The sequence below is a fragment of the Phaenicophaeus curvirostris genome, chromosome 5, assembly GCF_032191515.1.
Source record: "Phaenicophaeus curvirostris isolate KB17595 chromosome 5, BPBGC_Pcur_1.0, whole genome shotgun sequence".
NCBI classification, from domain to species: Eukaryota; Metazoa; Chordata; class Aves; order Cuculiformes; family Cuculidae; genus Phaenicophaeus; species Phaenicophaeus curvirostris.
The window spans coordinates 58,708,121-58,778,907 of NC_091396.1; the positions used below are offsets into that span (position 1 = coordinate 58,708,121).

Here is a 70,787-nt window from a genome sequence, read left to right on the forward strand (position 1 = left end):
TTTTCATTTTCATTTTGGCTAGGACTTTTGCTCTGGACTGGAGTCAGTGGACATGTTAGGTAGTCATTTCTATCCTGCTACTCTACACAAATAAACTTTTACTTTTCAAATAGAAAACAGATCACACGCACGTACAATTTGGAATGATACAGGTGTTTCCATACATCGGATAGCCAAATACACTTTCATTAACTAGCAAATCTAGCATTAAAGCATTAAATAACAACATTAAGCACCCTTCTGAATGCTTTGAGCTAAACCACAACAGCTAAGCCCTGTAGGCATCTCTTCTCCCAAGTTACAAGTGACAGGACAGGAGGAAATGGCCTTAAGTTGTCCCAGGGGAGGTTTAGACTGGATATTAGGAAAAAAATCTTTAAGTAAAGTGCAGTGAAGCACTGGAACAGACTGCCTATGGAAGTGGGGAGTCACCATCCCTGGAGATGTTCAAAAAGGTATAGATGTGGGACTTCAGGACGCAGTGGTGGTGGGCTGATAGCTGTACTGGATGATCTTAAGAGTTCTTTTCCAACGATCCTGTGATTCAAAGAGTTCTATGGGGCCCATTACTGCTTCTGAAGGGCTGGGGAGAACACACAAAAGCTTTGTAAGAATAGACGACTTTGCGAACCATCCCTTCTTTAACATGGGGGAGGAGAGGCTGCCACAGATCCTGACAAAACGAGAAAAGGCACTAGAGGAACTGGTCATTTTTAAGCATCACCTCTTCAAAGTGGTGTCCTGACAGTCATGGGAACTCACCAAACTAATCATGACCATGACGAGCTCTGGAGGGATGGATTCCGGGCCAGCATGTACACTGCCCCTGCAAGAAAAACAATGATGATAGAGTACACTGGCAGAAGTCTTCACAGGGAGCTGTTTACATCATAGAATCACATAATAGTTTGGGTTGGAAGGAACTTAAAGATCATCCAGTTCCAAACCCCTCCCATGGGCAGGGACATCCTACTGGACCAGGCTGCTCAAGGCCCCATCCAGACTGGCCTTGAACACCTCCAGGGATGGGGCAGCCACAGCTTCTCTGGGCAACCTGTGCCAGTGCCTCACCACTCTCGTGGTGAAGAAATTCTTCTTATGTCTAGTCTAAATCTGCCCCTTTCCAGTTTATACCCATTCCCCCTAGACCTATCACTACAAGCCTTTGCAAACAGTCCCTCCCCAGCTTTCTTGTAGCCCCTTCAGGTACTGGAAGGTCACTATAAGATCTCCTCAGAGCCTCCTCTCAGCCTGTGTTCACGTGGGAGGTGCTCCAGCCCTCTGAGCATCTTTGTAGCCTCCTCTGGACCCGTTCCAACAGCTCCAGACCCTTATTTGAGGATTCCGGACCTGGACACAGGACGCCAGGTGAGGTCTGTGTGGCTTGAGCTAAACTGACAACTACCCAGTTCCGCCCCCCTCCTGCCGCGATTGAGAGACGGGACAATACTTGATACAAGCAAAAAGTGTCAATTTTATTGTGTTCTTCAGACATATTTATACTAGCTACAAGAAGCGTGTCTCAAACCAATTGGTCCCCACACCAAACTAGGCAATCACAGATTGGTTAATACAAAAAAGCTTTTTTCAAACATGTACTTCCTTCAGTAACAACAATAGTTCCTCTTATCAAGGTAACTGTCTCACAACCACAGACACCTGTGCTCATCCTCACGTAGCCAGTACTCTTTTGTTCCTTCTAAACAAAAGCCTTATCTTGCTCTTCCCAAGGCCTGCGGCAACAAGTTCCAGCACGTCCAGCACATCCTCCTTTATCAACTGGTCCCTGCTGGGGGTCTTCCTGAAGCTAGCCAAATCCTGTCCTACATCTCCCCCTTCCTGTTGCACAACAAGAATCTCCTTTATAGAACGCGCCATTAGTCCTTGCAGGCATTGTAATAGGCATGGCAAAAAGAGTAGTAAAAGAATAAAGACCACCAAAACATACACGATCATTTTTACAACATTCTTTTGACCAACAGTTCTCATACCCATCTTGTTATCCACCCATTCTTTAGAGAATCGATCACCGAGGGATATCCTTTAACTACCACCCATAAGATTAAGAGCATCCATAATGTTAAGTTCTCCTCATTCTTGTCGACTGCTTTCGTGGCTGGGGCTCAACAGTTGTCACGCAGCAATGCGGGCTTGATCCACCTCGCAGGTGCCCAAAGTGGTCCTGTATCTGTTAAAACACAAGCTTAACCTCGTCTCCATGTTAGTAGCTTATACAGACCTGTCCATTGCCCTTAATAACTGTTTTTCAATAGCACTTTCACATTGTCTTATATTTGCTCTAATTTTGATGACATGGTTTGTACATGCTTCAACTTCGGCACAATTTGATCATCTCCTGCTAATCGCAAAAAATTTATTACATATTGCACCTTTATCAATCTGTTTTACAGTGTTTCTCCTGATTCCCCCCTTTTCTGTTTTGCTAACAATGTTTTTACTACTTGATGAGTACGTTCAATAATGACATGACTTGGTAAATGGATATCAATACTTCCTGGATAATCTATTAGATCTATTTGTAAATTCAAAATATTTGCCATGCACTAATTAGTATATTCTTTTGTCATTGGGATATAAATAATTGTCGAGTCTTGGCCTAATAATTGAACACTTCTTTTCTTCTCTCGGTGATTATCGTTGTAATCATTTCAAATCTAGTGACTATGGTTTTTGGGGGTTAGTGTGGCAAAATATCCACTCAATAATTCGTAATGAAGCTTTTGAATTTTCCTCTATCATTGCCTCAATTATCCCTAAAAGGTTGTCTGCACTAGGACCCAGTAGTTGCTGATGAGGGACATTGGAATGCAGAGTATTCTCACAACATTCCCCTAGAGAGATAACACCTTTAACTCCTCTGGACTTCTTAAAGGCTGAAAGAAAAAAAACTTAGAAAGGAAGGAGAAGCGGGGGGCACTCACACACATATAGCTGCATGTTTTGCTAGGTATTTTAAAACTTTTTCTTCTGAAGCCTTTCATTCCAAAGATCCCCAGGTAAATCTACCTGTTTGCCGGCTTAGTGGACCTTTGAGATTGAAAGGCCCCAGAGATATATTTTCAAGGTTAATCAAAGCCAATTTCTAAGTCTTACAAACGTTTGAAGTACTTCAAACATACACGCATATGCACACGACCACTCATTTCTCAGCTAGCTGAATACATTCATACAACATTGGTTATCACTATTGGATCCACAATTTTTCCACGCTACGGATATTTAATCTACACACGGTACCGGGAACATACAACACTTAAAATATGTAGATGCATTATCTAATAAGGCTTATATCGATTGTCTAACAAATATTTCACTTATATAAGACTTTCGTGGTTTCTGCATTGATAGAATCACGGACTGCTCAGTTGAACCACAGCCTCTGTCTCTTCATGGAGTACAATTGCTGAAAAACAAATCAGATGAGTGATTCTAGTGCCCTTTGATATAAAGTCAGAAGGCATAGGCATCCAGACTATTACTTGCATCGCTCTCGTAAAGTTGGCATCAGTCAATTCTGGTAAAACAAGCAATCTTTGTAACAGGTGAAAATTCAGTTAACAGTGCACTAAGTCCATCTTTACATTCTTTAAGGCTAATTGTTTAAGCAACACTTATCTAGCGGTGATATTGTCTGCCTGCTTATTTAAGGCCTCTTGTAGTTTGTCTAGAAAAATCATGTAATAAACGCCATTTTCCAGATTTCTTTTTTATCACCAATACAGGTACGTTCCAAGGACTATTAAATGGGACTGTATGCCCGTGATCTATTTGCTCCTTCACTAAGTTTTGAAATGTACCCAATTTTTCACTCGTTCATAATTCTAATATCTATTCCCATTGCATTTAACACATCTCTTCCCCCACAAGATTAGTGGAACGTGCACAACTAAGGGTTACACTACACTTCAACATAAGAGGCTGAGTTTGTAGACTAAGCCAAATGTATTTCAGGGATTCTTATGGACTCAAATCCTTGTGAGCCACGCTTTACAGAATCAGCTTGGAATACACCTGCTTTGAACAAAATTAAATACACTATCCGGCTATCTGTTGGTATTAATACTAGTGGAAATGGTGTTCATAACACTAGTGGAGATAGCATCCATATCCTTGCTTAAATTATTCCAGCACAGCCTACATCAATAACCCCAGGTAAAACAAAGATTCCCAATCGAATTATTGACAATCATTCAAATTACAAGTTAGTAAAGCCACCCTCCAATGGTCCTTTTACATTCCGTGGTATTGTGTGAAGTGCAGACGATTGCAGCACTGCTGCGATGGTGGCGATCACATCTATCTCGGTGCTGCCTCTGGTTCTTGCTCTGAGGTGAGAGCTGCTGTTCGCTGCAGAGGCGTCTGTGTTGGTACGTGCCTCTGAACCATGCTTTGCTTCTGGTTTTCTGACAATACTGTCCCATTCTTATCCCATTTTGATTTACACCAACTGGTAGAATGTTTGCCCTTTCCACACCAAGGGCAGATTTTAGGCCCTCTCTCCTGGCGTTGCGTGTGGCAGTGTCTTTTAAAATGCTCTGCTTGATAGGTAAATGATCCTAGCTGTTGTTGTAGGTAATTGAGCCATTTCTTATCGTATCTCTTAACAGTCCCTTCTGCAATGCTGAAACTGCTCGGGTTTTTGCGGCAGCAGCAGGCGCCCCCCCGCCCCAGGGCAGAGGCCCCCCCGCGGCGAGCCGCTCCGCGGGAGCTGGAGGGCTGGGGAAGTGGCCCTCAGCCGGGCGGCTTGATTCTCTTTTTACAGTTTTTTGGAGTCTCCTTTATTACCTCGTCACTAATTTGTTCGCCGTGCCATGCACGTATCAAAGCTTGCAATATTTCAATTTCTCCCCGCTGCTGTGCCTCCCTCCTGAGTTGCACCCGTTGGCCTGAGGGACAGTGGGGGTTGTGGATCGGGCTCCTTGTCGTTGTCTATCGGACCCGGGTCAAAGGGGTAGTCGGCCCTCCCGTCGAGGGGTGCAGAGGCAAGCGCAGCCAGTTTAGGGGGGTGAGGGGTTAGTACAATTGTTGACGATCCTGCACTCGGCTTGAAATTATCGCTCTGCTTTTTTGAGCCGACATGCACCTTTGACGCTTCAAAAACTTTCTGCCAGGGAGCCTCCAGCTTTTTCGCTCCTTTTTTTTTTCTCTATCGTAGCATCCCACAGTTTCACCCCCACTTCATCCCAAAGTTCCCGCGTAAAGATAGGGGACGCAGTTATGGTGGGTATTTTCGCCTGTACCCATTTAAGTATTACTTTAAGATCATGCCCAGAGATATTTTTCCCATGCTTTCGAAGAAGGGCTTTCATAAGTTCATATACGTCTCTTTCAGGGGAAGAAGCCTGGTTCCCCATTTTCCCGTTTCCCACAGCTCACCTCTATGCTCCAGAGGGATTATTTACCGGCCGGTTCCTGCTTCCTTTCAGCAGCTCATTCAACGTTCTGTGGAACTCATGGCATGCCACCAGATAGGTGGTTCTCTGACCCTTGGCAATCACGTCGGTATCACGTCGGGGTCACCAATTTGCCGCGATTGAGAGACGGGACAATACTTGATACAAGCAAAAAGTGTCAATTTTATTGTGTTCTTCAGACATATTTATACTAGCTACAAGAAGCGTGTCTCAAACCAATTGGTCCCCACACCAAACTAGGCAATCACAGATTGGTTAATACAAAAAAGCTTTTTTCAAACATGTACTTCCTTCAGTAACAACAATAGTTCCTCTTATCAAGGTAACTGTCTCACAACCACAGACACCTGTGCTCATCCTCACGTAGCCAGTACTCTTTTGTTCCTTCTAAACAAAAGCCTTATCTTGCTCTTCCCAAGGCCTGCGGCAACAAGTTCCAGCACGTCCAGCACATCCTCCTTTATCAACTGGTCCCTGCTGGGGGTCTTCCTGAAGCTAGCCAAATCCTGTCCTACACCCTCCCACGGTACCGGGCTGCTCAAAGCCCCATACAACCTGTACGTTTATACACGCGCCTAATGGGTTCAGCTAATCACAGCACAGATTAGAATTACCAGTAATTAACATCGCAGAGGCCTACCGGGACCAGAGACCCACCCCCCGCCATCCCCGTCCCGGGGGGGCGCGGAGTGGCGCATCCCGGCGGCCCCGCCGCCCCCGGCCCGGGGCACGCGGAGGGACACGTGTCCGCCCTCCTGCTGCTACCGCCGCGCCGCTGCCGCCGCGGCCAATGGGCGACCGGCTCCCCCCTCCCGGCAGACCAATCACAAGCCGTCGTCCGGCAGCGCAGCCAATAGCAACGCGTACCTCTGGGAGTGGGCGGGGCTTGTCGCCGCTCTCCCCGCGCGGTGATTGGCTGTTGTGTCCTCGGGGGCGGGGCCGAGGCGCGCGCTGTTCCGGGGCGGGTAGGCACAAGGGTCCGGAAGGGGCGGGGCTCTAAGCCGGGAGTGACAGGCTATTGGCCGGCAGGCTCGGCGCCGGGCTTCGATTGGCCGAGCGGCCCGGGTAGGCGGGGCCTGTCGCCTCGCGGCCCCTCCCTCATTGGCCGCGCCGCGCGCGCCCGTCCCTAGCCTGAGGGCGGCGGCGCCGCGGGGGGAAGATGTCGGGTGGCGAGGCCCGCGACGCCAAGAAGCTGGTGCGCTCGCCCAGTGGGCTGCGAATGGTGCCCGAGCACCGCTCCGCTCGCAGCCCCTTCGGCTTGGACGAGCCGCCCTGGGTGCCCGATAAAGAGGTAGCGGGGGCGGCCCGGGGGGGAGCCCGGGGGGGCGGCTGAGGGCCGCGGGGCCTTGATCTCCTTGGGTGGCGTTGGGTGTTGGGCCTCAGGAGGGTCAGCAAGGCCAAGTACGATGTCCTGCGCCTGGGTGGGGGCAGTGCTCGGTTTCAGTGCGGGGTGGGGAATGATGTGACTGAAAGTGGCCCTGCGGAGATGGACTTGAGGTGCTGCTTGACGGGAGTGTGGGCAGGAGCCGGCAGCGTGCGCTCAGAGCCCAGAGGGTGCCCCGGGCTGCATCCAAAGGAGTGTGGCCAGCAGGGCGAGGGAGGGGGTTCTGCCCTTCTGTTCCTCTCTTGTGAGACCTCACCTGGAGTACTGTGGCCGGTTCTGGAATCCTCAACATAGAAGGGTCTGGAGTTCCTGGAACAACTCCAGAGGAGGGCTACAAATACGATCCGAGGACCGGAGCACCTTTCATGTGAGGACAGGCTGAGAAAGTTGGGGTTGTTCAGCCAGGAGAAGAGAAGTTTACAGGGAGACCTTAAAGCAGCTTCCAGTGGGGCTGTAGGAAAGTGGGGAGGGACCTTTTATAAGGGCATAGAGTGATAGGATGAGGTAGAATGGGTTTAAACTGGGGCGGGGGGGAGAAGGGGTGGATTTAGATTAGGCATTAGGAAGAATTTCTTAACACTGGGGGCAGTGAGACACTGGCACAGGTTGCCCCGGGAAGCTGTGGCTGTCCTATCCCTGTAGGTGTTCAAGGGCAGGTTGTATGGGGCCTTGAGCAGCCTAGTCTGGTGGGAGGTGTCCCTTCCAATGGTAGGGGGGGTTGGAACTGGATAGGCTTTGAAGTCTATTCCAACCCAGTCTGTTCTATGATTCTATTAATGGACTGGCAGGTCATGGGAGGGGTTTTTGCCCCTCTACTCTGCTCTGGTAACACTTCACCAGGGGTCCTGCGTCCAGTTCTGGAGCCCTGATCACAGGAAGGACATGGAGCTGTTGGAGCAAGTCCAAAGGAAGCCACCACAATAATCAAGGTGCTGAAGCCTCTCTCCCATGAAGAAAGGCTGAGGGAGTCGGCATTGTTCAGTTTGGAGAAGTCTCCCAGGAGACCTTATTGCAGTCTTTCAGTACTTAAAAGGGGCTTATAAGAAAGATAGGGCTGAAGTTTTAGCAAGGCCTGTAGTAATAGGACAAGGGTCATGGCTTTAAACTGAGAGAAGGTTAGGCTAGGTATTAGGAAGGCATTTTTTATGCTGAGGGTGGGAACAGGTTGCCCAGAGAGGTGCTGGATGCCCCATCCCCGGAAACATTCAAGGTCAGGTTGGGTGGTAATGTGAACAGCCTGATATAATTGAAGATGTCCTATTGCATGAAGATGAAGGGGGGTTCTGTTGGACTGGATGACCTTCGTGGTCCTTTCCAACACAAACCGTTCTATGATTCTGTGAAAAGGATGGGACTTGTTCTTCAGGGATCTGCAGCCCTGACACTGAAATTAGCAAGGGCCTTAATGAGTTAAAAGCAAAGCAAGCTCTGCAGCCTTAGTGTTTAGTGAAGCCATGCCTTTAAATGCTTATACAAGTAATTCTGAAGACTGTTTTGACTTAAAAAAGCGATCCACAGCATTAAGTCAGTGAGGCTGAGTTAGAACAGCCCCTCTGACTCCCACTGTGAATGTTCTTAGCGTTAAATCAGCCTCAAATAAGTTTCAGACAAGTTTGCTTGTAAATGCTTTCCAAGTAAACTGTATGATCGTGATGTTACATTAAATTTCATGCAATATGCATTATGTAGCAGTCCTAACAGCTTAGATGCTAATACAACTTTTAGAACCAGTTATTTGTTTATTTATTGCCAGCATTCTGCAGTGTGGATACATGCCAGTGCATTTAAATGTGGCTGGAATTATGATTTATTTTTGATGAGCCAATGCAAATTTAAGCAGGGAGTCATTAAACGAAGCCATTCTTTGCCAGAGACTGACACGGTTGGTCTGTTTTGTATGGGAACGCTATGTCCTCCTTGGTTAGGAACGAGGAAGGAAATTTTGCTGCTGCTTGGTATCTCTGGAGGCAAAAAGTTCTGTGTAAAAGTGATGATGCTGGAGGCTTGCTCTGCTAGCACAGCTTCTGCTGCTCAAGCAACTGAGACTGACTAAGTGCCCTGAGGTGTATGGCTAGTAAGACAGTGTCGGGTTTTGTCCAAAATAACAGCCCTCTTTTGGAAAGTGACTTTTTCTATTTACTCTAACAAGCAGTGTGTTAAAGTATCAGGTGGGAGTTTTCTCAAATTTATTCTCTTCCATACTTAGAGCATAAAAAACCTCCTGCTGTCATCAGTAGCAGCTGGGTGTCTGTCTTATGTGAAGTGTAGGTAAGAAAATTTTTGGTGACCAGAGCAGTGTCATCCGAACGAGTTTGTTCTCAGCTTCTGGGACTGCCACCCTGCTGGAACCATACCTGGCCCTGAGTGTGTTGTAGATGGGTGTGTATTTATCAGGGAGTGTGTAGCAAAGTCTGAGCAGTTACTGTGTAAGCAGTTTCCTTGTGTGTTGAGTGGAGTCTGCTTTTGCTGTGTGGGTGACTTGCTGTGCCCTGTGTGCACTGACCTGTGCCACCTGGAAACTAATGCCTGGCATCATCAGCATCATTGGATATAATTAGTATAACAGTTGAATTGAAATTTGCTTTATCCCTGACCTTCTGAAATATAGTTTTATGTTTCAGTAGTCTTTCGTTATAGCAGCCTAGCTTCATTTCATAAAAGTAAGGTGCTTTTAACTCAATCTAATGTGTCATACCACTTTAATTCAACTACAGGTTGTTTGAAGATTATGGTAGGATTCATTTAAATTAGTTAGATATATTTAAGAATTAAGCCTGTATATTTTAGGTATATCAGTCTGTGTGTTCGTAGTTTGAATACTGTGTTGCAGTTGTGCTGCCCTGCTCCTTCTCCTCAAAATTCAGCTTTTTGCCTGTAGGCTCTTGGTCAGAAGGCTGAGAGTGTTGCTGTGTGACCGAAGGTTACCTTTACATCAGACTCATGACCTTTGCTTTTGAGAGGAAGTGAACTCAAGGCAAACCTTTTAAATGCATTTGTTAATTGGTATTCTTAATCTTGCATTATTGTTATTTTGTAAAAAGTTATTTTACTAGATCTCTTAACATTTGAAGTTCTGACCTCCCTTTGGCTAACGATCACCAAATGTGTTACAAACTTTTTCTTTAAGTAAAACAGGTACACAGTACACAGGGAAGCTTATAAAACCCATGCTTTTATTACTAAAATTAAATTTTAAAGGGATAATACTATCTAGTTAGTGATTTTCAGCAAGAACACTTGTTCTTGTTACCATGTCAGATGTAAGTGAAAAAATGTGTTTGTCCAAGACTAGTATTGGCAAATGTTGTTCTGGCTTTTCAAATGCGCTGGCTTCTGCTGTGCAGCCAGTAACACACACAAATTCAGTAGTTTTGTTTTCCTTAGGCAGGAAGAGACTACTGGCTTATTTTTTAAAAGTAAAGTCACCTAAAAGTGTTGGCAGTTAGTAATGTTGTGAAATTTCTATAACTGAAATGTACTTCAATTTTATGTCACAAGATTGTACAGTTTTAAGATATCAGTTATTTTCAGGAGTTTGAAGTCTATGACCAAAAGAGGACTACAGAAAACTTTCCTTTTGTTAATCTTATTCTCAATATAAGTAATGGATTGAAGTGGAGAATAATACAAAAATTTGTGCTGAGCATCATTAAACTTCAGATAAAGCTTAATGTTGGTCACTGCTTGTGCCTTCTCTAATCAGGAATTTCTTTGTTGGTCACCAGCAGAGCTCAACTGATGAGATTCCTACTGAGGGAATCTTAGACTGGAAAAGGAGTAAAACTTGTATGCTGTCATGCAGAGGTGGCCGAGCGTCATGGCATCCAGTGGTGTCCCAGATCTTCGTGTGGCTGGGGAATACTGCGTGCCTTGGTACCGTGGTGGGCGAGAGATGCTCGCAGATGTGGTGAAAGTGATTCCCTAGGGCTTCTGGATCGCTGGCAGTGGGAACTGAGCTTCGTGTCACTGGCTTTTCTGTTGGCTCGGGCTGAGTCAGCATGAGTTATGCAATGGAGCTGCGCTCAGGTTGCTGGCAAACTCCTCTAGCTCAGGCAGTGAATTGGCTCTGTTCAGTTATAATATTGGAGAGCATCGTAAACCATATCTGCTGTGTTTGTGTTGGGTTGTCTTCTACTCTGGCATCAGCTGTTTTAGTTGGGTGTGTTGCAAGGTGTGATTTGATGAGCTTGTGAACTTTCAGCTTTGCAAGGGTTTACCATGTTAACAAGCTTAACCGGGTGCTACCTTGCTTCACTTCTTGAATGGCTTTGTTGGTGTCTACGCAAATAAAGCGTGTGAAGTGTAACCATAGTCAACCAACAGTATTCTCACCTCTGGCTGCATCCACTGTGTTACACAAATTTCTTACCAGACTCCAGCAAGTGCCTGAGAAGTTCCACTCCATTTGAAATGAACTAGCTGTCTGTATTTTCTAATTTAATAACAAGAGCCAACTGCTGTACATCCTTCGTTTTCTTCTTCCTATATCAAGTAATCCAGTATTAGTATTTATGGTATGTTGATTATATGCAAGATGAATATACTAATGACGTGCATTTTAATTTAATTCCTTATTTCATATCTTCTTGTTTCTGCTTTCCAAAAAAAATCAGGTTTGCAGTAGTTTTAAAACATCTGTGTCTTGAAGACTCGAAGAGTAACTCCAACATCACGCTTTCTTCTTTGTAAATGTGACTAAAAAAACCCTTAAAGTTATAAGGCTTCATTCAATACTCATGTACTCTCTAATTACATCATCGTATGGATGGATAGGAAGAATTCAAGATATTCTTCAATAGAGAGCTGTTCCTAGGCAGAGGAAAAATTGGTGCTGTGCAAATGGGCTCGTTTGGTTTTGGCTGCCTTGAAAGGGTGGTGTATTGGGCCAGCACGTGTTAGAGTGTTTTTGTAGGAAAATCTTCCTAGTGCCTTCTGCCATATGCCATTTCACTTGTGGATTGTTCACTCTGTTTCAGGCAGTGTTATCAAGATAGCTCTGTAATTCAGAAATGTTTTTCTGTGGAGCTTCTATTAAGTAAGAGGATGGATGATTTGGTTTCTCACTGAAAAGCAACTTGTATGTTTAGTGTAACACTGTGTATGGAATCTTTTTAGGACAGTATTTAGAAGAGTGCTCCCCTCCCTGCCCCCCAGTTTGTGCTTAACTTCTGACAAAAAAAACCCCACAGAACAAAACAAACCTGTTTTCGTTAACAAGATGAGCTGGACTCCAGGTAAATTCAAAGTGTACTAAAATTCTTCCCAGGTCTGGCTCCCAGACAAGCTATGAAGCTACAAATGTAAAAAATTAATATAGTAAATCAAGATCAATGTCAAGTAAAATGCGGTATTGGCTGTGGAGTACTACTTGTTACAGAGACAAACCCTCAGGATTGCTGAGGGTGTTTTATGCTGAAGTTTATTCATCAGTGGGTGTTTGAATGAGCTGTTCTACAGCTGTGGTGAAGAGAAGTGGTTCGGTGCCTTAGTTCCGTGGGCTCTTTGAAACAAAACAGGAACACTTGTAGTTCTCATTTGTGCAGTATTTAGAAACAGCTTATTGTGACATGAATTGCAAGGAACAATGTTCTGTTACAAAGAGTTCAGTTACTCTAATTTCTTAAACTTCTGTTTAAACATCGGAACGTTTCATATAAACTGCTGTAAATTATTAACAATCTTGTACTTCACAAGAAAATGAAAAGTTTTAGAGAATTTTTAATGTAGCTGCTGCAATATTTTCTTGGCTGTAGCTGTTGTAGTAGTGACAGTGATTGGGTATCTACTGAAGCCAAAGTCCCCGATATAAACTACGTAAGATCTTGTAACCTGAAGGAATTTATAAACTATAACAGGTTAATTATTGGAATATGTTAATTATTGGAATATGTTAATTATTGAAATATGTTAATTATTGAAATATGTTAATTAAGGAAAATGGTGGTTACTGTGTGTTTAGCAAATAACATCTACTCAGCTTAGGGCATAATTTTTAAGGTGACATTCTGCTGAAGTGTGAAATCGTCTAGTTTTAATGGTTGATTTCTGAAGTTGTAAAGCTTCCTGTATGATCTAACCATGTTCTCCTGATTCAGATGCCAGGCATAATTTTGCATTAGTCTTTGCAAATAAATCTTGCAATAATTGCTTTATAAGCCTTAGAGAGTGGGGTTTTTTTATATGGTGGATAGAAATATTTAAAACATTTGTGCAAATCCAGGGATCTAACAGCTGAATATCAGCTCTCTGGTAGATGACTTTCTGTATAGAAAAATGTAATTGTCTAATGACCACTGGTAGTTTAGAAAATCAAAACTGCCACCCTTTAAATTTTTGAGAGAGAGAGAGAGAGAAACTTCTTCAATTTGTTCTGGGCTTTTCTTTTGGGAGGAGTGTGGGTGTAGGCTTGTTTTAGGAAAGAGATATTTCAGGAAGTGACATTTTGTAACTGGAATAAAAATGAAGTCTTAGTGGCTTGGAAGCAAGCCAAGTGTCTCCTAGCGTGTTTCAAAAATGTGTCAGTATTGAGACTATTAAAATTTCTAAACACTTTTAGAGAGTCAACAGAGCATTGCAGTATAGTACAGTGAGGAGGTCAGCTTACAGTTGACAGTAGAATATGTCTGGATAGTGAAACATAATTAAATGTAAGTACTTCTGAAATATAGTTTTTACAGCTGGCAAGAAGTAGTATTCCTTCGGGTGAATGCATTTGGCAGCTTTTTTTTGTCTTACAAATGGAGATGATGTTATTTTGCTGCATCAGCATTAAATGAAATTAAAACCATTCATGAGAAGATAAAGATAACAATGTGCTGGGGGTGTTTCTTTGCAGGGCATAATATAAAACTCAGTCTCTATATATGGGAGCAGGATTAAAGGTTTAGACATCTTGTAGATTAATCTTATCTTGTACTGTTTTCTAGTGCCCAAGATGTATGCAGTGTGACACAAAATTTGACTTCATAACTAGAAAGGTAAGAGAAATCAGTGAAAGCATTAACTTGCAAAATACTTGCATGGTCTTCTCTGATCTCAAATGTAGAGGATTTCAATGGAATAGCATGCAGAGTCTGATGTAACTTAATTTTTCCTTTCAGTTCTGCTTTTTCTGAGTAGAGGTCCTTTTTGATTTAATTCCATTTCTTTGAAATTCTTGTTCCTCGTTGTGTAATGTCTAGTTGGGTTTTTTCCAAATTATTGGGTACCCATGGAATATACATTTAAAGGGAGAGTTAGAGGAACTTATGCTGGAGTGGGCTGTACTGACGCAGAAATCGAATCAAATAATTCAGTTGTACAAAGGGAAAACACTAAGAGTTAAGTTATCCTGAGTACATGAAAGCAAGCAGGTCACTGTGGAATGTGTGCTGGTGTACGGGATGCTGCTGTCAAAAAACATTCTGCTGATACGGGGGTTTCTGCACGGAGAAGGAAAACAGCCTCCCAAAAAAAGCTGAGCATGATTTATCGCAGGGAATACTGTTGCTTTTCATGACTACATGGATGCTCTTAGCACGTGCTTGTGAAAGTGCATAAAGCTGTGAAAGTGTCACTTATAGTGCTTTGACATTGTCAGTTGTTTGGAGGGAGAGGGAGGAATAAGTTGTGAACCAGATGCAGTAATATGTTATACCAGATGGGTGTAATTTTTCAGGAGGCCTGAAGAGCATTAGGGTTACTGATTCTAGTACTCCTAAATCGTGGAGTATACTTTCTCCTAGTTCTTGTTTTACCTTTAGTTGGATGGGTTAAGAGCATGGTGGATGGGTGGTTGAAGTGGTTTTGTTGAGAAGCACCAGTTCACTAGGCTGCTGTGTTTTACTTGTGTTGCCTTTGAGAAGTACATGGAGGTAGCCTTGGGAAATAAATACTCTGGAGAATGTTGTGTAGCATTTGGAAGGAAAGCCTAATGCTGACCAAAACTGTACTGTATCAGTTCCTTGTATCAAACTGCTCAAACTTGCTTTGAGCAACGCATCAGTTCCTGCTTGCCTGGGAATACTCGTTCCGGCAGGAGAATTTGCGTCAGGAAGACCAGCTGGGGCTGTCACACCCCAGTAGGGATCTGGAGCAGAGGCCATTTGTTGCAGATCTGTAGCTGTGAAACACGTTGCAGTACTAGATTCGATTTTGCAGCTGCATTGGATTTGTACTGTGCTGCCTGATGTTTGTGATGTTTGCTTCAGGTTCTAAGTTTCCTTGGGAAAAACTTGGAAATAAGTTTTAAGGGACAAGAATAGGATCTCCAGTTCAAGTTTCCCAAGATCTTTTCTTGGAATTGAGAAGGGATCTAGAAAGCAATCTTCTCTTGCATTTTTGATGGTAAGGTGAAGGATTTACTGGACATGAGAAGCACTTTTAGTGTCTTGTCTGGTCCACTTCAGAAGTGTGTTTACAGAGTGCCAACAAAGGCCGATAGTGCTATTGTTCGTACTCTCAGTCCTTTGTGTTCAACCTCCAGAGAACTGCTGCCACTCTAGCAGTTGAAATCCCTTTACTTGTCCTTCAATTTATGTTTTTCACACTTGAGGAACTGTTCCATTTCTTGGGAACGATGATATTTAATGTAGAATCTTCATAAAATTATTCCCTGATAGTTTCCTGTGCCAATAAACAGTGTGTTCTCTCCTGTGCAGCATCACTGCCGACGATGTGGAAAGTGCTTCTGTGACAAGTGCTGCAGTAAAAAAGTGCCTCTGCCTCGCATGTGCTTTGTGGACCCTGTGCGCCAGTGTGCTGAATGTGCGCTCATCTCTCAGAAAGAAACAGAGTTTTATGACAAACAGCTTAAGGTGCTCATGAATGGTAAGAACTGAACGTGCTGATTTGATCTCATTTATATTTATTGAAACGTGTTGAACAAATGTGATAAACAGCAAGAGTAATGCCTCTTGCCAAATGTGCTACAGTTTTGTCTCCTTTAAATGCGTTTTTGTTGTCATGCTTTTTATGCCAGCTAATAATTCGGTGTTATCTGGTTATTTTGAGAGGTTTACATTTTTTAGTCAGTATTTAAAGAGTGATTTTAATTAAATTCCTTTTAAGAAGGAATTTTTAGCCCCTATAAGGGTTAATGCTGAAGATTGGACCAGATGATCCTTGAGGGCCCTTCCAACCTGGTATTTTGTGATTCTGGGAACACGTGTGTGTAGTTGGCATTCTTAAAATAGTGCATCTTTTAGCGATATTCCTGTTATATTAAATAAGGTTGAAAAACATTTAACAGCAGAGGATGTATTAATATTGTCTAACAAGACACAGTGCTTGTTTCCAGCTCCATCTGTGAGCTTTGCTCTTATTTGTGGCCTGCCCCTGTAGTTGATGGCAGATCATCGCAAGTGGTCAATTTTGCATAGCATTAAAACTACATGCAATAGTTTGTGTTCCAGTTACATTAAGAGAGCTGAGTCTTGAGTTTTTAAAATACTCTGTGATTGTTCGGTGCCTTTTGATGGGCCCTCAGCTCTCAGCATGATGCCAGTGTGCATAATTAGTAAGCTAAACTGCATGTCTGATGAACGTGGATGTTTCTACAGAGATTCCAGGTTCAGAAAGGAGTATCCTTATCCTTGTAATACACAAATCTGTCTTCACTCTGCTTTTCAGATGAGGGTGTGGAGTTGTTGCTAAGTAATATATTTTAAACTGAATATCTTTTCTTTAAAGCTTGTCCTGCTTGTGTTTCTGTTTTGCAATGAAAGGCTGAAGTTGTTCCTGACTTGCTGCAGGGCCACAGATCTTGGCCAGAGAGGTGGTGTTCTCTGCAGATCTGCACTGTTGCCTCTGCCTCGCCTTGGCAGCAGCCGGGGTGTCCATGGGACTGTGTCAGATGGTGAAACAGAGCAAGGGGAAGATCACTGAGGCTCAGAGCATAGAGACGGATTGCAGATCATTTGGCAGGGCTGTGTGTTGTTTTTTTCATTTCCCAGACCAACAGCATTCAGATTAGGTAACATGGGAACATAAGGCATGGAGGAAGTACAGTGGTTAGGCTTGTCTGCTTTATTTTAAGTTATGAATCACCTCACTAATGTAGCTAAGATGAGGTTCCTGATGCCAGAGGAGCTGTTCTGAGCAGGAGGAAATGTAACATGAAGGCTAAAGTTCATTGCCCATAATGAACTGAGCCTCCAGTAATGAACAGGAGGGGTCTCTGCTATTTATGAAGAGTAGAGCCAAAAGTCGCATCCTGCTGTGAGATTCTTTTGATGGATTTTTTTTGAATACTGAAACAATAGTGTATATTATGGTGACAAGATAGAGTCTTTAATTGCTGATTGTTGCCATCTCCAAATCTACTCATTTTTAAGAGATTAATCTTCGATATCACTTGTATTTCTGCAACATGTGGGAAAAATTACATGGCAATTGTGAAAGATCCCGTGATTCAGGACATGATAATTAAATACCAGCTTTTTATACTTGAGTGTTCTCCTGACGTTAATAATTTTAATGTTTCAGTTAATCTCTTAATTCACCCAGTTCAGTGTATTGGGTGCAGAAAGTAAAAAATAGTTATTTTTGTTGATACTTTTGAATGTTCCTTCCTAAACTCTGCATTAAAATACTAAAACATTTCTTTCCAGGTGCTACGTTCTTTGTAACTCTGGGAACATCTGATAAATCTGAGCTCATGGTTTGTCGACTTTCTAACAATCAAAGGTGAGAAAGATTGACAGAAATTGCACTTGTAAACTATGTTATTGTTGCTCTTACAGATGTGTTACTAGATGACCTATATGAAATATGAGAGTAACTTGCTGTGAGGACATTGGAGAGAATAATTGGACTGAAAGGATAGAGACAACTTTATTTGAGTAATTTTATTTGAATTAACTAGCAGTGGATCAGGGACCTTGAAACAAAACTCCGCTCACTGATAATGTGTCTCAGTGCCACTGCAATTAGAGGGGTTTTGCCAGCTCATAGGAGGCTTATTGGAAAGAGGGCAGGGAAAAATCTGTAACCACTGAAAAAAAGCTCATTTCAGAATGATTCTAACACTGCTCGAAGTCGTTCAGTGTTACAGCCAAAGCTGTACTTCGGTCATCCCTATAATTTGGTTGGCTAGAACACATTTTAGACTGTGTTCTCCTCCTCTTCTAGAACTTTGGGAGGACGCTTTTAGTATTTTGAAAGGATCTCCTGGCAAACTGAACTACAGGTTTTGTGGGCTTTTTTTACCTTCAATTAAAAGTAATTTTTCCTGCTTGATTTCTCCCCACCCCAAAGAACATAAACAGCCAGTCACTGAGAGATTATTTACATTCTTCCTTTGTTTTGGACCTGATATTGTAGAAGAAAAAACCTTTTTTTTTTTGCTTTTGTGTAGGTACCTGGTTTTGGATGGAGACAGCCACTATGAAATTGAAATAATACAGATTTCAACTGTTCAGATACTTACAGAAGGATTTACTCCTGGAGGTAAATTTTTCATTGAATACAAATTAACTATTAAGAAGAAAATGTGAGATTATAATTACTGTTCAAGCCTAGGCAGTGCGTTTATAGGTTATTTAGGTGTAACTATGTCAGTTACCACTGTTCTCAGAGCAGGGGGTGTGAAACCCTGACTATGGGGCTACTGGGATTTTGGGGAAAATCTAAGATTAGAGACATTGCCTTCCAGCTGTAATGTGGGATTGCTTCTTGATAAACCTGAATAAAGGTGGTCACCATCTTTTCTGGTCCTTTCTCTTGGCTAAATATAAACATCAATTGATTCAAGAGCTCATAGGAGGGAACTGTTAGTCTTTAGTAACTTCTGTTTCAGAATCTAGCTGGGATTTCTCTTCTAATGTGGGAGAAGTAAACAATTTAGAGGAGATTGAGATAGTAACTGTGGGGATGAAAATAAATAATTTAAACTGCACTTTTTTAATTTAATTCAAGATGAAGAGGTGGCCAAATGAAACTGGTAGCATCTAAATTGGAGGGCAGGTCCTAACTGCCTCATCTCTTACCAGATTTTAGAGTATTTCAGGATGAACTTGAATATGATTTCACTGAAATGAGAACAAACAAGGTCAGGAACTTTAATAATTGTTCTTTAGCAACACTTCTGTCACTGCTGGAATTTTCTAATCAGACAGCCTGTCTGCACCATATTCAGTCAGTACAGCATGTTAATGTTAAACTTCCCTTGGTATTCAAATCAGCCAGACGTGTTGCTGGGTTACTTAATGCTCCTGTAATTCCTTGTTCACTACTTTTCTGACTGCTTTATCTTTTTGCCTGCCTGCCTTCATGATGGTAGAAAAAGATACTCACACTTACACCAGCCTTCTGGAGAGCCAGCATATTACTGAAGGTATTGCCAGTACCTTTGAGCATGACTCACCTGAGCATGTTGCCATCACCCCCTCCAACAATCCTCCTTCCTCTGCAGCGCTTGATCTATAGCTGCTCAACTTAAGACAAGTGATGTTCAAATCTGACATGCATCTGTTCCTTCCCATCTGCCTGTTTATTAAGATTGAGAATGACTGTTTTGTAACATTTTGGAGAACTAAAACTTCTTGAGGCCTTTTTTAGACCACATGTGCTATTGTCCATGCTAGAAGAGAGGATAAGAAATGATATATACAATGTTAGAAATGATATACACAGGATTAGAAGTCGCCTCCTTCAGCATATGTGAGCTGAATTGTGTATACTGGGAATGAGCAATACACTACATACTGTCCAGTATGGTTTTTTTTCACTGAATGAATTAATGGCTTGCTTTTACACTTCTTTAAAATAAACACGATGTCTTGTGTAAGGTGTGTTTTGCCTGAGTCAGTAGTGTCCTGTAATGCCAGACATGGGCAGTGTGAGTAAAAAAAAAAAAATCAGTCAAGGCTGTAGGTGTTGGATTTCTACTGGTTTGTTTCTAAGCAGGGCCTTGATCTGTCAGTCTGACCAGGTGGGTGCAGGGGAGCAAGTGATGAAGCAGCTGGATTTCAGTTTATCCTAGAAGAGGTGGTAATAGCTATTATAACATAGCTATGTTTATGCACGTCAGTTTTGGGCTTTTGATCAGGTTGTTGCTTAGACAGACATTGTCTGCCTATGGCTTCTCAAATAGTAATTACAGGCTCCAGGAGACCTCTCACACAGTTTGCAAAATGTGTCTGTATGTGGCGGAGCTGTTTCTGGGGCTCAGTTTATTCTCTGCAACTGCAGGAAATAAGCAGTGCCAGTGAGGGGTATGGGAAGCTTGATGTGCTGTTGTAAGCAAAGCTTTTATTTAATTTCTGTAGTTTTGCTTTGGTTTATCTTAACCTCTGTGCAGCTGGAGTGAAAAATACAACTGTCTCGCTGTTGCACTGTTGTCTGAGCAATGTCCCTTGTAGCGGATTTCCCTCAGGAAGTAAATGACGTTGCCAGCCATCATCTAGTTTGGCGCAAACATCTTTCTCGCCCTCCACCCTTTGCCAGATTTGGAAGGGCTTTTGACTGCTGTGCCAGTCTTTGGATCAAGCAAGGATCGCTCTTTGATAACAGTCTGACTGGACAGTAGTAATTCACTTTAGAAACTGCGTGCGACAGTATGAAACTGGCATCTGCTGAAGAGAGGAACAGCAATATTAAACCAGGAGGATTTTCTCAGTGCCTGTACCTGGTGGCTTAAAGAAATCCCACCTCAGTGATTGCCAGAGAATCAAACAGTATTGAGCCTGCACGTTCCCTTGCCTGTCATTAGTACCTGTGGTCACTGTCACAATGGCACAGTTATTAGTGCTTTGAATTAAGCAATGAGCTCGCGTTCTTTAAACATGCTTGTTGGTGAGAAGTTTTGATGATAAAACCTGTTGCTGTCAAAGATGTAATTTCATTTTTCAGGAGGCAATACTCGTGCCATAGGGATGGTTCTGCAGTACAAGGTACCAGGATCAGAGGAGCTCACGCAGATGAAATTCACAGCTGGTGAAGACTTCAGCTGTAACAAGAAGCTGTCAGCAAGCTGGCTGGCAGCCATGCATAAGGTAAGCAAAGGAGGCAGAACTTAAGGAAGTTACTTCAGGATTTTAGGGCCTTATTGCTGAGAAAACAGAAGCTATGGATGGTTGTTGCGAATGTGACTTCAGCTTTATGCTCAGATACCTGAAGAAAAGCACTGCAAAGTGTTTCCCAAGATCTTGTGCTGTTAGGTGAAAAGTAGTAGGCACTGGACTTTTAGATTCCTTAGTTTTTTTTCACTCATTGCTGTTACTTTTTTGTTGCTGAAGAATGTGCCTTAGGAAATACTGTTCCAAACCTAAACTTGGCTAGGGTTTTTTACTACTTTATGAAGTTTGAAAGTTGCTGGTTTTTCATGACAGGAACAGAGATGTGGGCAGGACCCTGTGGAAGACGCTTCCATCTTATATTGCTGGGCACTTTATGGCTGATGAAAATGAGGTTTCTTAGTTCATAATTCAAAGTTATGGGAGACAAAAAACCCAAACCAGCCTCACTGAGTTCTGGGACTTTGTTCTCCTGATTGATAATCAGAACTGTAATTCATAAGCTGCCTGCAAACGTGAGCATGTGGCTGCTTGCTGCTTTATCACCATTGTTAAGCTCCCCAGCCACTCGTAACCCCAACATTTAACTTGAGCAGCACACTGCACACAAACTTCGTTTGCTGCCCAAGTACAGTTCAGCAGTCTTACACCTGTTCTGAGGCATCCCGCACAAGCAACACGACTCCTACAAATGTGATGAGAATCAGTATTTTACAGATAAGCGTTAACAAACTCTTCCCCGATTTATCTCCTTTGATTAGAAGTTTTTAATTAAATTTTAAGCTGCTGATCAGCAGCGCAGTGAGACTCTCCGAGGTTCTGGCTAACAGTGCATGAAAGGACTTGTTGCTAGAGAATGCGCAGGAGTTTGGCTGGTACTGCAGCTTGAGTCAAGTGGGACACCTTGCCAAACTGTGCAAGAGGAAAGTGGGAGAGGTAGGAGGAATATAGAAAAGAGTATTGTTTACTGAATATACTTTGAGAAATCTTTGAAATCCTACTTGTAACTGTTTCAGAGGCAGCTTTGAGAAATAGTCATTTCTGGCCAAGAAGAAAAAAATGAGTGAAAAAATATTAAGCAACCTCCAGCTGAATTTAAAGTAACCTTGAATAGTTTCAAAAAGTGCTACTGAGTACTACCTGGCCCTAAGGAAAATAGTAGAGGAAGAACTTTAAGCCTGAGGTTTAAAGGAAACCTTTGGAGAGGTAGGAAGGAGATGAGGTGGCTGCAAGTAAAACTTCCATTAACACAAAAACATTTTGCCCTCACATTAGGCCACAAAACTTCTTTATGAGTCCCGGGACCAGTAGGAAGAGCGAACTGTTGGCCACTTGAGGGAAGACACCAGCCTCCATGGATCTGCCTCTCCCTTTCTGCTAATTTGACAGCTTAACAGTCGCTATTCCTGACTCTCATTCCAGTGTGGTTCATTATGTAAGAACTGGCAAATGCCATGTGAGTATTTTTTTGAACCGTGAGTATTCACTATAGTGTGCAATATGTATACAATTAATGCTTTAAACAGCCTCACCTTTTAAGACTTTGTATATTTTGTTAAGCCTTTACTGGCACTTAATATGAAAGTGACCTGCACTACAGCTAATGTACAGCACAACTTTTATAGTAACGATTATATATACTGTTTGCTACAAAAGGCAAACAAATGTCTGTCTCTTCTGCAGAGAATAGCTTTTGGGTATAGATCTCAGGTTTTTCCCTCTATCCAAATGTTTAAAATCAATGTATGATAAAATCTGCCTTAGATACAATTTTATAGAAGTCACCTTTTTTTAAAAAAAAAACCATTTCATTTTAAACATCTAAATATTTCATCCAATACCACCAAACTGGACTTAAGATTTTGAAACTTTCCTCTGTAATAAATAAGCTTCCAGAGTAATTTTTAGTTTTGTATTTTCTTTTTGGTAACTAGCTTTTGTTAATCTAACTGTAATGCTATCTGAAATTGTATACAATTTAATGTACAAATATGAATAAATTAATTCACTTATTTAAAAAAATGAGGTGATACTTGATTTCACAGCCTGTAACTTCTTTTAATGATGGATGCTGTGGCGTCTACTCTCTGAACTCCAAACCTTTTGACTTTCTATAAACAGCACTCCAGTTTTAGTTCTAAGTGTTGATAATTGATTCAACTGTTGGGATGAATCCTCTGGCTAACACGTCCCGAGCCCAGTGTCCTCCTGCCCTCTGTCTCTGCGTGCTGGTAAGAACTGAGTGAGCAAGCTCACAGGGCTCTGTTGTTGGCTCGTGTGTGAAGGACCCTTGGGAGCTTTTCTAGTCAAGTATTAATTTGTTGCAGTTGGGATATGGCAGAGCCACTGTAGGGAGGTTCCAGAAGCGGTTGGCAAGTCCTTTTCTGTGCCCCTGGTTAACAATGAGGAAACTCAAGTTAACAGAACCCAGCAGGCTGGTGTTGTTTTCCTGTTGTACACTGACCAAAGGCGTGTGCTGTGGCTGCCTCTAGGAAAGTACCAGAGAACACAGCCGTGCCTTAGCAGTACTTTATTGTGCACATTTACATGTTCTCTGAATTAGTGTATCATAGGCTCTTGAAATCATCACATTCATGTAGCAAATTCTTCAACAATAATGCCCTTTCACTTTTCACCACAATATATACAGTTAATGCTAACCTCTGGTAAAAGCAAGTTACAGCACTGCAGAAATGGATATATAAATTATACACAGAACTTGTACATGAAGAATTAATCAAATTGCATAATGTTAATGGGAGAAAATTACAAGGAATATGGCTAAAACTTATAATGGGAAATTCAAAATATACTTTTAGTATATAAAATCACGTACAATTAAAATTCCAGTGAAGTACCTTTTTTCTTTTCTTTTTTTTTGCTTTGAACTACAATGTAGTGGCATAGGTTATTGCATAACTTGCCTTGGCAGCGGATGTGGGCTGCCAAGAACCACAGAAACTGTCCTCAAATAAGCTATTGCCTTTCTTAAATCCTTCTCTAAACCTTGTTGCTTTCTTCTCCTTGACTGAGCTCCTACACATTCCTCTTTCTACCTCTATCCAGTTCTTTGTATTTCCTTCTAGACTGACTCAGGCGGATTTCAAAGTCACGCAGTACAACCCTCACCGGACTCTGACCATTTTCAACTATTGCACTTCCATCCATGCAGACATACAAATCCCTTAAGCTGCTGCAAGTTCAGTACTGAACTGTTCTGTCCCTGCTGGACAAGCTCAGGTGGTTCAGTAGGGGAACCTTTACATCAGTAGAGGTAACACTGGTGCTGTAGGCTGAATAAGAAGAAAATAAAACACCCAGTGAATTTGTGTAGGGTTCAAGAAGTATACAAATACTGTTGTTCTGTTAGTTCTCTAGCTCAATTCTAAATGGAAATAATACTAGATGCTAGGCTATGCAAAGCTTTTGTTGGGGTTGTCCAGACTAGGATTTAAGCGTACAGTGTGTTACCACTTAAAATCCAAGCCTTCATAAAGCTTTGGTGACAAGTTAATGATGCAAGTAATAGGTGAAGATCTTGGGTGCTAGAACACAAAGACTTGATCAGTAATGAGAACTCAACATTGACCAATATTGAACAAAATAATATCCAAAATCCTGACATGGGACAGTTACTGTGGAGCTGGAGCAAACTGGACAGCATATCTGCACTCCACAAATGACACCTCTGAACATTGAACACAAGAAAGCTCCTACCACAGAACCTTAACTTAAAACACTGCTGCAGATGAGAGCTGGCACAACACTAGGTAGTGGAGGTATCGCTCTCCTCATCAGTGGTGGGTCACATAAAAACGATCCTCATTTACAAACTGCATATCTTGAAAATCTTGGTTGCTGTCCATTTAACAAGAGAAAGCACCATTAAAACTAAATATCATAGTTTTATTTCTCTGTGAAATGATCAAAAATGATGGCTCCAGTGTATGTTTTAAGTTTCCAGTTACCAGCACGGTATTGCACTGTTGTACAACTGAATTCAAGCCAGGGTTCGCTGTCTGGGTTTTATTCGGGGGTGGAGCTGTAAAATCAGAATAAATATATTAGGCTTTGCATGGCTGAATCCAAGTTCAGTATAAATCAACTCAGTTACAACCAAGGGGTACTTATTAGCGAGAACTGAGTCATTAAGCATTCTGGGTTTGAGATGTTTGTAAGCCATTGCATGTTCTTAGGTAGCTTCTTAAAAATGAAACCAGGAGCAGCAGGAGACCAAGGGCTGACATGTTCCTACCAACAGCAGCAAAACTGCTGCTCTCACAGGGACTTTGTTCTTTCAAGTCGTTCTTTCAAGATCCCAGACTAGACCAAAGGATGCTTTATGTAAGTATGAGAATCCCACACCGAGCCCTGTAGAGTGCTCATTTCCTTCTCTGCAGGGTATTCTTTAAGGATTTTGTCTTACTGAGTAGCCTTACGTTCCTGCTCTCTCATGACAGCAGTGTTCCATTAGACTGAGAGCAGCACAAACAATTTACCTACGGTTGTCACGCTCAAAGCTCTTCCCTGTTTTAGGTTTGTCCATATTGATATTTTGTTCATCTGATGCCAGGTATTGAAAAACCTTCCTAAAGAACTTCCTGGGCCAGAGCTTTGAGCAGCCTGACAGAGCCACTGCACTTTACGTGGGGCTCTCTATTTTAGCCAAAGGAAAAAAAATCCTATGACAAATTTAAGCATTAATGTATTTAACTGGGCAAATAAAAACCAGCACTAAGCTCCTAACCACAGCCTCTCATTTTTGTTTAAAATGATGGAGAGGCCAGAGAGAATAAGGATAATCTGCTTTGCAACACATCGTAGTGTAGCTGCATGGTGCACCCAGGGATTCTGACCAAAGATCAATCTACAGAAGGAAGTAAAAAATAGAAGGGAGAAGGTAAATTAGTAAGAACTTACCCCAAGAAGATTTTTAGGCACGTAGCCTTCTTTGTCATTGAGGCGGGCCCACCACCATCTGTTTCATTGTCATCCTTGCGTCTTAGGATCGTAATGGCATCGTGCTCGTGGAATGACAACTCATCACTATTCTGGGCTTCATAATCCCACAAAGCATACACCACGCCTTTGTTCGTCACTCCCAGCTTCTCTTGCACTCCTGTTAACAACCAATCGGAGAGCACCCTAGATGGTGAAATAGCCTGGTTTTCCCTCCAAGATTTTCAGTATGGACACGGTGACCCAAATATTAGTCTCTTAGTAATAAATTTTCATTAACAATTTTCAGTGCTTCCATGATTAAATGCTTTCAGAAATCTGTATAATAAATGAAGATCTTACAGAATATTTGAAACCAATTTAGAGCATGAGTTTTTTTCTCCTTTATTACATGTGCAATAGAAACTTTACAATCTTATTTTGTATAACAAGTGATAGGACAAGAGGAAATGGATGAATTTACATCTTCTATGTAAATTCAAAATTTGTCTGCTCCATCAAGGTATTTTTCTTGCAAAATATATCTTAGTAACTAAACACATTCCGTAAGTTAATTATTCTTAAAGTACTCGTGTTTCTTCATGTGATCTGCTACAAATCTGTGCATCTGGAAGTTGGGAGTAAATCTGTCAAGATACTTAACAACTCGTTGCTACTGCCAAAACCTCCCATGGAAGCTTTTCCTTGAAATGGAGCCAAATCAAACTTTCAAAATCTGTAACATTAGAAGGAGCCTGTGAAGTAACTGAGAATAGAAGGACTGAGAGCACAGAATAAAGAAAAGGCTGTTTTGGTTTTAGCATTTTGAAAGAACAGGTGATGGGCAGCATTGTCAAGTCTGGGGCCTAAGCAGATTGTGCCAATCAGAGACAGCAAGGAATTGATTTTTGAAAAGCTGAAGGAGTTTGTAAAGCCATGTCACATCTTACCATACAAGAACTGGGAGCACTGAATATAACCTTCCATCTCTTCACGCTTTTCTGCAGCAGTTTCTATATCACTTATAGTTGAAGTAAAAATAGCTGTCCCAGATTCAACCAGCAGTTTACTGAGATTGCAAGAAGCAGCACAATTGCAAGGGTGTCCTGAAATAAAGCAAATATGCACGCAAGAAAAAATGAACTTCCATGAATCCTAACTATGTCGTCTTCCCAACACAGAGTTTAGCCTGTCTATTTTTAAAGGAAACAGTTTACGATTACAGTATATACATGCGTTGTCCAAAGCCAGTAAAGCAGCTGGAGTGGATTCCAGTATTTACCTGCCCTCAATAAAGTCAAACAATATGAAATAAATGTTAGCACAAATGTCCGTTTTCATAGCTTACAAAGCTGCTGGGTGTAGAAGGTTATTGTATCCCTTCCAAACACTGCTGAAGTGCTACATCTGCCTGCAAGGCTCCATTCCAGAACCCCCAACTCTGTGGTGAGTTATATGAAGATTAAACTAACAGATTAGGTTTTGTCGCATGTTATTTACAGTTCAATTTTTTCAGCATCTGGACAAGAAATGCAACTGCACCACTAAGGTTTACTTAGTGTATGATTTAAGTGTTCTTGCCCACAAGCTAAGCACAGTGTAACCTTGCATTTGCACTCGTCGCCATCTAGCAATGAGAAAGTGCTCATTGCAGGGGGGTAAAAGGAGAGGAAATGGTTCCCAAAACAGGGCTTGACTAAATTTGGAATGTGCATCAAAATGGTGTTTCTTCCCGATGCCAAGTGAAAAATCTCAACATGTATCACCCATCACTGTCTGCTGCGTTTACATTTACGCCAAAATCAAGCAGAAACTTCACAATGTGGTGATGACCAGCACACACTGCGTTATGCAAAGGTGTAATTCCTTCATCATTTGGTTTACTGGGATCATCAACCTGTTGAAAACATAAAATAGTTGAGCTCTTTTTTTTTTTCCTAAACATTTGAAGTAGTTGCCATTGTTTAGAAGCTCACCTCATATATCATGCGTTGTACAAGATCAAACTCTCCCTCTAAAGAAGCATCTAGGAGGAGGGCCAGTGGATTGAACTTCACTGTCAGACCGTGGTCTGTTCTTTCTGAATTAGGTTTCTTCAAGTTGGTACGTTTTGTCTGAGTAGAGATGAAGGTTGGAAGGCATAATTTCAGGTTGTGTAAGTAGTACAGATGATTCCATTACTTTTAAACTAGCTTAAGACTCCTGTCCTCCTTAAATAGTAATTAGAACTATGCAAACATTACCATTATAAAGTCTCTAAATAAAAAGCTTGATATCTTACTACATCCTACTCAGTTAAAAAGTGAAAAAGCATGTCAATATAATTTAGAAGCTCCTAATTAACAGGTCGTAAGCACAAGGAGCGAAGTTCTAAAGTCAGTGGTTTTTGAGCACTGCTACCTCAGTTGTATACAAGCTGAATGTGTTTCTGGTGGATTGCCCGAGACGCTGTCAAATATTTTGCTTAGATTGGAAAGCAAGGCACAACCAAGCCTGAGCATCAGTCTCTGCTCAGAGGAACTTCTGCCTTGAATTATCAAAAGTTTTTGCTGTAGATCAGCACTGAAGAGCTTTGCTGTAGGAAATGAAGCTATTTTATGTGACATTCTAGCTGGCATTATCAGAAGCAGCATTCTTAAGATCTGAAACACATTTACATGAGATTCAAGAATATGCTGAATCACTCACATGTGTCTTTGTCACTTTCCAGAAAAAAAAGCACTTTTAGAGAGTGCTTTTGGTCTCTAGCACTGTAAGATCCATTTTCATTTATACTTCTATTTTGTGTGGCTATTTCAGTTTGCAAAAGAAACCTTTCACAGTATGAGTACCATTTGTTGCCAGCATATTCCATTCTCCAAGAAGTATCCTGGCCCACCTGTGCTCGTGAAAGTGCACAAGGTCCCTTTGTGAACCAAAAAATGGAGGTATGCTTTGAAACAAATGCTGAAGTGTGTTCATATTTCTGCAGAAGACTATTGAAACAATGGCTGATGACACTGCTGAAGCTTTTGTGAGGAGTTTCACAAGCTGTGGGTGAGAGCCAGAGGCACGATGGACAGCAGGTTGTGACCGAAATAGCATGTAGTTGAGTCGTTTCCTAAAGTCATTAGAAGAAACTTCACTCTGGTGCTAGAGCTTTTTCAGTTCTTTTTCTGATCTCTCCTTTTGAACCTGTTGCGTGTTTCTTGGGGGGTGGGGGGTTCCCTCTCGTGCACCTTTGAGCTTTCAAACCAATGCAAATGCTTCCTGAGCAGGTTCATCTTGCCAGTTTCTTTTGATTGAGGACAAGGCTGAGAATCTGGGGGACAAAGGAGAATGACAGGCCCTGATTGAGACCATGAAGACAATGCAACCAGACTAGCCTGCTGCGTCCCAACAGACTGTTACCACAAAGTCAGGCTTGCCAGTGGCCCAGGCCACATCACTTTCATCCCATTAACTGCTTCTCATTCCAAGAGGCTCCAGGTTTTCCCTTGTCTCTGGCATTTTCCTCAGAGTTGCTTGCCCTTCTGCAGACTCTTCCTGGAGACGACTGTCCTGGATTGAATTTTCTCTGTTTTGTATTCTGTAGAACACCTGAGCCACTGACCTCTCTGGTCACAGCGGCACAACTGAGAACTGTTCTTGACCAGTCTGGTTTCTGACTCTCGGAGGATACCTGGCACAGATAGACAGATGCTGCAGGATCTCCGTTCCAATTGTGTTCAGGCACAACTAAACACCTACTGTGCAGCCCCCGGGGCCCAGCAGTGTCCCGGCCACCAGCTGTCTCCTGCCCAAGAGCATGCTGCAGGTTGTCACCTTTCCGTCAGCCCTTTGGCCGTACTGCTACAGAGACATGATTCCTCTCAAGAAGGGAATTAGTACAGTCTGGGGCTGGTAGGGGTGAGATACGTAGGTACTGCCCTGAGGTCCCAGTCCTCCAAATATGTTGAATTGCCTCATTTGCACTTGAGAAACAAAACACAAGCACCCCTCAAGAAACCAAACCCAACAGTTAGTAATAAATGTTTGCAGTTTCTGAGATTCATGCCCATGAGAAGCTGCTGATGGCCTCTTCCCTCCAACTGCTGTTCCTTGCTTGGCTCAGGGGTCTCCCAAGGCAGGGGAGAAATTCACCTGTGTCCTCCCTGCCAGGTGGGTAGGAGGGTGAATCAACACTGGAGACCACTTGGGGAAAAAGGGTGGACCAGCAGCAGCAGAGGTCCTAATTAGCAGAGGTGCTAATTCCAGCCTCCCTCCATGACAGGGGAGTAGGATTTTGCTGTAATGACAACCTTTGACTTCGCAATATGTATTGGGTCAGGTTATTCATCCTGTCATTACCCACAGCTTCTCTTTAGCAGCTTCTCTTTAGCAGGAGAACAAAGTAAACACTTGGGACTGGAGGATAGGGGCTGGAGGGGAGGAGGTTGGCTCAGTTCCTAATAAATAATGTCCGCCGGGCAACAAGGCTGCTGAGCGGTATATATATGGAGAACAAGTCTTAAGAAGAGCAACTGAGGGGACTGGGCAAAGCTTCTGCAGCCAGAGGCTGTACCCGTTGCTTCATTCACAGATTACTGTGGAGTTTGTCCCCTCTCTCTCTCTGAATTGGTGCATTCATTTAGTCTCCATAGTTTCCTGAGGCTGTGAGCACCTCTAGGAATGCTTGCTGAGGGCTCCAGAACTGGAGACAGTACTCCAGGTGAGGTTTCACCAGAGCGGAGGGGCAGAGTCACCTCTCTTGATCTGCAGGCTCCGTTGCTTTTGCTGCAGCCCAGGATACGGTTGGCTTTCTGGCCTGGGAGTGTACTCTGCCAGCTTACGTCGAGCTTCTCATCCATCATCACCCCCAAGTCCTTCTCTTCAGGGCCCCTCCCAACTCATTCTCTGCCCAGCTAATACTTGTGCCTGGGGTTGCCCTGACCCGGGTTCAGGACCTTGCACTTGGCGTTGTTGAACTTCATGAGGTTTGCACAGGCCCTCCTCTCACACCTCTCCAGGTCCCTCATAGAGGAAGGGAACCACATCACATCTTTAAGTGCCTGGGAGGCGAGGAGGAAAGTTCTGCTGCCTGGGATGGACAGCGTGGGAAAGTCTCTGTGGTCTCTGCTCTTCTCAGTCTCTTTGGTGTATTGAGTGTATCTCTTCATGCACCTCAATCCAGCACAGCAACACTTCATAATGAGAGCTGCTTTCCGGTTAGAAACCTGGCCATGAGTGGCCTGTAGCTGGAGCCAGAGACTCGCCTATTCCACTGTGCTGCTGAAGAAGCAGAACAAGTGAATGGCTAAAGGCATTCTTGCCCTCTCCAAAACACTGTCTGGAGCTGGGCCCTGGTCTTGTTAAAGCAACGTGACCTGGGGAAGAGAGAGTAGCAGCTGTTTCCAAACTTTTGGCTGCCCCAGATCACACGCACTCTGGAATGGGGGTTGCCCATAGCATGGTAGCTGAGTTTTTCATCCTCTCTAGCAGCTTTTTTTTTTTTTTCCTCCTGTGCTGGTGATGCAAAATGCAGGAAAACAAGAAGAGCCATCAATCAGGGTACTAGTGAGGTCACTGCAAAGATCAGGGATAAATCCATTAATCCATTGCAGAGGACAGGGTAGAGTGGAACATAACTCTGCTGAGCATGGAGTGCTTTAACAGGCCACAGCAAGAGTGGCATGAAAGATGCGACCAGCCCAGCAGAAGGAAGGAGTGAAGCATACACATGCGCTGCCAAGGTCTTTTGGTCACCGCTGAGTCAGTCCCACTGCAGGTGCAATTGGCAGATCCCACGGACAAATTCGAACCGGACCGTGATCTCTGGACTTTGGCAGGTTGGCAAAGCTGAAGCCTGGCCTGAGTGCAGGTGCTGTGGCTCAAATTCCTCCCTGTGCAAGCACGACTCAGCAATACCCATCACGGTGCTATACTGGGCACTGGCATCTCCACAGGGTTAAGTTCTGGCCAAAGCATTCCCCCACTCCAGATAACATGCGTTCATATTTCTGCAGAAGACTATTGAAACAATGGCTGGTGACAGTGCCGAAGCTTTCCCGAGGAGTTTCACAACCTGTGGGTGAGAGCCAGAGGCACGATGGAGAGCAGGTTGTGACCGAAATAGCATGTAGTTGAGTCGTTTCCTAAAGTCATTAGAAGAAACTTCACTCTGGTGCTAGAGCTTTTTCAGTTCTTTTTCCATGTGTCTTCCTCAATCTGGAACCTGCCCTCACCCTCGGGGCAGGAGAATAGGCTTTAGTGGGGTCAGAGACAGTGGGAAAGCCTCATGCCAGGGGGCAGTGGGCCGGTTACTTCTGTCGGGGCTAAACCTTCCTCCAGAAAAGGTTGTGATCCCTGTAGCCCCTATTCACAAGCTTTGACTGCCCCAAGAGGAGTTACAATCTGCAAGAGATGGGGGCAAGCTGAAGACAGAGCACAGAAAGCACAGATCTAAAAAGTAGGCGAGCAAGTGAGTGGGTAAAGTCACTAACCCATGCAAACTACAGCTGTTGATGACAAGCTGATTAAAAGGACATGTCCTCAAAATAGTGGTAGAGAAAGGTGGAAAAGTTGTTATTTCCAAACAACATTCTTCCTGGAATCACGCGTGTTTCATGTAACAATTAATGGAAACTGCTGTCCAAGCGTTATGACCCTGTATTGTTTTAATACAGTTGATTATACAATAGCGGATTATACAATACTTGATTTGCTCAAGGCCTTTTTGATTTCCACCCTGCCATCCTGCTGAAACCCTTCAGATTGTTGGCAGGATGAACGTGGAGCACGAGACGTCTATAACCCTCTGATAGGATGAGAGGAAATTGTCTCAGGTTGTGCCAGGGGCAGATTCGATGTGATAGTAAGAAAAAAAAAAGGTTCACTGAAAGAGTGTTGAAGCATTGGAAAAGGCTGCGCAGGGCAGTGGCGGAGTCTCCATCCCTGGAGGTGTTCCCAAAATGTGCAGACATAGCACTTAGGAACATGTTTTAGTACAGACAGTGGTGTTGGGCTGATAATTGGACATGATGACATTAGAGGTCTTTTCCAAACTTAGGAACTTTGTGTTTCTAAGATTCTGTGCTGAATGAGCATGTACATGGAGAAGACGGTGCTCAATCCACAGTGGGAGTTGCCCACAGGGAAATCTGCACCCACACCCGCTCACATCACTCCTGGGAAAAGCGTCTTTCTAGAAACGTACTGTCACAGCGGCACAGCAGAAACAGAGATCCTGCCATGGACAGGCCCCTTCCCACCACCAGTATATCCGCCACCAGCCTCCCACTGGTGTCACGGACGCACCAAGGCATGCCCGTGTCCACAAGCACAGAGGTCAACGCCAAGGGTGCCAATGCCAACTCATGGCATGGGGTGTCGAGGAGCAAAGCATCCAAGAGTCATGGCACCCATGAGTTGTAAGGGCCTGGGAGGCTCTGATCTGCTCCGTAAAGGGAGCCGCTGGGAGCCCTCTCTTGCAGGGGAGTTTCTACTTTGTAGGTGCAAAGGCATCGCTGCCTCCCAGCTGCCTCGTCCCCTCTCCTACCTTCCCCAAAGGTCCCTCTCCCCTGACATCAGCTCCCTCCAGCCCAGCCCCACTGAACCCCTCTTCTCCGTGGCTCCCAGAGAGGAACAATCTGGATAGATAACCTCATTCCTTGCATGTGCTTTAATTCAGAGTGAGAAGCTGCCTCCTGTCCCCAGCAGCACCCAAGCCTTTCAAGGAAAAGGAGGGGAGTCGGAGGAAGCACTGGATTGTGGCAGGCCTGAAAACAGGCCAGAAGTGATTGCAAAGACATTCCTGGCCCAGGTCCCTGAGACTAGAGAGGTGACAGAGAAAACGAAAAAGGCTATGATGTCAGTCCTGCAGATGTCCAAAATGCAGGCGATTGATCTGGAGCTTGCTCATTGCCCGGTAAGATGGAGCGGTCAGTTTACTGCTGCCATCCAAACAAGACGCCCTTTCCTGAGGTGCGTGTGTCTGTGGAAAAACTTTGCTTACTGCTTCTGCTCTCCCTGCTGGCATCGGCTTCATTGCACTGGGCAAACACCAGGCAACCACTTGGCTTCAGCCTCAGGTGAAGCTTTCCAAGGGCTTAGTTAAAATACTTATTTGGAGATTTGGGTTCTTTATTCATCCAGAGGAGTTAGGTAAATTCTTGAGTATTTTCAAAGCTCTGCTTTCCTTTGGATTATTTCTGTTTAGAGAAGGAAGTATTAGAGAGCATCCAGCAGAGGGCCACGAAGAAGACAATAAAGAAGGAATCTATTGGAGAAAATCTAGAGGGTTTACGGCAATTGGATCAGTTTTAAGTGCTCAAAGGCAGAGATGAAGATGTTGCGAGGGGTACAGGAAAAGGATAGAAAGAGTTTTTTTGTTTTACTTTGTTCTTTAAAATGTCTTTAAAAATGCCACGCTGCTTGTCTGTGAGAGTATCACAGCAGAGAGGCCTTTAACTGGTAACTGTGCCTTTGTTAGGTAAACTCTTTTTATTTTCAAAGCTTTGAATTACTTTCAATTAATTTAGTGTTTAAAGAAGGAAGTATTAGAGAGCATCCAGCAGAGGGCCACGAAAATGATGAGGGGACTGGAGCATCTCTCTTAGGAGGAAAGGCTGAGAGACCTGGTTCTGCCTCACGAGAGGAGATCATATCAACGCTTATAAATATCGAAAGGGTGGGTGTCAAGAGGATGGGGCCAGACTCTGTTCAGTGGTGCCCAGTGACAGGGCAAAGGCAGAAGGCACAAACTGGAACATGGCAAGTTCCATCTAAAGATGAGGAAAATCTTCTCTACTGTCAGGGTAATGGAGCACTGGAAAAAGCTGCCCAGGGAGCTTGTGGAATCTCCTCTGGAGACAGGGCAAGCATGAGCATTGACTTCAGAATGTAGTCAGGAGATGGGTGTTGTACTTCTAAGAATGAGTAATTGATTGCCGCCCTTCTAGGTGGTGGTATCGGAGATTGAACAAGAGATCCATTCTGCAGAGGAGCATTGTGGAGATGATATAGACTTTGAAGAAGAGGCTGAGCTCAGATCGTTCAGGCTGAATGAAGTGACATGCCGTTTGGAGGATGTTCAGCTGAAGCTGCAAGAAAGGGACAATGCAGAAGAAGTAAAGAAATCTCATTCTTTTTTTACTCTACTTAATGTGCTTACACATTACTCACACAAACTTTGGTTAGTATTTGGTGTCTGTCCCTTACTCAGCCAAAGGTAAAGCGATCCTTGTGGGAAGATTGCCAAAGTAATGAACAGCTGCGCTTATTTCACAAACTTTGGTGTGCTTAAATAGTTATTTGATATTATTTTTTGCATTGCAACAAGAAAGAAGAATTTAATATCTCTGCTTTAATACCTCTTTGCTCCTGTTCCATCATAATTCCTTCAGGTTGTGAATAGTGAAACATTTCTTTAAGCTGGAGAATGGGAACATCCATTTGCTGCTGGTTATGCACATCTGAAGGGGCAATGGGCTGTGCACCCACAACGGGGAAATGAAAGATGGCACCTAGCACTTCATCTGTTGTCAGTTTGAATGTGCATTTTAAAACGGAAGGTGTGATTATGTTTTGGGATAGCAGAAGATTCCTGCAAGTTCCAGATAACTTGGACTCGTGAGCCTATGAGAAATCCAGCCCTGCTGCAAAGAAGACAAGGATTTTTTTCTAATGTTTTGCTGTCAGCATATAGCATATTTTGATGTGTTTAGCCTGAAAGTTCCTCAAATGTAATCATTCTGCCTTTTATATGCATGTGTACCTTATCCTGGAATTTACAACAGGACTATGAAATCTATGAGTGTATTTTTAGAGGAGGAGAAATTCTTTTTAGTTTCTGCAACCTGAGTACTGAAACTTGTGACTCTCAACAGATCACTGTAAGGGGAACCACCGCCTCAATTGTCCACGCCACCACCTCAATTGTCCACGCCACCGCCTCAATTGTCCACGCCACTGCAGAATTCACCGTCCTGCCATTGGATGCCACTGAAGAAGCCAAAAATGCTTAATTCTATCTATTAATCCGAAAAAAAAAATGCTAGAAATGTAATTAATATAAGTGCAAACAGCCTCAAGTCTGGTAAAATATTAATTTCTGGCCTGTTCCGTTTTGTCCTTCCACCAGGATTTCAGCTGACGTAGATAAAACACTTTTATGTCATACTAAATGTCATTGCAGATGGTTGTATTTTACATAGGGAAATCCTGAGGTGTTTGATTAGGTTTTTCATCTTTCAGATGACAGCTGTGGCCGTGTTGGCCAACCAGTCCACTGTTTTACCCAGGGGAAATTGGCTGTTTTCCCTAAGGAGTTCTTGGGTATCGCTATTTGTGTAGCCTGTAGTTGCTTAGGAAGAGAAATCTTAATTTGGTATTTTCTGATTGTTTAGGAATTGTCAGGTGAAACATAAAACCTTACTCAGGAGCAACTGCTGGTGTTCTCAGAAGGCTGTTAATGAGCCATCGCTTCTCAAACCATCTAAGAAGGGAGGTCCTTGCCCTGTTAGGAAGTGGAAAGCCACAGGGTTGTTGCAGAATATGGGGAGAAAGTTGTGGTATAGATACTTTATTTAACCCTCTAAAAGTTGCAGCTCTAGTTCTTGAAGCCTTAAACATCCTGTAAGGTTTGTAATATTCGTAGGAAGGGGAGTTTCTTGGAATAGAATCATAGAATCACAGAATCACCAGGTTGGAAGAGACCCACCGGATCATCAAGTCCAACCATTCCTATCAAACACTAAACCATGCCCCTTAGCACCTCGTCCACCCATGCCTTCAACACCTCCAGGCGAGGTGACTCAACCACCTCCCTGGGCAGCCTGTTCCAATGCCCAATGACCCTTCCTGTGAAACATTTATTCCTAATGTCCAGCCTAAACTCCCCTGGCGAAGCTTGAGGCCATTCCCTCTTGTCCTGTCCCCCGTCGCTTGGGAGAAGAGGCCATCACCCTCCTCTCTACAACCTCCTTTCAGGTAGTTGAAGAGAGCAATGAGGTCTCCCCTCAGCCTCCTCTTCTCCAGGCTAAACAACTCCAGCTCTCTCAGCCATTGCTCATAAGGCCTGTTCTCCAGCCCCTTCACCAGCTTTGTTGCTCTTCTCTGGACTCGCTCCAGAGCCTCAACATCCTTCTGGTGGTGAGGGGCCCAGAACTGAACACCAGATTCGAGGAGCGGTCTCACCAGTGCCGAGTACAGAGGGAGAATAACCTCCCCGGACCTGCTGGTCACGCTGTGTCTGATACAAGCCAAGATGCCATTGGCCTTCTTGGCCACCTGGGCACACTGCTGCCTCATGTTCAGTCGGCTGTCAACCAACACTCCCAGGTCCCTCTCCTCCAGGCAGCTTTCTAGACAGACTTCTCCTAGTCTGTAGCACTGCACAGGATTCTTGTGCCCCAAGTGCAGGACCTGGCAATTGGCCTTGTGAAACCTCATGCCACTGGACTCAGCCCAGCGGTCCAGCCTGTTCAGATCCCTTTGCAGAGCCTCCTGACCCTCCAGCAGATCAACACTTCCACCTAGCTTAGTGTCGTACGCAAACTTGCTAAGGGTGCACTCGATGCCTTCATCCAGGTCATTGATAAAGACATTGAACAGGGCTGGACCCAGCCCTGAGCCCTGGGGAACCCCACTTGTCACTGGCCTCCAGCTGGATTTCACACCATTTACCACCACTCTCTGGGCCCGGCCATCCAACCAGTTTTCCACCCAGGAGAGTGTGCGCCTGTCCAGGCCAGAGGCTGACAGTTTCCGAATCAGAATGCTGTGAGAAACTGTGTCAAAGGCTTTACTGAAGTCCAGGAAGATCCACAGCCTTTTCCTCATCCAGTATCCGAGTCACTTTGTCATAGAAGGCGATCAGGTTAGTTTGGCAAGACCTGCCTTTTGTGAACCCATGTTGACTGGGCCTGATCACCCGGTTCTCTTGCATGTGCTTCATGAGAGCACTCAAGATCACCTGCTCCATGACTTTCCCTGGCACTGAGGTCAGACTGACAGGCCTGTAGTTCCCTGGGTCCTCCCTGCGACCCTTCTTGTAGACGGGCACAACATCAGCCTCCAGTCCAGTGGAACTTCCCCAGTCTTCCAGGACTGTTGGAACATGATGGAAAGGGGTTTGGTCAGCACTTCTGCCAGCTCCTTCAGTACCCTTGGGTGAATCCCATCCGGCCCCATAGACTTGTGGGTGTCTAGCTGGGCAAGCAAGGCTCTGACCACCTCCTCTTGGATCATGGGAGCCTCATTTTGCTCCTCTAGCTCCTGGGTTTGTACACAGACGGAACAACTTTCTTTACAATTAAAGACTGAGGCAAAGAAGGCATTAAGTACCTCAGCCTTTTCCTCATCCCCTGTCACTGTTGTTCCTTCTGCATCCAATAGGGACTGTATGGTCTCCCTAGTCCTCCTTTTATCATTTATATATTTATAGAAGGATTTTTTGTTATCTTTCACAGACTTGGCCAATCTGATTTCTAGTTGAGCCTTAGTCCTTCTGATTTTTTCTCTACACAATCTCACTTCCCTCCTGTAATCCACCCAAGAGGCCTGTCCCCTCTTCCAGAGCCCATAAACATTTCTCTTCTTCTTGATATCACTCAAGAGCTCTCTGCTCAACCAAGCTGGTTTTCTCCCCTGCTGTTTTTTTTTCCAGAACATGGGGATGGCTTTCTCCTGAGCTGCTAGGATTTCCTTTTTGAAGAGCTCCCAGCCCTCATGGGCTCCCTTGCCCTTAAGTACTGTCTCCCATGAGACTTTGCCAACCAGCCTTCTGAAGAGTTCAGAGTCTGCCCTCTGGAAATTCAGTGCTACTGTCCTGCTAACCACCCTCTTCACTTCACCTAGAACACAAAACCCTATCATCTCATGATTGCTTTGTCCTAGGCGTCCACCTACTGCCACATCCCCCACAAGGCCTTCTCTGTTCACAAACAGCAGGTCCAGGAGGGCACCCTCCCTTGTTGGTTCATTCACCAGCTGTGCAAGGAAGTTGTCTTACACACACTCCAGGAGCCTCCAGGACTGCTTCCTTTCTGCTCTATTGTACTTCCAGCAGATATCAGGAAGATTGAAGTCTCCCACAAGAACAAGAGGCATTGATCTAGAGATTCACCCCAGCTGTTTATAGAAGAGCTCATCAGCTGCTTCTCCTTGGCTGGGTGGTCTGTAACAGACTCCCTTCACAAAATCTACCTTCTTATGGGCTCCTCTGATTTTAACCCACAGGCATTCAATTTCCTCATCCCCACAATCCATCTCAATGGTGTCCAAGTCCTCCCTTACAAAGAGGGCTACCCTGCCTCCTCTCCTACCCTTCCTGTCCCACCTGAAGAGTTTGTAACCCACCATAGCTGCACTCCAGTTATATGAGTCATCTCACCATGTTTCCGTGATGGCAACGACATCAGAGACTCCTTGCCCTACGACAGCTTCCAGCTCTTCCTTCTTTTTACCCTGTTCTGCATGCATTGCTGTAAACACACTTCAGCTGAGCTGCTGAGCCTTCAGCCCTCTTAGAGGGAACAGAGATTGTTCCCAATTGCCTGGTAATGGAGCAGCTAGTTCCAGAGAGCCTGTATCTCCCTTACCACCCCCAGGTGTGTTCTCCCCTGTTTTCTGTGTGGTGAGGTACTGGTGGTCCTCACCAGCACACCCTCTCCGAAACACCAGTGCCCCATGTCCAGGCTTGCTCCTGTCTAGCCTGGTCTCAACCCCCTCCCCATTCACATCTAGTTTAAAGCTCGATTTATGAGCTTAGCTAGGTTTTTAGCAAGGGCTTTAGCCCCCCTAGGAGACACACATGTCCCATCCTTAGCAACAAAGCCTGGGGGTGCGTGAGCCACCCCATGATCAAAAAAGCCAAAGCCCCTCTCCTCACACCAGGCTCGGAGCCAGGCATTAATCGAATTCTTCTTCCTGACTTCCTGCTCCTCCCTGTTTAGCCTTGGGATGGAGCAGGATACTTCTATCTGAGCCCCAGAGCCCTCCATCATTTTCCCAATGGCCCTGAAGTCATTCTTGATGGCTTTGGTCTTTCTGTTTACTAGATCATCATTACCAGTTTCGACTACAATCAGAGGATAGTAGTCTGTCTCGTGGACCAGGGAAGGAAGTTTTCTAGCTCCCTCCTTCACTGATGCCCCCGGTAAGCAGCAGACCTCTCTGTGGAGCGGGTCCGGTCTGCAAATGGGTCCCTCCATTCCTTTTAGGAGGGAGTCCCCTGCAACAACCACCCACCACCTCTTCTTCTTAATGGAGGATGTTTTTAACTTTTTTTCTGAGGATGGTGCGGCCTAGGGAAGGATTCTAGGCTGTGGGAGCCATCATCCTCATCCTCAGGGTTGGATTCCTCCTGCAGCACCTGGTACTTGTTCACCAGGGGGATCTGGGGTTTTGCTGCCTGGGTGAGGGGAGCAGGTTTCCTTCATCTGGCAGGAACTTGCTGCCATTCCCCATCTCTTGTAACCCCAACCTTGCAGTTTGCAGGGGGATGGTGTTTGGACGCACCAGCTCCAGCAGGCCGCTGAGTTAGTGAGAGGGCCCTGCTCCACTGGTCTATCTCCCTCTCACACTCCCTGATGGTCCTCAGCCTCTTTACCTCCTCCCTTAACTCCTCCACCACGTGAAGGAGCTCCCGCACTCGAGCGCAGCTTTCCCAAGGGGAGCCAGGACCAGAGGCACGAGCCGGTGTGGGAGGGGGCCCTGCCTGCAGCCCAGGGTCTGGGGAGCTGTGTGCACCCACTGCGGCTCTGGCTGGGTGGCAGCATCCATCCTGCCTGCTGCAGCACACGGAGCAGCTTTAATCTTCTGCCGGGTGGCCACCGTGGTCCTCGGTGTCTTCTGTCTAGTCTCTAGGTCCTCTCTGCGCCCTGCCCGCTCCAACCGCCCCGCTCCAGCTCGCGCTGCCCCAAGGGGCCATTTAACTCTCCTGCGGTTCCGCCCCCTCCCGTCAGGCCCCGCGGGCCCAGCGGTTCCCGGCTGTCTGGAGCCCAGCGCCGCCCGCCCCGGCCCCGCCTGGGGTTTTCTGGCATTTTCCCGGCTCAGGGAAGCTCCCACCACCTCAAAATGTCCGCCCCGCCACAGAACCTAGGAGGTTTAACTAGGAGGAGGCTGAGGGTAGACCTCATTGCTCTCTACAACTACCTGAAAGGAGGTTGTAGAGAGGAGGGTGCTGGCCTCTTCTCCCAAGTGACAGGGGACAGGACAAGAGGGAATGGCCTCAAGCTCCACCAGGGGAGGTTTAGGCTGGACATTAGGAAAAAATTTTTCACGGAAAGGGTCATTGAGCATTGGAACAGGCTGTCCAGGGAGGTGGTTGATTCACCTTTCCTGGAGGTGTTGAAGGCATGGGTGGACGAGGTGCTAAGGGGCATGGTTTAGTGTTTGATAGGAATGGTTGGACTCGATGATCCGGTGGGTCTCTTCCAACCTGGTTATTCTATGATTCTGAATCTGTAAAGGCTGAATTTGTAAATTACTCTACTGACAGGGTGCTGAGCAGGCTGCCCAGGGCAGTGCTGGGGTCACCATCCCTGGAGGGCTTCAAAAACGACCCAGATGTGGCATGATTCTCTGATTCGATGTGGATGGTTGCCCTCCCCTCACGCCCAACACACCCACAGTCACTGCAGACATTGGCAACATTTTAATGACAGCACTCGCACCGTACGATCGATCGAGAAGCAACAGCGATGCCAACAGTCCACAGTGTTTCCCAGCCCTTGCCCAAGTGTCAGTTCCATTTTAAAGACGAAACTATAACAATGCACAATCTTCTCCCAGGCTACTGTCCGCTATTCAGCAGGTTAAAAACTGAAAAAAAATCTTGCATTAAAAAAGCCCTTACGTTATTTGTCTACACCAGGGACAGTCTGCGTCACCACGTTCGTCTAGAAAATATGCGCATTTATACACCATTTCCATGCAATGCAGCAATTTCTTATCTTAGAAGTGGTATAAAAAGACAACACAGCAGTCCTAAGCACTAGAACACCTTATGGAAAAAAAAAAAAGTGCATCTGTTCCTGAATGTGTTGGGTGAATAGCATACAACAACAATGAATCAAAAATGCGGGGATTTTTTTCCACCATGTCACTACAGAAGCAGCAGCTACAGGTAACGTGAAGGGCGTGCAGTGATTTCAGGCAAAGTGCCTCTTCAACTGCTTGTTTGTCGTGCAAACCTGAGACAAACTGCTGCATTTAAGGTTACTGTGATGCAGTTTCTGCATCTAATAGCTCAGTATTCAATCTCCTTGCAATCTTAAGAGCACTGTCCCTATAAAACAGTGCATCTATAAAACAGTGCATAAGAGTATAAAGTGTGCAGCTTACAGTTTAAAAGTCTGCAGAAAAAGTACAGAATGTTGAATTTTGTCAAGATGTATAATTTGAGATGTGAAACCTAACACATTCCCTGCCACAGGGAAAGGAGGCTATTAAGAAGCATGACAAAGCACCACAGACTGTGTGTTTTGACATGTTTGAAGATTCCTGGGCTGCTTTCTAAACTGGTGGAGGTCCATTGGGGTATTGCAGCTTGAGATGGAAAGAACGCTCGAAGTTGTTGCTCGGCGCAGCTGTAGTCTTCCTCACAATATGGAAACATGAAAGCCAGAAGTCAAAGCAGTAGGAGGAAGAACTGAAACGGTAAAGCTGCTCGTAATACCCGGCAGAAGAAGGAGGGAGACTGAGGCGCTGCTCCATTAGCTTGTGGCTGGCTTTCACCTCTGAAATAGAGAAAACAAAATTGAGAAAAAGGCACTTTAGAGTTTGAATTAAACAAGTCGTTTTAACTCCCTTTCTAGGGTTCCCTAGAACATTGAGGTGCTGGAGCATGTCCAGAGAAGAGCAACAGAGCTGAGGAAAGATCTGGAGCACAGGTCTTACGAAAAGCGACTGAGGGAACTGGTGCTATTCAGTCTGGAGAGAAGAAGACTGAGGGGAGACCTTATTGCTGTCCACAACTACCTGAAAGGAGTTTGTAGCTGGGAGGGTGTTGGTCTCTCCTCCCACACAACAAGCAATAGGACAAGAGGAAATGGCCTTAAGTTGTACCAGGGGAGGTTTACGTTGAATATTAGGAGAAATTTCTTTTCTGGAAGAGTGGTGAAGTATCAGGACAGGCTGCCCAGGGCAGTGGTTGAGTCACCATCCCTGGAGGCGACATCCTCAAACTGCGGGGAAAAAGAGGGATGAATGCAGGGCACAGAGAGGGAAGGGAAAGCCCTGAGCAGCAGCCCTCTGCCAGGAGTGGCTGTGTTCTCCCTTGCAGGATGGTGTTTGAGCGATGTGGTAACAAACCACAAGAAACGTTGTCGTGGCAGGGACGCCTGCTCAGCTTTGTGCCTCACTGTAACACAATGCAGGCATAGGAAGCCTGCCTCCTTCTTATCCCTGATGGTTATGATGGCTGAATTCTCCTGCTGTTTTTAAGCAAGTTAGTAGATTTTGCAAATAGTCTGTTTATTGTAGTTTGTGTGCTTGTAGCTCTTTTGCTGTATCCCACAAGCACCCTTACCTAACTGTCACACTCAGGGAACTGCTGCCACACCTCTCCTCCAGCAAAAAAGCGCACTCGGGGCGGTCGGTTCTGATGCAGCTGAAGAGCCCCTTGTGAGGAGGCTCGTGCCGGAGGCTCCCGTTTGTCCCATCCCCGTCTCTTGGAGAAAGTCCATTCCCTCTGGGATATTTACACTGTACAAAGTTGCCAATAAATGGTGTGTTTGACCAAAGGCTGCGTCTCTGCATGTCTGTGCATCTCCAATTTAAACCATGCACTTGGGCAGTCCTGTTCACGTTGATGAGAAGCAGTGGCCTGATGGCAGCTGTGTGGCACAGGAGTTGCACTCATACCTGTACGCGGGACCCTTCCCATGCAAATCCAGTTATGTTACATGTGGAAGATTTGAAAGATCTTCCATGCTCGTCACATCGAAAGAACTGTCCAAGTGCCTAAGTCTGAGCACTAGAAAAGCCCAGGGTCCTCCCTGTTCTCAGTTAGGTGGTTTTCAGATCGGTTCTGCCATGATGCACTCCTAATGATGGATCTTTGGAAGCTGAAGTTAAAATTGATACAAAGTGCTGTCTCTGCATCTTCCACACCAGTGGGTTTTCACAACGTGGCCTGAACTTCCCTACAAAAAAGTTGGTTTCACTCCAAAATGACCGTAAAACCACTTGGTTTACCATGCATCTTTGCTGGTTCAAATGGGTGAAGCACATTACGGGTTTGGCATAAGAAGGCAAGAACAGAGACACGTTCTTGGGGTAAGGTCTCCCATGTGAATGTTTTCATTTGAAGACTTGCATCATATACTTGTTTAGTGCTCTGTGTTCCTCCAGCTGCAAAGAGTAAGCTCTGCGTTACAGTTGAGGGCAGTTTGCTGATCTCTCCTTTTGAACCTGTCGTGTGTTTCCTGGGGGGTGGGGGGTTCCCTCTCGTGCACCTTTGAGCTTTCAAACCAATGCAAATGCTTCCTGAGCAGGTTCATCTTGCCAGTTTCTTTTGATTGAGGACAAGGCTGAGAATCTGGGGGACAAAGGAGAATGACAGGCCCTGATTGAGACCATGAAGACAATGCAACCAGACTAGCCTGCTGCGTCCCAACAGACTGTTACCACAAAGTCAGGCTTGCCAGTGGCCCAGGCCACATCGCTTCCATCCCATTAACTGCTTCTCATTCCAAGAGGCTCCAGGTTTTCCCTTGTCTCTGCCGTTTTCCTCAGAGTTGCTTGCCCTTCTGCAGACTCTTCCTGGAGACGACTGTCCTGGATTGAATTTTCTCTGTTTTGTATTCTGTAGAACACCTGAGCCACTGACCTCTCTGGTCACAGCGGCACAACTGAGAACTGTTCTTGACCAGTCTGGTTTCTGACTCTCGGAGGATACCTGGCACAGATAGACAGATGCTGCAGGATCTCCGTTCCAATTGTGTTCAGGCACAACTAAACACCTACTGTGCAGCCCCCGGGGCCCAGCAGTGTCTCGGCCACCAGCTGTCTCCTGCCCAAGAGCATGCTGCAGGTTGTCACCTTTCTGTCAGCCCTTTGGCCGTACTGCTACAGAGACATGATTCCTCTCAAGAAGGGAATTAGTACAGTCTGGGGCTTGTAGGGGTGAGATTCGTAGGTACTGCCCTGAGGTCCCAGTCCTCCTAATATGTTGAATTGCCTCATTTGCACTTGAGAAACAAAACACAAGCACCCCTCAAGAAACCAAACCCAACAGTTAGTAATAAATGTTTGCAGTTTCTGAGATTCATGCCCATGAGAAGCTGCTGATGGCCTCTTCCCTCCAACTGCTGTTCCTTGCTTGGCTCAGGGGTCTCCCAAGGCAGGGGAGAAATTCACCTGTGTCCTCCCTGCCAGGTGGGCAGGAGGGTGAATCAACACTGGAGACCACTTGGGGAAAAAGGGTGGACCAGCAGCAGCAGAGGTCCTAATTAGCAGAGGTGCTAATTCCAGCCTCCCTCCATGACAGGGGAGTAGGATTTTGCTGTAATGACAACCTTTGACTTCACAATATGTATTGGGTCAGGTTGTTCATCCTGTCATTACCCACAGCTTCTCTTTAGCAGCTTCTCTTTAGCAGGAGAACAAATTAAACACTTGGGACTGCAGGATAGGGGCTGGAGGGGAGGAGGTTGGCTCAGTTCCTAATAAATAATGTCCGCAGGGCAACAAGGCTGCTGAGCGGTATATATATGGAGAACAAGTCTTAAGAAGAGCAACTGAGGGGACTGGGCAAAGCTTCTGCAGCCAGAGGCTGTACCCGTTGCTTCATTCACAGATTACTGTGGAGTTTGTCCCCTCTCTCTCTCTGAATTGGTGCATTCATTTAGTCTCCATAGTTTCCTGAGGCTGTGAGCACCTCTAGGAATGCTTGCTGAGGGCTCCAGAACTGGAGACAGTACTCCAGGTGAGGTTTCACCAGAGCGGAGGGGCAGAGTCACCTCTCTTGATCTGCAGGCTCCGTTGCTTTTGCTGCAGCCCAGAATACGGTTGGCTTTCTGGCCTGGGAGTGTACTCTGCCAGCTTACGTCGAGCTTCTCATCCATCATCACCCCCAAGTCCTTCTCTTCAGGGCCCCTCCCAACTCATTCTCTGCCCAGCTAATGCTTGTGCCTGGGGTTGCCCTGACCCGGGTTCAGGACCTTGCACTTGACGTTGTTGAACTTCATGAGGTTTGCACAGGCCCTCCTCTCACACCTCTCCAGGTCCCTCATAGAGGAAGGGAACCACATCACATCTTTAAGTGCCTGGGAGGCGAGGAGGAAAGTTCTGCTACCTGGGATGGACAGCGTGGGAAAGTCTCTGTGGTCTCTGCTCTTTTCTTTCTCTTTGGTGTATTGAGTGTATCTCTTCATGCACCTCAATCCAGCACAGCAACACTTCATAATGAGAGCTGCTTTCAGGCTAGAAACCTGGCCATGAGTGGCCTGTAGCTGGAGCCAGAGACTCGCCTATTCCACTGTGCTGCTGAAGAAGCAGAACAAGTGAATGGCTAGAGGCATTCTTGCCCTCTCCAAAACACTGTCTGGAGCTGGGCCCTGGTCTTGTTAAAGCAACGTGACCTGGGGAAGAGAGAGTAGCAGCTGTTTCCAAACTTTTGGCTGCCCCAGATCACACGCACTCTGGAATGGGGGTTGCCCATAGCATGGTAGCTGAGTTTTTCATCCTCTCTAGCAGCTTTTTTTTTTTTTTACTCCTGTGCTGGTGATGCAAAATGCAGGAAAACAAGAAGAGCCATCAATCAGAGTACCAGTGAGGTCACTGCAAAGATCAGGGATAAATCCATTAATCCATTGCAGAGGACAGGGTAGAGTGGAACATAACTCTGCCGAGCATGGAGTGCTTTAACAGGCCACGGCAAGAGCGGCATGAAAGATGCGACCAGCCCAGCAGAAGGAAGGAGTGAAGCATACACATGCGCTGCCAAGGTCTTTTGGTCACCACTGAGTCAGTCCCACTGCAGGTGCAGTTGGCAGATCCCACGGACAAATTCGAACCGGACCGTGATCTCTGGACTTTGGCAGGGTGGTAAAGCTGAAGCCTGGCCTGAGTGCAGGTGCTGTGGCTCAAATTCCTCCCTGTGCAAGCACGACTCAGCAATACCCATCACGGTGCTATACTGGGCACTGGCATCTCCACAGGGTTAAGTTCTGGCCAAAGCATTCCCCCACTCCAGATAACATGCGTTCATATTTCTGCAGAAGACTATTGAAACAATGGCTGGTGACAGTGCCGAAGCTTTCCCGAGGAGTTTCACAACCTGTGGGTGAGAGCCAGAGGCACGATGGAGAGCAGGTTGTGACCGAAATAGCATGTAGTTGAGTCGTTTCCTAAAGTCATTAGAAGAAACTTCACTCTGGTGCTAGAGCTTTTCCAGTTCTTTTTCCATGTGTCTTCCTCAATCTGGAATCTGTCCTCACCCTCGGGGCAGGAGAATAGGCTTTAGTGGGGTCAGAGACAGTGGGAAAGCCTCATGCCAGGGGGCAGTGGGCCGGTTACTTCTGTCGGGGCTAAACCTTCCTCCAGAAAAGGTTGTGATCCCTGTAGCCCCTATTCACAAGTTTTGACTGCCCCAAGAGGAGTTACAATCTGCAAGAGATGGGGGCAAGCTGAAGACAGAGCACAGAAAGCACAGATCTAAAAAGTAGGCGAGCAACTGAGTGGGTAAAGTCACTAACCCATGCAAACTGCAGCTGTTGATGACAAGCTGATTAAAAGGACACGTCCTCAAAATAGTGGTAGAGAAAGGTGGAAAAGTTGTTATTTCCAAACAACATTCTTCCTGGAATCACGCGTGTTTCACGTAACAATTAATGGAAACTGCTGTCCAAGCGTTATGACCCAGTATTGTTTTAATACAGTTGATTATACAATAGTGGTATTACAATGTTATTATTGTGTTTTATTATTCCTATTACAATGACATCAATATCATTTCAATATTTCTCACATAGGACAAGGCTTTGGGAAGCCGGCCGTGGGGTCAGAAGAAGACAGAGTCAGCCCTGGTGTGAGGGAGACTTGATTTGCTGAAAGCCGTTTTGATTTCCACCCTGCCATCCTGCTGAAACCCTTCAAATTGTTGGCAGGATGAACGTGGAGCACGAGACGTCTACAACCCTCTGATAGGATGAGAGGAAATTGTCTCAGGTTGTGCCAGGGGCAGATTCAATGTGATAGTAAGAAAAAAAAAAGGTTCACTGAAAGAGTGTTGAAGCATTGGAAAAGGCTGCGCAGGGCAGTGGCGGAGTCTCCATCCCTGGAGGTGTTCCCAAAATGTGCAGACATGGCACCAGGACCTTGGGAGGCTCCGATCTGCTCTGTAAAGGGAGCTGCTGGGAACCCTGTCTCGCAGGGGAGTTAGTACTTTGTGGGTGTCGGGGCACTGGATGCCCGGGACAGCTGAAAGTCGCTGAGCTGGGGGTCGAGGGTGAAGGCTGGGGCTGGCTGGGGGGTGAGCCTGTGGTGTGCTCTGGTGCACGTGACATCACAAAAGACGAGGGACCACGGGGCAGGTTATAGAGCTGCGAGGTGGAAGCTCTGCCCAGTGCGACGTGGGATGGTGAGTGCACACGTCGGGGGAGGCTGGGCTGGTTGAGGGCTGGGTAGAAATTTGGGTCCCAGGGAGGGTCGGATCTCCCCCAGCACCGAGACCCCAGCTGCTCGCAGGAGCACCTTGGGCAGGGAGCGGTGCAAAGGCATCACTGCCTCCCAGCTGCCTCGTCCCCACTCCTGCCTGCCCCAAAGGTCCCTCTCCCCTGCCACCACATTCAGCCCTGGTGTGAGGGAGACTAGATTTGCTGAAGTCCCTTGTTATTACCACCCTGCCATTCTGCTGCAGTCGTCTTGACTGTGCTCACCAGGCATGTGCACGACAAGCAGGGCATCAGTCCCAGCCAGCACGGATTCATGAAAGGACTGTCCTGCTTGATCAGTCTGATCTCCTTCTATGACCAACTGACCCAATCGAGTGCCTGAGGGAGAAGCTGTGGATGTTTTCTACCTGGACTTCAGTAAAGCCTTTGACACCATTTGCCACTGCCTTCTCCTAGAGAAGCTGGCAGCTCATGGCTTAGGTGTACACTTTGGTGGGTAAAACACTGCCTGGATGGTGGAGCCCAGGGTGTGGTTGGGAAGGGAATTACATCCTTTGGTGGCCGGTCACAAGCGGTCTTGTCCAGTGCTCAGTGTTGGGGCCAGTCTTGTTTAAGATCTTTATTATTCATCTGGATGAGGAGATCGAGTGCTCCCTAAATAAGTTTGAAGATGACTCCAGATTGGGTGGGAGTGTTGACATGCTTGAGGGCAAGACGCCTCTACAGTGGGATGTGGACAGGCAGGATTATGGGCCAAGGTTGATTCTAAGGGGTTCAAAAAGGCAGGAGACCGGGGTCAGCACTTTGGTCACAACTACCCCATGAATCGCGCCAGGGTTGGGAAAGAGCTGCTGGAAAGCTGCCTGGTGGAAAAGGACCTGATGGTGGAAGTTGACAGCAGCTGAAGATGAGGCAACAGGGGTTCCAGTGGCCAAGACGGCCAACAGCATCCCGGCGTGGATCAGAAATGGTGTGGCCAGCAGGAGCAGGGAAGGGATGTGTGCCCTGCTGTCTGCCCGGGACAGCTGAAAGTCTCTGAGCGGGGGGTGGGGGTGAAGGCTGGGGCTGGCTGGGGAGTGAGCCCGTGGTGTGCCCCGGTGCCCGTGACATCACAAAGGACGAGGAACCACAGGGCAGGTTATAGAGCTGCCAGCATACAGCCCTGACCAGTGCGGCGTGGGATGGTGGTGAGTGTGCATGTGGGGGGCGGCTGGGCTGGACGAGGGCTGGGGCAGAAACGTGGCACCCAGGGAGGACCAGTCTGGATAGATAACCTCGTTCCTTTCATGTGCTTTACTTCAGAGTGAGAAGCTGCCTCCTGTCCCCAGCAGCACCCAAACCTTTCAAGGAAAAGGAGGGGAGCCGGAGGAAGCACTGGATTGTGGCAGGCCTGAAAACAGGCCAGAAGCGATCGCAAAGACATTCCTGGCCTCGGTCCCTGAGGCTGGAAATTTGACAGACAGCCCTGCAGGTGTCCAAAATGCAGGCGATTGATCTGGAGCTTGCTCATTGCCAGGTAAGATGGAGCGGTCAGTTTACTGCTGCCATCCAAACAAGATGCCCTTTCCTGAGGTGTGTGTGTCTGTAGAAAAACTTTGCTTACTGCTTCTGCTCTCACTGCTGGCATCGGCTTCATTGCACTGGGCAAACACCAGGCAACCACTTGGCTTCAGCTTCAGCTTTCCAAGGGCTCAGTTAAAATATCTATTTTGAGAGCTGGGTTCTTTACACATCCAGAGGATTTAGGTAAAGCTCTTGAGTATTTCCAATGCTCTGCTTTCCTTTGGGTTATTTTACTGTTTAGAGAAGGAAGTATTAGAGAGCATCCAGCAGAGGGCCACGAAGATGATGAGGGGACTGGAGCATCTCTCTTAGGAGGAAAGGCTGAGAGACCTGGTTCTGCCTCACGAGAGGAGATCATATCAACGCTTATAAATATCGAAAGGGTGGGTGTCAAGAGGATGGGCCCAGACTCTGTTCAGTGGTGCCCAGTGACAGGGCAAAGGCAGAAGGCACAAACTGGAACACGGCAAGTTCCATCTAAACATGAGGAAAATCTTCTCTACTGTGAAGGTAATGGAGCACTGGAAAAAGCTGCCCAGGGAGCTTGTGGAATCTCCTCTGGAGACAGGGCAAGCGTGAGCATTGACTTCAGAATGTAGTCAGGAGATGGGTGTTGTACTTCTAAGAATAAGTAATTGATTGCTGCCCTTCTAGGCGGTGTTATCGGAGGTTGAACAAGAGATCGAATCTGCAGAGGAGCGTTGTGGAGATGATATAGACTTTGAAGAAGAGGCCGAGCTCATACTGTCCAGGCTGAATGAAATGAATTGCATTTTGCTGGATATGCAGGAGAAGCTGCAAGAAAGGGACAATGCAGAAGAGGTCAAGCATGTGAGTGCTATGCAGATCAACAGCAAGACAGTCAGGAAGAAGAAGAATTTAATATCTCTGCTTTAATACCTCTTTGCTCCTGTTCCATCATAATTCCTTCGGGTTGTGCATAGTGAAACATTTCTTTAAGCTGGAGAACTGGAACATCTATTAGCGCTCCATCGGTTGTCAGTTTTGAAAATGCATTTTAAAACGGAAGGTGTGATTATGTTTTGGGATAGCAGAAGGTTCCTTTAAGTTCCAGATAACTTGGACTCGTGAGCCTATGATCCAGCCACAGAGAAATCCAGCCCTGCTGCGAAGAAGACAAGGATATTTTTCTAATATTTTGCTGTCGGCATATAGCATATTTTGATGTGTTTAGCCTGAAAGTACCTCAAATGTAATCATTTTACCTTTTATATGCATATATACCTTATCATAGAATTTACAACAGGACTATGTCTGTAAAAATACAACTGTATTTTTAGAGAAAGAGAAATTCCTTTTAGTTTCTGCAACCTGAGTACTGAAACCTATTTCTCTCAACAGATCACCGTGAGGGGAACCACAGATGGCAGAAACAGCTGCAGCACAAGGTATCCTTTTGTTATGTTATTATTTTTATTGGCCCGCTCTCATGAAGGATAGTGAAAACAGCAGAAGCGAGCTGAGTGCCAGCAGTAACCTGAGTGCCTATTCCTCTGGTTGGCAGGCAGGTGGAGGTGATTTCTGCCTGCCTGTAGTGTCTCCTCTGCCAACCAGCTCTGTGCTGCACCTTACTGAATGGTTTTCCTTTAGTGCTCCTGCTCCTGGGTCCCTGCTCCAATGTGAAACTTCAGCTTGTCTTGATTCTGGAGGAAATAGCTTTCATTTTAAATCTTCCTTTAATTCCACCACATTACTTGGACAAAGAAACTGGCAGCACAGAACCACCATGTACAGACCATGAGGGACAAAGGGAGAACTTAATCTAAAGTGCCTTTTTCTCAATTTTGTTTTCTCTATTTCAGAGGTGAAAGCCAGCCACAAGCTAATGGAGCAGCACCTCAGTCTCCCTCCTTCTTCCGCTGGGTATTACAAGCAGCTTTACCGTTTCAGTTCTTCCTTCTGCTGCTTCTACTTCTGGCTTTCGCATTTCTATATTGTGAGGAAGACTGCAGCTGCACCAAAAAGAACAACTTCAAGTGGTCTGGCCATCTTATGTGGCAATACCCCAACGGACCTCCACCGGTTTAGGAAATATATCTTGATAAAATTCTACATTTTGTGCTTTTTCTGTGGAGTTTTAAATTGCAAGCTGCAAACTTTATACTCTGATGCAATAGATGCACTGTTTTTTTAGGGTCAGCGCTCTTAAGCTTGCAAGGAGATTGAATACTGAGCTATTAGATGCAGAAACTGCATCACAGCAACCTTAGACACAGCACGACAAACAAGCAGTTGAGGAGGCACTTTGCCTGAAATCACTGCACACCCTTCACCCTTCTGCCTTTGACAGAGTTTCTCACAGCATTCTGACTCGTAAACTGTCAGCCTCTGGCCTGGACAGGCGCACACTCTCCTGGATGGAAAACTGGTTGGATGGCCGGGCCCAGAGAGTGGTGGGAAATGGTGTGAAATGCAGCTGGAGGCCAGTGACAAGTGGGGTTCCCCAGGGCTCAGGGCTGAGTCCAGCCCTATTCAATGTCTTTATCAATGACCTGGATGAAGGCATCGAGTGCACCCTTAGCAAGTTTGCGGACGCCACTAAGCTGGGTGGAAGTGTTGTTCTGCTGGAGGGTCAGGAGGCTCTGCAAAGGGATCTGAACAGGCTGGACCGCTAGGCAGAGTCCAATGGCATGAGGTTTAACAAGGCCAGATGCCGGGTCCTGCACTTGGGGCACAACGACCCTATGCAGTGCTACAGACTAGGAGAAGTCTGTCTAGAAAGCTGCCTGGAGGAGAGGGACCTGGGGGTGTTGGTTGACAGCGACTGAACATGAGGCAGCAGTGTGCCCAGGTGGCCAAGAAGGCCAAGGGCATCTTGGCTTGTATCAGACACGGCGTGACCAGCAGGTCCAGGGAGGTTATTCTCCCTCTGTACTCGGCACTGGTGAGACCACTCCTCAAATCCGGTGTTCAGTTCTGGGCCCCTCACCACAAGAAGGATGTTGAGGCTCTGGAGCGAGTCCAGAGAAGAGCAACGAAGCTGGTGAAGGGGCTGGAGAACAGGCCTTATGAGGAATGGCTGAGAGAGCGGGGGTTGTTTAGCCTGGAGAAGAGGAGGCTGAGGGGAGACCTCATTGCTCTCTACAACTACCTGAAAGGAGGTTGTAGAGAGGAGGGTGATGGCCTCTTCTCCCAAGTGACGGGGGACAGGATGAGAGGGAATGGCCTTAAGTTCCACCAGGGGAGATTTAGGCTGGACATTAGGAAAAAAATTCTTCACAGGAAGGGTCATTGGGCACTGGAACAGGCTGCCCAGGGAGGTGGTTGAGTCACCTTCCCTGGAGGTGTTTAAGGCACGGGTGGACGAGGTGCTAAGGGGCATGGTTTAGTGTTTGATAGGAATGGTTGGACTCGATGATCCGGTGGGTCTCTTCCAACCTGGTTATTCTATGATTCTATATTTTTTTTATGAAGATGGTGACATAGACTGTCCCCGGTATATACGAATAATGTGTAAGAGTCGGTCAAAGGATCGATTTCTGTCTCAACTCTTTCTCGTCCCACTGTGGGATCACCTATATCAAAAACTGAAACAGCAGAACGCCTTCTGGACCGGGACTCCCAGAGTCGAAGGACATCTGTGGACCCATGGTGGCAGCTATAAGACCCTTTTCCTTCCCTCTTCTCCCCTCTCTTTCCTTGTTCTCTGTCTCTTTCTATCGTAACCTTTGAGGAAGAGTAGGAGAACACCCGTGTTGGCGAGTAAGTTTCACAAGTGATTTTGACTTGTTGTGTATTTTGTAACCCTTGACGAAGATTAGGAGAATCACCATGTTGGTGAGTGGCTTTCTCAAGTGATTTTGACTTGTTGTGGATTTTGTAACCCTTGAGGAAGATTAGGGGAATCACCATGTTGGTGAGTGGCTTTCTCAAGTGACTTTGAGTTGTTTTCCGTTTTTGTTTTGAGTCCCTGGATGAGGGAAAGATGACGAGAAAACAGAAGAACAGAGATTCTCACTTAGTTAAGGATAGAGATACATTTTTCGCATTCTTGCCTAAATACGGTGCTCAACCCTCTCCTATTGGGGAAGATTGCGCTCGAGAGAATTGGAGAGATCTGCAGAGTATAATAGACCGAATTTCTTTATTGCAGAATGGGGCTAAGGTCAAGTTCTTTCTACCAGGAAAAAATAGGGCGATAGCCTGTGCTGTTTTGGATGCCAGCTTGGTCACAGCCATTAATGACCATCTTAGGCAGCGTAGTGATGAAGAAAAAATCATAGAATCCATAGAAAACCTGGTGCACTGTCACCAAACGACAATTTCCAATCTGGAAAAAGAATTAGATACCTTAGAAAGCCTGGTGCATTGTCACCAAATGACAATTTCCAATCTGGAAAAAGAATTGGAGAAAAAGAAAGTCTCCTGATAAGGGACTCCCTGAATCACTTAAACCCACAGGGATAGGTATCCAGAGAACCATAGTGTCTGTGGGTCCTGTGGAGAGGTTAGAGGCTTTTCTGCACAGAGGTGACAAGAGCAGAAATGCAGGCAGTACCATCACAGACTCTTACACTAATTCCTCCCATTTTTCTACACCAGCTGCGCCAGGTAACAGAACCTTTACAAGAGCTAAAGTCTGGACATGGGGCGAGGCAGCATGAGAATTAATTGATTACAGTAGGAAATACTGTCTTGTGAAACCTTTAGAAGAAAGATCAAAGGGCATCCGACACGTAACAGTTAAAAATACACTCCCCCATCCCAGTAAAATGGCAGAAGCTGCGGAAGAACAGTCACGATCTAAACCTGTTTCAGCCTGACTTTATTGGTGCTTAAAAGGGGAATTCCTAAGGATTTAATGGATGGCTTACCTGCCGGATAATACCATCTTTTTAACTCCTTTTGCCTGGAAAGGGCAAGCTTTATTTTTTATTTGTGCAGGAGAACCCCGTGGGACATTGAAAATTTTTTATAGAAGAAACATAAATAAAAATTGAAGGCTTAAATCTGAAAATGGCTTACAAAATTTTCTCTGGGTTGTTCATATTCTTCTGTGTTACAGCTCTTATGAAAAGATTCAGGTGAGCTGCAGAAAAGTAGAACTCGGTTTTCAACCTGAAAAGGCCTCTGTTATTTCAGTTGTTGGCAGTTTTTTAGATTTCAACTTGACATCCAAAATTCACCCCGGCATTTCAAAAGGAATATGTCCTACTAAGAATTGGGAATATATTAGACAAAATATGCTTACGTTGTATTGCCACCAGAAATTTACTAGCAGCAATACTTCTTTGGACCTGAGTGACGTTAATATAGAAGTTAACAGATCTTGCAAAAAAGAACAAGGTGATAGCTGGCTCAGTCTTACTATGGTTAGTTCTATCTCTGTGATGTGTGATTGGAGAGCCGACCCAAAATCTAACCCAAAACTATTAGGTTTAATTCAAAAATTCCAGATGAATGTTGTAACTAAAGCAAAACTTGTTGCAATACTCACACACCGAGGCAGAGACACTTCCCTCATTTTAAATAACAAGGAAACAGTTTCTCCTTTTGTTGTTACTCAAGGTAATGACATTTACATAAGATGCCAATTAATGGCTGAATCCCTCGCTGAGCCAGCAAACAGCTATAGTATTGGACCACGTGGTCTTATTCAACCACGCAGAACACAAAATTTGGACTGTTGGTTAAATTTTACCGCAGTAAAATTTTCTCATAAGGTCACGTCTGGAAAAAATAACACCAGACATTGGGGGGAATTAATGGTACAAGTTTTAACACCTACGGTTCCTCCCAAATCAACACTTCGACCAATGATTTATGAAGTTGGACCTTTTGTAATTGGAAACACCGGTCAACAACAAATGTTATTTAAACCAGAATGGTCTCTCAAAAGGGTTGAATTGTTGATGCAAAATAATGTTTCAGAAGTTCAACCTGCCTGTTCTCCCTTCTTATGCACCTCTTACGAGGGATGGTCCACCTGGCTACATAGACCTTCTCGAAGATGAATATCGAGAGACCTGACTGGTGTTTTGGGAACCGGATTGGGGGTTCTGAAGAGCATTGATTCAGAGGTATTATTCAACAAATTGGCCGCTACAACTTTTGATTTGGCAAAAATAAAACGGCCTTTACAATCTTCCCTTTTGGCTTTGGGAACGCATCAGTGGCTACTGTCCAACGTATTACCAAAATGGGAAAAGGTGAACGTAAAAGATCATGAACTAATTCTAGACACATTTGGTGTCGCCCAAAGTAATATTTCTTTGGCTCTCAGTTGCATCCAGGCTCAATTGTGGGTGCAATCGGTGGCTGCATCAATCATTAGAGAAGGTGAAGAAAGTACTTTTCCTACAGAAATCCCCAAAATAATTTGAGATAATGCTAATGATTTTGAAAAGAACCTCCAATCTTGGTGGAAGTTGGTAACGTCAACAGAACACAAGATTTTTGCCTAGACACTGACCAAAAGGTTTGCCATTTTGAAGTTCGTCCTGAATTTGACCCTAAAACTGTAATAATCTACATTGGCAAAGGTTGTATATGCTTGAGAACTGTTTGTAATTATACAACAGTAGAGAATGCAATAGCTTATACCAATAATCACACGAATTTTTGTGTTTGTCATTGTACTGAAATCACAGGATGTGACTTTTCCTACTCAGCTCCAGTTACTTCCCACCAAATTCTAAAATCTAACCTCCCATTGATTCATGAGTTAATGCCTGTACCTACTGGAGTGAATGTAACTCAAATAAAGGAATTATTACTACATCAAGATTATATCCAAATATTAGAGGAGATTAAGAAAAACGGACAAAAATCTCTGATAACAATTCACCATAGTGTGGACAAATTACAACAAATTGTGAAAAGAGTGACAAGGGATGGAGAACGTAATTGGTGGGATACGCTTTTCGGGTGATTGCCTCGTCCTGGACAAGCTGTGTCACCCTATTGTAGTTCTCCTGATTCTTTCCCTATTCACTCTGTCTGTGATATTGTGTATTCTTAATTGGTGAATGATAAAGCAAATGAGACTTTTGTCATCTACATTCAATACACAAAACCCCTTGAGTGTCACACAAAGGTCCTTCAGTCTCATATCCAACATAGACATCCCGAAATTTATCGATGTTGAAGGGGTCGTAAGGCAAAAAGTAATGCAAAAATCTTTCCTCTCTTTTCCTCTTTTTCTCTCTCTCTCTCATTCCCTCACTCTCTTTTTCTCTCTGAGTGCTACTGCCATGTGGTCCTGAAGACAACTTGTCCCAAAGACAACTGATCCTGAAGACAACTGTTGAGCCACCGGGTGGTGTAAGAGTCTGTCAAAGGATCGATTTCTGTCTCAACATTTTCTCATTTTTAGCCTCAGAACTTGACTGTATAGATCAGAAATGCAGGCCTCAGAAAAACGGCCAGAGCTGGTATGGAACAAATGAGTCATACCTAACTATCTGTACCTGCCTCCTTATCTCAAAAATGTTTTGTACCTGTCTTCAAGCCTCCCTGCTCCCTACCATCGTGAAAGATCCAGGAAGCAAGGAGGAAAAGACAGGAAGATTAATGACGGGGCTTACCTCAGACCCATTGCCAACAGAACATGCGCACAAGGTGATGATGACTACTGGCCTTCATCGTGAGAACCCAGGTCGACCACCGCCGCCAGAAGGAGCGCATGCGCAAGGGGAGGAGGACTGCAGACACTCTTCTCTTGGCATGTGTGGCCTGTTAGGTGGAGATCGGCACATCTCCACAGGCAAAGGTGGGTCACAGGTGTATTGACTAGCATAAAAGACAGCTCTGGAGCAGCTGAGTTAGGGGGGAACAGAAGACCGAGACAGAAGAAGACCTCCCTACCGTGGGATCATCTCTATCAAAGACCAAAACAGCAGAACGCCTTCTGGACCGGGACTCCCAGAGATGACAAACATCAGTGGATCAGCGGTGGTAGCTATAAGCCCTTTTTCCTTCCCTCTTCTCCCCATCTCTTTCCTTGCTCTCTGTCTCTTTCTATCGTAAGTCGCTTTATGAGCACAATTAATAAAACACCAGTTTAGATTGAAATTTGACTCCCTTGATTCTTGGAATTATTTGCACTCTGAAATCATAAATGAAAGGAACCATCACGCATCTGCTTATGAGTGGACTGTGACATAATGTAAGGGCTTTTTTATTGAAAGATTTTTTTTCAGTTTTTAACCTGCTGAATAGCGTACAGTAGCTTGGGAGAAGATTGTGCATTTTTATAACTTTGTCTTTAAAATGGAACTGACACTTGGGCAAGGGCTGGGAAACACTGTGGACAGTTAGCATTGCTGTTGCTTCTCGACTGTACTGCAGCAGGCAGGATGGATGCTGCCACCCAGCCAGAGCCGCAGTGGGTGCACACAGCTCCCCAGACCCTGGGCTGCAGGCAGTGCCCCCTCCCACACCAGCTCGTGCCTCTGGTCCTGGCTCCCCTTGGGAAAGCTGCGCTCGAGTGCGGGAGCTCCTTCACATGGTGGAGGAGTTAAGGGAGGAGGTAAAGAGGCTGAGGACCATCAGGGAGTGTGAGAGGGAGATAGACCAGTGGAGTAGTGCCGTCTCACTAACTCAGCAGCCTGCTGGAGCTGGTGTGTCCAAACACCATCCCCCTGCAAACTGCAAGGTTGGGGTTACAAGAGATGGGGAATGGCAGCAAGTTCCTGCCAGATGAAGGAAATCTGCTCCCCTCACCCAGACAGCAAAACCCCAGATCCCCCTGGTGAACAAGTACCAGGTGCTGCAGGAGGAATCCAACCCTGAGGATGAGGATGACGGCTCCCACAGCCTAGAATCCTTCCCTAGGCTGCACCATCCTCAGAAAAAAAGTTAAAAACATCCTCCGTAAAGCTTCCATTACATAGCCTGGATTGTTCCCAGCCAGGAAATCATATCCTCCCTGGACCAAAAACTCCTCTAGAACTTTGCAGATGACAATAAACTGGGTAGCAGTGTGGATCTGCTGGAGGGTAAGGAGGCTCTGCAGAGGGATCTGGACAGGCTGGATCCAGGGGCCCAGGCTCTGCAGAGGGATCCGGGCAGGCTGGATCCAGGGGCCCAGGCTCTGCAGAGGGATCCGGGCAGGCTGGATCCAGGGGCCCAGGCTCTGCAGAGGGATCGGGACAGGCTGGATCCAGGGGCCCAGGCTCTGCAGAGGGATCGGGACAGGCTGAACGAAGGAGCTGGATCCAAGATATTATCCAATAGGGACAGGAGTATATTGGATACCAGGAATCATTTCTTGACGGAAAGGGTTCTCGGGCCCTGGCAGAGGCTGCCCAGGGCAGTGGTGGAGTCCCCATCCCCAGAGGGAATTAAAAGGCAGGCAGACGAGGTGCTCAGGAATGTGGTTTAGCAGCAGATGGTTATGGTTGGACTGGATGATCTCCAAGGTCTTTTCCAACCAAACCACTCTGTATCACACTCAGAGTACGACTCAGGCAGGATGTCCCATTCAGGCCTTGGAGCTCCTAACGAGCAGCATCCTGACTCCAGCTCTGCTCTTACTTCTGGCTTCTCAAGGAGTTGTAGCCCCAGGCGTGCTGAGCCCCGCGGTGCCACTTTGGGGTCCCGTCTTGGTTGGTTTGGCTGCTGGTGCCTGCGCCCGGTACGGCTGCTGTCACACCCCCAAGGTAGACAGAGTAAGACCCAGAATTGTATTTAAACACTTAGTTTATTGCCTATAATGGTCCAATTCCAAGTCAAGAATACAAGCTTAAGTCTAGACCAATATTAGCATCCTGTAAGGGTTTGGCTCCTGGTGCCTGCGCCCGGCCCGGCTGCTGACCTTCCACAGAGACGGGCCCCTCTCTGCAGGCTGTTCCCTGCAGGAATCGTGGCCTCCTCACTGGTGATGCTCTTCTCCCAGGGGAAAATGGGATGTCCAGTTCAGGACTTGGAGCTCATTCCTCATCCCAAGCCCTCCTCCTCTGCTGCCCTCACTGTGCTCTCTGGGTGCTGTGGGATCTGTGCTGGGAAGGGCCCCTTGATGCTCACCCTTCCCTGTGGGATCAGTGCCGGGAACAACTCCTTCACAATAGCCATTCCCTGTGGGATCTGTGTGGGGAACGATTCCTTATTGCCTGTCGTTCCCTGTGGGATCTGTGTGGGGAACGACTCCTTGATGCCCGTCGTTCCCTGTGGGATCTGTAGAGGAACGACTCCTTGATTCCCGTCGTTCCCTGTGGGATCTGTGTGGGGAACGACTCCTTATTGCCTGTCGTTCCCTGTGGGATCTGTGTGGGGAACGACTCCTTATTGCCTGTCGTTCCCTGTGGGATCTGTGTGGGGAACGACTCCTTATTGCCTGTCGTTCCCTGTGGGATCTGTGTGGGGAACGACTCCTTATCGCCTGTCGTTCCCTGTGGGATCTGTGGGGAACGACTCCTTGTTGCCCATCGTTCCCTGTGGGATCTGTGCGGGGAACGACTCCTTGTTGCCCGTCGTTCCCTGTGGGATCTGTGCGGGGAACGACTCCTTGATGCCCGTCGTTCCCTGTGGGATCTGTGGCGGAACGACTCCTTGATGCCCGTCGTTCCCTGCGGGATCTGGTCTGGGAACGACTCCTTATCACCTGTCGTTCCCTGTGGGATCTGTGGGGAACGACTCCTTGTTGCCCATCGTTCCCTGTGGGATCTGTGCGGGGAACGACTCCTTGATGCCCGTCGTTCCCTGTGGGATCTGTGTGGGGAACGACTCCTTGTCGCATGTCGTTCCCTGTGGGATCTGTGTGGGGAACGACTCCTTGTCGCCTGTCGTTCCCTGTGGGATCTGTGTGGGGAACGACTCCTTGTCGCCTGGCGTTCCCTGTAGGATCTGTGTGGGGAACGACTCCTTGTCGCATGTCGTTCCCTGCGGGATCTGGTCTGGGAATGAGTCCTTGAGGTGTGTCGTTCCCTCATTGCCTCCCTCTGTCCCACAGACTCTGACCCGTCGACGTGCTGGCTCCGCTCTGAAGACTCTGGTTCATCCCGTTCAGGCCTTGGAGCTCGGCCGGCGTCATGAGCAGCATCCCAAGCCGAGCTGTGGCCATCGTGGTGCTGCCTTGGGGATTCTCTTGGGACCCCCTCGAGGGCCGCTCTGTGACCAGCGTCCTGGCCTCTTGTGGAAGGGCGCGTGCGACGCCCCCACGTGCTCCTTGTAGCAAAGAGGGGTCGAGGCCTCCGCCTGTACTGGCGGCGCGCAATTATATAGATGTCGTAGCTGCGGGGTCCCAGCCTGTGCAGGATGTGGTGGAAAGCCTGCCGGCAGAGGGGACACACGGCTCTTCGGCAGCCCCAGTCCCAGATGCAGGGAAAACAGAATCGGTGCTGGCACGGGTTCAGGCGGGCTTCATCACGGATGGTGTTCAGGCAGATCACGCAGTCTGGGACCTCGGAGGCGTCTGGCACCGTGGCCTGCGTCCCCTGGCTGGTGCTGGCTGCCGCGGAAGAGGTGCCCTGCTCCGACGCCATCTCACGCGGCAAAGGAAGACGATGCCAAGCTGACGGCCGGCCCTGGGGACGCAGCCTGTGGGAAGCAACCAAGGGGATGGAGGGAAGCACTGAAGAGGCGCTTGCTCAGCCTCGAGGCTGGGCTTGTGGTGCCACGAATGCCAACGATGTCCTGGAGCAGACGAGTCACACCAGGAATATCTCTGTGAGCTCCTGCTCCGCGGGCAGGACGCTGACTGCTCCGACACGTGCTGGCAGCAATCGGGAAGGCAGGTGAGTGGTTCCTGCTCCACAAGGGCAGCACAAGAATGGTCGGGGTACGGCACGTCAGGGTCCTCGTCCAGCAGAACCTCTCTGTGCGTGTGGCAAAGAGCTTGCAGGACGGGGTGTCCTTCCCCTCACCTTCAGACGTCTGCCCTCCACGCAGGAGGACAGCACAGTGGCCCCGCAGGGCTGCTGCAGCCCCGAGAGGAGGGGAGTCCCGGGGGTCTCTGTGACATCACAGAGCTTTGGGGGACCATGCCCAGGCTCGGCCAATCACGGCACGGTTTGCACCTCAAAGCCCACTGAGTTCCAACCCCACCCTGGTTCCTCCTGGAGAGCTCAGCCTCCTGTGCTGCAGCCGCAGCGCTGGACAAGGTGAACTCCACAAGTCCCTTCCCACCTCCTGAGTCCACGATTCGGGGCAGAATAAAGTCTAGGCAAGACCCAAGTGTCCTCATTCTCCTAAACCCTCCCTGGAATGGTTAGCAGTAAGATGAAGCACTCGCAAAGGGTTCCAGCTGATGGTGGGAAAGTTACACCTCGTCTGCTGCCTCTCGTGTGCATTAAATGAAATTCCTCGCTCAGCAGGTGAGGGAAAGGCTGCAGACAGGGTGAACCTGGGCACTGGTAAAGCCTTGGACACCATTTCTCACTGTTCTGCTTGAGAAACTGGCTGCCAATGGCCTGGACGGACGCCCTCCCTGCTGAGAGCAAAACTGGGCTGGGTGGCCAGGACAAGGAGTGCTGGGGTTCAACCAACTCGGACTGAGCACAAGCGCTGTCCCCAGGGCTCCGTGCTGGATCCACTTCTGTCCTATGTCTTTATCCATCTTCGGGATGAGGGGATTGAGAGCTCCCTGAGCAAGTCTGCAGATGACACAAAACTGGGCAGGAGTGTGGATCTGCTGGAGGGTAAGGAGGCTCTGCAGAGGGATCCGGGCAGGCTGGATCCAGGGGCCCAGGCTCTGCAGAGGGATCCGGGCAGGCTGGATCCAGGGGCCCAGGCTCTGCAGAGGGATCGGGACAGGCTGGATCCAGGGATCCTCTGCAGAGGATTCCAGGCAGGCTGGACCTAGGAGCTGGGTCCAATATATGATCCAATAGGGACAGGAGTATATTGGATACCAGGAAACATTTCTTGACGGAAAGGGTTCTCGGGCCCTGGCAGAGGCTGCCCAGGGCGGTGGTGGAGTCCCCATCCCCAGAGGGAATTAAAAGGCAGGCAGACGAGGTGCTCAGGAATGTGGTTTAGCAGCAGATGGTTATGGTTGGACTGGATGATCTCCAAGGTCTTTTCCAACCAAAGCACTCTGTGATTGTACGACTCAGGCGGGATGTCCCATTCAGGCCTTGGAGCTCCTAACGAGCAGCATCCTGGCTCCAGCTCTGCTCTTACTTCTGGCTTCTCAAGGAGTTGTAGCCCCAGGCGTGCTGAGCCAGTGGTGCCACCTTGGGGATCAGTCCTGATTGATTTGGCGCCTGATGCCTGCACCCGGCACGGCTGCTGACCCTCCGTGGAAACGGGCCCCTCTCTGCAGGCTGTTCCCTGCAGGAATCGCGGCCTCCTCACTGGTGATGCTCTTCTCCCAGAGGAAAATGGGATGTCCAGTTCAGGACTGGGAGCTCATGCCTCATGCCCACCTCTGCTCATCTGCTGCCCTCGCTGTGCTCTCTGGGTGCTGTGGGATCAGTGCTGGGAAGGGCTCCTTGACACTCACCATTCCCTGTGGGATCTGTGCCAGGAATGAATCCTTGATGCCTGCTGTTCCCTGGAGGAGCTGTGCCGGGAACGACTGCTTGACGCCTGCTGTTCCCTGGACGAGCTGTGCCGGGAACGACTGCTTGACGCCTGCTGTTCCCTGGACGAGCTGTGCCGGGAACAAATCCTTGATGCCTGCTGTTGCCTGAAGGAGCTGTGCCAGGAACGACTGCTTGACGCCTGCTGTTCCCTGGACGAGCTGTGCCGGGAACAAATCCTTGATGCCTGCTGTTCCCTGGAGGAGCTGTGCCAGGAACGACTGCTTGATGCCTGCTGTTCCTGGAGGAGCTGTGCCGGGAACAACTGCTTGATGCCTGCTGTTCCCTGGAGGAGCTGTGCCGGGAACGACTGCTTGACGCCTGCTGTTCCCTGCATGAGCTGTTCTGGGAATGACTCCTTGTGGACCGCTGTTCCCTGGAGGAGCTGTGCCGGAAATGAATCCTTGATGCCTGTCGTTCCCTGCAGAATCTGTTCTGGGAATGAGCCTTTGATGCCTGCTGTTCCCTGCACGATCTGTGCCGGGAATGGATCCTTGACGCCCGCTGTTTCCTCTTGGATCTGTGCCAGGAACGAATTCTTGATGCCTGTCATTCCCTGCAGAATCTGTTCTGGCAATGACTCCTTGAGGCCCGCTGTTCCCTGGATCCTGGCTGCTGGAGGTGCCGGCTCCTCTCTGTAGATGCTGGTTCGTCCCGTTCAGGCCTCGGAGCTCGGCCGGTGTCACAAGCAGCATCCCAAGCCGAGCCGTGACATCGTGGTGCCTCCTTGGGGTCTTGCTTCAAGACGCCCTGTGAGCGGCGTCCTGGCCTCTTGTGGAAGGGCTCGTGCGACGCCACCACGTGCTCCTTGTAGCAACGAGAGTTCGAGGCCTCCGCCTGTACTGGTGGCGCATGATTACATAGATGTCGTAGCTGCGGGGTCCCAGCCTGTGCAGCATGCGGTGGAAAGCCTGCCGGCAGAGGGGACACACGGCTCTTCGGCAGCCCCAGTCCCAGATGCAGGGAAAACAGAATCGGTGCTGGCATGGGCTCACACAGGCTTCATCGCGGATGGTGTCCAGGCAGATCGTGCAGTCTGGGTCCTCGGAGGCGTCCGGCACCGCGGCCTGCGTCCCCTGGCTGGTGCTGGCTGCCGCGGAAGAGGTGCCCTGCTCCGACGCCATCTCACGCGGCAAAGGAAGACGATGCCAAGCATTCTGCTCCAGCTCTGCTGTTGCATTGGCTTATCAAGGAGTTGTAGCCCCAGGCGTGCTGAGCCCGTGGTGCCGCCTTGGGGATCTGTCCTGAGTGATTTGGCTCCTGGTGCCTGTGCCCGGCACGGCTGCTGGCCCTCCATGGAGATGGGCCCCTCTCTGCATGCTGTTCCGTGCAGGAATCATGCCCTCCTCACTGGCAATGCTCTTCTCCCAGAGTAAGATGGGATGTCCAGTTCAGGACTGGGAGCCTCATGCCTCATGCCCACTCCTGCTCATCTGCTGCCCTCGCTGTGCTCTCTGGGTGCTGTGGGATCAGTGCTGGGAACAACTCCTTCACACTAGGCGTTCCCTGCAGGATCTGTGTGGGGAATGACTCCTTGTTGCCAGTTGTTCCCTGCGGGACCTGTGCTTTGTACCTAACTACCTGTACCTGCCTCCTTATCTCAAAAATGTTTTGTACCTGTCTTCAAGCCTCCCTGCTCCCTACCATCGTGAAAGATCCAGGAAGCAAGGAGGAAAAGACAGGAAGATTAATGACGGGGCTTACCACAGACTCATAGCCAACAGAGCATGCACACAAGGTGATGATGACTACTGGCCTTCATCGGGAGACCCCAGGTCGACCACCGCCGCCAGAAGGAGCGCATGCGCAAGGGGAGGAGGACTGCAGACACTCCTCTCTTGGCATGTGTGGCCTGTTAGGTGGAGATCGGCACATCTCCACAGGCAAAGGTGGGTCACAGGTGTATTGACTAGCATAAAAGACAGCTCCGGAGCAGCTGAATTAGGGGGGAACAGAAGACTGAGACAGAAGAAGACCTCCCTACCGTGGGATCATCTCTATCAAAGACCAAAACAGCAGAATGCCTTCTGGACCGGGACTCCCAGAGATGACAAACATCAGTGGATCAGCGGTGGTAGCTATAAGCCCTTTTTCCTTCTCTCTTCTCCCCATCTCTTTCCTTGCTCTCTGTCTCTTTCTATCGTAAGTCGCTTTATGAGCACAATTAATAAAACACCAGTTTAGATTGAAATTTGACTCCTTTGATTCTTGGAATTATTGGCACTCTGAAATCATAAATGAAAGGAACCATCACGCATCTGCTTATGAGTGGACTGTGACATAATGTAAGGGCTTTTTTAATGCAAGTTTTTTTCTCAGTTTTTAACCTGCTGAATAGCGTACAGTAGCTTGGGAGAAGATTGTGCATTTTTATAGCTTTGTCTTTAAAATGGAACTGACACTTGGGCAAGGGCTGGGAAACACTGTGGACAGTTAGCATTGCTGTTGCTTCTCGACTGTACTGCAGCAGGCAGGATGGATGCTGCCACCCAGCCAGAGCCGCAGTGGGTGCACACAGCTCCCCAGACCCTGGGCTGCAGGCAGTGCCCCCTCCCACACCAGCTCGTGCCTCTGGTCCTGGCTCCCCTTGGGAAAGCTGCGCTCGAGTGCGGGAGCTCCTTCACATGGAATGGCAGCAAGTTCCTGCCAGATGAAGGAAACCTGCTCCCCTCACCCAGGCAGCAAAACCCCAGATCCCCCTGGTGAACAAGTACCAGGTGCTGCAGGAGGAATCCAACCCTGAGGATGAGGATGATGGCTCCCACAGCCTAGAATCCTTCCCTAGGCCGCACCATCCTCAGAAAAAAAGTTAAAAACATCCTCCATTAAGAAGAAGAGGTGGGTGGTTGTTGCAGGGGACTCCCTCCTAAAAGGAATGGAGGGAGCCACTTGCAGACCAGACCCACTCCACAGACAGGTCTGCTGCTTACCGGGGGCATCAGTGAAGGAGGGAGCTAGAAAACTTCCTTCCCTGGTCCACGAGACAGACTACTATCCTCTGATTGTAGTCGAAACTGGTAATGATGATCTAGTAAACAGAAAGACCAAAGCCATCAAGAAAGACTTCAGGGCCATTGGGAAAATGATGGAGGGCTCTGGGGCTCAGATAGAAGTATCCTGCTCCATCCCAAGGCTAAACAGGGAGGAGCAGGAAGTCAGGAAGAAGAATTTGATTAATGCCTGGCTCCGAGCCTGGTGTGAGGAGAGGGGCTTTGGCTTTTTTGATCATGGGGTGGCTCACGCACCCCCAGGCTTTGTTGCTAAGGATGGGACATGTGTGTCTCCTAGGGGGGCTAAAGCCCTTGCCAGAAACCTAGCCAAGCTCATAAATCGAGCTTTAAACTAGATGTAGAATGGGGAGGGGGTCGAGCCCGGGCTAGACAGGAGCAAGCCTGGACATGGGGAAATGGTGATTCGGAGAGGGTGTGCTGGTGAGGACCACCTGTACCTCACCACAGAGAAAGTGGGGGTGAACACACCTGGGGGTGGTAAGGGAGATACAAGCTCTCTGGAGCTAGTTACTCCATTACCAGGCAATTGGGAACAATCCCTGTTCCCTCTAAGAGGGCTGAAGGCTCGGCAGCTCAGCTGAAGTGTGTTTACAGCAATGCATGCAGCACAGGGTAAAAAGAAGGAAGAGCTGGAAGCTGTCATAGGGCAAGGAGTCTCTGATGTCGTTGCCATCACGGAAATGTGGTGGGATGACTCATATAACTGGAGTGCAGCTATGGTGGGGTACAAACTCCTCAGGTGGGACAGGAAGGGTAGGAGAGGAGGCAGGGTAGCCCTCTTTGTAAGGGAGGACTTGGACACCATTGAGATGGATTGTGGGGATGAGGAAATTGAGTGCCTGTGGGCACTCCCAGCCAAGGAGAAGCAGCTGATGAGCTCTTCTATAAACAGCTGGGGTGAATCTCTAGATCAATGCCTCTTGTTCTTGTGGGAGACTTCAATCTTCCTGATATCTGCTGGAAGTACAATAGAGCAGAAAGGAAGCAGTCCTGGAGGCTCCTGGAGTGTGTGTAAGACAACTTCCTTGCACAGCTGGTGAATGAACCAACAAGGGAGGGTGCCCTCCTGGACCTGCTGTTTGTGAACAGAGAAGGCCTTGTGGGGGATGTGGCAGTAGGTGGACGCCTAGGACAAAGCGATCATGAGATGATAGGGTTTTGTGTTCTAGGTGAAGTGAAGGGGGTGGTTAGCAGGACAGTAGCACTGAATGTCCAGAGGGCAGACTTTGAACTCTTCAGAAGGCTGGTTGGCAAAGTCTCACGGGAGACAGTACTTAAGGGCAAGGGAGCCCATGAGGGCTGGGAGCTCTTCAAAAAGGAAATCCTAGCAGCTCAGGAGAAAGCCATCCCCATGTTCCGGAAGAAAAAACGGCAGGGGAGAAAGCCAGCTTGGTTGAGCAGAGAGCTCTTGAGTGATATCAAGAAGAAGAGAAATGTTTATGGGCTCTGGAAGAGGGGACAGGCCTCTTGGGTGGATTACAGGAGGGAAGTGAGATTGTGTAGAGAAAAAATCAGAAGGGCTAAGGCTCAACTAGAAATCAGATTGGCCAAGTCTGTGAAAGATAACAAAAAATCCTTCTATAAATATATAAATGATAAAAGGAGGACTAGGGAGACCATACAGTCCCTATTGGATGCAAAAGGAACAACAGTGACAGGGGATGAGGAAAAGGCTGAGGTACTTAATGCCTTCTTTGCCTCAGTCTTTAATCGTAAAGAAAGTTGTTCCATCTGTGTACAAACCCAGGAGCTAGAGGAGCAAAATGAGGCTCCCATGATCCAAGAGGAGGTGGTCAGAGCCTTGCTTGCCCAACTAGACACCCACAAGTCTATGGGGCTGGATGGGATTCACCCAAGGGTACTGAAGGAGCTGGCAGAAGTGTTGGCCAAACCCCTTTCCATCATCTTCCAACAGTCCTGGAAGACTGGGGAAGTTCCACTGGACTGGAGGCTGGCTGATGTTGTGCCCATCTACAAGAAGGGTCGCAGGGAGGACCCAGAGAACTACAGGCCTGTCAGTCTGACCTCAGTGCCAGGGAAAGTCATGGAGCAGGTGATCTTGAGTGCTCTCATGAAGCACATGCAAGAGAACTGGGTGATCAGGCCCAGTCAACATGGGTTCACAAAAGGCAGGTCTTGCCAAACTAACCTGATTGCCTTCTATGACAAAGTGACTTGGCTGCTGGATGAGGGAAAGGCTGTGGATCTTCCTGGACTTCAGTAAAGCCTTTGACACAGTTTCTCACAGCATTCTGATTCGGAAACTGTCAGCCTCTGGCCTGGACAGGCGCACACTCTCCTGGGGGGGAAACTGGTTGGATGGCCGGGCCCAGAGAGTGGTGGGAAATGGTGTGAAATGCAGCTGGAGGCCAGTGACAAGTGGGGTTCCCCAGGGCTCAGGGCTGGATCCAGCCCTGTTCAATGTCTTTATCAATGACGTGGATGAAGGCATCGAGTGCACCCTTAGCAAGTTTGCAGACGACACTAAGCTGGGTGGAAGTGTCGATCTGCTGGAGGGTAGGGAGGCTCTGCAAAGGGATCTGAACAGGCTGGACCGCTGGGCAGAGTCCAGTGGCATGAGGTTTAACAAGGCCAAGTGCCGGGTCCTGCACTTGGGGCACAACAACCCTGTGCAGTGCTACAGACTGGGAGAAGCCTGTCTAGAAAGCTGCCTGGAGGAGAGGGACCTGGGGGTGTTGGTTGACAGCGACTGAACATGAGGCAGCAGTGTGCCCAGGTGGCCAAGAAGGCCAATAGCATCTTGGCTTGGATCAGAAACGGCGTGACCAGCAGGTCCAGGGAGTATATTCTCCCTCTGTGCTCAACACTGGTGACACCTCGAATCCTGTGTTCAGTTCTGGGCCCCTCACCACAAGAAGGATGTTGAGGCTCTGGAGCGAGTCCAGAGAAGAGCAACAAAGCTGGTGAGGGGGCTGGAGAACAGGCCTTACGAGGAACGGCTGGGAGAGCTGGGGTTGTTTAGCCTGGAGAAGAGGAGGCTGAGGGGAGACCTCATTGCTCTCTACAACTAGCTGAAAGGAGGTTGTAGAGAGGAGGGTGATGGCCTCTTCTCCCAAGTGACAGGGGACAGGACAAGAGGGAATGGCCTCAAGCTCCGCCAGGGGAGTTTAGGCTGGACATTAGGAATAAATGTTTCACAGGAAGGGTCATTGGGCACTGGCAGAGGCTGCCCAGGGAGGTGGTTGATTCACCTTCCCTGGAGGTGTTTAAGGCACGGGTGGATGAAGTGCTAAGGGGCATGGTTTAGTGTTTGATAGGAATGGTTGGACTCGATGATCCGGTGGGTCTCTTCCAACCTGATTATTCTATGATTCTATGATTCTATGATTCCTTGTGTGTGCTGCTAAAATTATGCTGAGGTTCTCCTCAAGTCTGGAACAAGAACAAAATGTTAAAACAGCCTCTTTTTTTTTTTTTTTTAAGAAATGTGGTACATTTTGGACCATTTCAGGCAGGTGAAGTATTTTGACTCCAGGAATTTTAGACCTTGTCTGCACCCCTGTCTTCTTGCAAATTACCCGTTTGTAGTGCTGTCACGTTGCCAGAGAAGAGAAAATGGGGCAAATATGTATTGGAATATTCTCCCTTGAGATGGTGCCTGACAGGCTGGGTGCTTCTATCAAACTTTTAGCAAACTCAGGCAGGTGGCACTTAAAGATTTTTTTTTTTGATAAATATGCATCTCTCTATAATATGCTAATTCCTTACTGACTGAATGATGAATCTACGCAGGGATCATTGCGATGAGAGGAGGACATCCTTTTAAATGCTGGAACTTCTTCTTTTCCCCAGGATGGCTTGTGGAGTATTGAAGACAGTTCGTGTATTTGCATCATTATAGTGGTTTAGCAGAGCCTAAAATTGAAGAAAGCCCCGAGAAAGCTGCCTATTAGTTCTGTTCCAGCTGCCACTAGGGATCAGCCCTCTTCTGAGGTAAGAATTTTTGTCTTGTTTTGTCATGGCTTAGCCCCATCCGGCTAAATTCCGGAAACTAAAAATCGTGCAGGTGAGTTTCCAAAACTCCTTCCGTCTACCCCCAACCCTCAATGAAAAGGGAGAAGGAAATGAGAGGAAAAAGATGCATGAGTTGGAAACTAAAACTACAGCTTTAATGAAATGATAATGATAGTAATGAAAATAATTAGAAAGTAATAAAAACTATACAAATAAATGAGATCACACCCCCTGCCCACCCTGCGATAACTATACTCACAACAAATACTGCAGAGCAGACATGAGGAAGTGGGTCCATGGCTAGGAGGGAGCTGGACTCAGGTACTGGATTCAGAAACACACAGATCTGGGCTCAGAAGCAACCAGACGGATGAGGTCCTCACTGGATGTCAGCCATCACAGAAGAGAACAAGCCCCTCATGA

At 46.9% G+C, this 70,787-nt stretch overlaps 1 protein-coding gene, 1 long non-coding RNA gene and 1 pseudogene across 4 annotated transcripts; 1 reads left to right on the top strand and 2 right to left on the bottom strand.

Moving 5' to 3' along the window:
• Positions 1 to 616: 616 nt before the first annotated feature.
• LOC138721598 (uncharacterized) lies at positions 617 to 6,154 on the bottom strand. Its single transcript, XR_011337571.1, has 3 exons — positions 6,050 to 6,154; positions 763 to 826; positions 617 to 673 (listed from the first exon to the last, which is right to left on the bottom strand). It is a non-coding gene; the product is annotated as an uncharacterized lncRNA (long non-coding RNA).
• A 408-nt stretch (positions 6,155 to 6,562) lies between these two features.
• On the top strand, positions 6,563 to 23,124 carry ZFYVE21 (zinc finger FYVE-type containing 21). Of its 3 annotated transcripts, XM_069858926.1 has the most exons (8): positions 6,563 to 6,726; positions 13,746 to 13,796; positions 15,459 to 15,627; positions 17,409 to 17,484; positions 18,155 to 18,246; positions 19,079 to 19,132; positions 20,650 to 20,792; positions 22,089 to 23,124. In XM_069858926.1, exons 1-8 carry the CDS (start codon positions 6,595 to 6,597, stop codon positions 22,122 to 22,124), a joined length of 753 nt encoding a protein of 250 aa, XP_069715027.1. In that variant the 5' UTR covers positions 6,563 to 6,594; the 3' UTR covers positions 22,125 to 23,124. The 3 variants fall into 3 exon arrangements, with proteins under 3 accessions (XP_069715027.1, XP_069715028.1, XP_069715026.1); XM_069858927.1 differs by lacking the exon at positions 19,079 to 19,132; XM_069858925.1 differs by lacking the exons at positions 19,079 to 19,132; positions 20,650 to 20,792; positions 22,089 to 23,124 and adding an exon at positions 18,789 to 19,069.
• A 1,598-nt stretch (positions 23,125 to 24,722) lies between these two features.
• LOC138721375 (apoptosis-stimulating of p53 protein 1-like) lies at positions 24,723 to 27,895 on the bottom strand (annotated as a pseudogene).
• Positions 27,896 to 70,787: the final 42,892 nt, after the last annotated feature.

Coding starts and splice junctions, on each gene's coding strand:
- ZFYVE21 (XM_069858925.1), top strand. CDS start 6,595: ATGTCGGGTGGCGAGGCCCGCGACGCCAAGAAGCTGGTGCGCTCGCCC. Junction 13,797..15,458: donor TTGACTTCATAACTAGAAAG/GTAAGAGAAATC, acceptor TCTCCTGTGCAG/CATCACTGCCGACGATGTGG. Junction 18,247..18,788: donor AGAAGGATTTACTCCTGGAG/GTAAATTTTTCA, acceptor ATCTCTTACCAG/ATTTTAGAGTATTTCAGGAT.